The 72089-nt window shown below is 34.5% G+C and overlaps 1 pseudogene; it reads left to right on the top strand.

Moving 5' to 3' along the window:
- The first annotated feature begins 25922 nt into the window (after positions 1–25922).
- LOC120239106 lies at positions 25923–57024 on the top strand (annotated as a pseudogene).
- Positions 57025–72089: the final 15065 nt, after the last annotated feature.

Here is a 72089-nt window from a genome sequence, read left to right as displayed (position 1 = left end):
AGAGTCACTTCCTATCCTCTTCCATCATGTTGGTATTTATAGTGGCTTTATTCATAATAGCCAAAACTTGAAAGCAATCAACATATCCTTAGTAGATGAATGGGTAAATAAACTATGGTACATCCAGACACTAGAACATTATTTAGCACTAAAAAGAAATGATGTATCAAACTATAAGAAGATATGTAATCACCTTAAATGCTTATTACTAAGTGAAAGAAGTCCATCTAAAAAGGCTATATACTGTATAATTCCAACTAGATGACATTCTGGAAAAGGAAAAACTATGGAGACAGCATAAAGATCAGTGAGTGCCAGAGGCTTGAGGGGAGGGAGGGATGAATAGATGAAGCCCAGGGATTTTTAGGTCAATGAAACTATTCTGCATGATACTATAATGATTGATACAGGTCATTATACATTTGTCAAAACTCCTAGATTGTACATCACAAAGAGTGAAGCCTAATGCAAATATGGACTTTGGTTGATAATGATGTGGTAATGTTTTATCAATTATAGCAAATGTACCTACTTGTATATTGATAGCAATAGGGCTGTGTGTATGGGAGGAGAGGAAATAGGCAGGGCTTCTTTATTTTTGACTCAATTTTGCTCTGACCTTAAATTGTGATATATAAAAAATAAAACTGAGGGTGCCTGGGTGGCTCAGTAGGTTGAGCGTCCGACTTCGGCTCAGGTCATGATCTTACAGTTCGTGGGTTCGAGCCCCGGGTTGGGCTCTGTGCTGACAGCTAGCTCAGAGCCTGGATCTGTTTCAGATTCCGTGTCTCCCTCTCTCTCTGACCCTCCCGTGCTCACGCTGTCTCTCTCTTTCTCTCAGAAATAAACAAAGCATAAAAAAATTAAAAAAAGGAAAACTGTTAATAAAATAAAATTAAAGGGGCACCTAGGTGGCTCAGTTAGATGAACATCAGACTTCAGCTCAGGTCTTGATCTCATGGTTTGTGAGTTTAAGCCCTGCGTCCGACTCTGTGCTGACAGCTCAGAGCCTGGAGCCTACTTCAGATTCTGTGTCTTCCTCTCTCTGCCCCTCTGCCACTCACACTCTGTCTCTATCTCTCTCTCAAAACATAAACATTAAAATTTTTAAATAAATTAAATAAAATTAAAATAAATAACTTGGAAAATTTTATGATTAATTACAACAGAAAGAAAATAATCAATATTTACTAAGCCAGTAACAATGAAAAAGAGAAAATAGCATAGTAAAGTCCACATTAAAGGAAATAACATAGAAGGAATAAAGTATAAGTATTATTAATATATCATTTGTAAATGGGGAAAACATCCCTTTAAAACACAGAGACCAAATTAGTTCATTAGAAATTAATCCCAAGATTTTTTATAAACAAAAACAATAATAGATATCTAAAGCAGAGAAGTATAAAAAGAGTGGCTAAAGAGAAAAATAGAGATTTCAGAATGGAAAAAACTTGAGCAATAATGATAGGGAAAAAATGTGAAACTTAAGGTCACAGCATTATGTGGGAAAGTTGGACATAGGAAGACTGGGGTATGTAATAATTATGTAATAATAATAGTACATACAATCATATAATAATGAAAAGGATAATGTAGGAACAAATATAAATGCCATAAAACACTTTACACAGAACAACAATAGCAGTAAAACATATAAAGAAAATACTCTTACATAAACTTGCTATAGTTTTCAGTGTATGGGTCTATATAAAGTTTAGGAAATAAATTGAAGATGACATGAGGAAATAGAAAAATATCCCATGCTCATGAAGTGACAGAATAGATATTGTTAAAATGTCAATACTACCCAAAGCAATCTACCCATTCAATGCAATCCCAATCAAAATAACACCAGCATTCTTCACACAGATAGAGGAAACAATTCTAAAATTTGGGTGACTCAGAAAAGACCCCAAATAGAGAAAGTAATCTTGGAGAGAAAAAAATCAAAACTATAGGCATCATAATTCCAGACTTCATGCTGTATTACAAGCTGTAATCAACACAGTATGGTACTGGAACAAAAACAGAAACACGGGTCAACGTAACAGAAGAGAGAACCTAGAAAGGACCCACAAATGTATGGCCAACCAACCTTCAACAAAGCAGGAAAGACTATCCAATGGGAAAAAGGCAGTCTCTTCAGCAAATGGTATTGTGAAAACTGGACAGCAACATGCAGAAGAATGAACCTGGACCACTTTCTTACACTATATACAAAAATAAACTCTAAATGGATGGAAGACGTAAATATAAGACAGGAAATCATCAAAACCCTAGAGGAGAAAACAGGCAACAACCTCTTTGACCTTGGCCACAGCAACTTCTTACCAGATATGTCTCCAGAGTCAAGGGAAACAAAAGCAAAAATGAACTATTGGGAGCTCATCAAGATGAAAAGCTTCCAGTCAGAGAAGGAAACAATCAACAAAACTAAAAGGCAACTTACAGAATGGAAGAAGATATTTGCAAGTGACATATCAGGTAAGGGTTAATGTCCAAAATCTATATAGAACTTATCAAACCCAGCACATCCTAAAAACAAATAATCTAGTTAAGAAATAGGCAGAAGATAGGAATAGAGATTTTTCCAAAGAAGATATCCCAGATGGGCAACAGAACATGAACAGATGCTCAACATCACTCATCATCAGAGAAATACAAATCAAAACAGCAATTAGATATCACCTTACACCTGTCAGAACGGCTAAAATAAACAACTCAGCAAACAACAGATGTTGGCAAGGATGCAGAGAAAGAACACTTTTGCACTATTGGTGGGAATGGAAACTGGTGTAGCCCCTCTGGAAAACAATACAGAGGCCTTGCACTGCTAAGTATTTGTCCAAAGGATATAAAAATGCTTATTTGAAGGGACACATGCACCCTTGTTTATAGTAGCACTATCAATAATAGCCAAATTATGGAAAGAGCTCAAATGTCAACTGACGAATGGTTAAGAAGACAGCACAGCTGGTGTTTTTCTGTCTCTTGTCTTCTGTGGGTGAGGTTTATTAATAGTAAAAATTTTCAGCATTCAACAATATTATTCTGAATCTATCACTACAATTCAATAATAGGAACTCAATCTCTCTGTTGCTTTTGTTGTGAGCTAACTTCTACCTAACCATCAGCTTTAGGTACAAATCGGTGAATTCCTATCCTTCTAATTTCTACTGTTTTTATTGTCATCCTCTGGAATTTTCTCCAGAGCTACAACATTAGCTTTTCTAAAGTTGAAAACTGAAGATACTACAAATTAATAATTCATTAATTAATCTTGTACCTTTTGTATCTCATCTATTATGAAAAAATATTTAAATATTGAACAAAAATCATTTTGATAATAAAAAAAGAAAACTGCAGATACTAGGAACAATTCATTTATATATCTTTATTTTAATTGTATCTAAATTTTAAATATTTTTAAGAAATTTTCCCTAGATTTTCTTTTTTATTTTCTGATCTTTATTGTTTTGCTTTAGTATCAAGTTATTTAAAAATACCGTCTTATTTTCTTCTTAAATTTTCATTCCAGTCAATCTATGCTTTTTTTCCACCTCCTTTTTCATTTTTCTTTGTTTTCATTGCCCTATTGTATTATTTTCAGAACATCTTTGTGAAGAATAGGTTGACTTCCTGGCACATTTTCTATGGAACAATTATGTATGACTGTAATACATACACGAAGTTTGCACCAAAACGCTAATGATTTGACTCTTAAACAATTTGAGGTCATTGTCTGGTAGCGCAACTATATATTGTCTGACTATTATTCTGTAGTAGATATGATAGATTTCAATATTGTTGAAAATATCCACTGACCTTCCTTATCCAACAATTATAATTTCCTGCTCTACTGATGTCAAATTTACCACATGACTTGCTTTGGCCTATAAAACAAAAACAAATATTGAATCACTATATTGTATACCTGAAACTAATATGAAACTGTATGTTAACTATACTAGAATTTAAATTGTTTTACAAGTAAATAAAATAAGGACAAAAGTAACTTTTTCTATTTCCTGGACAAAGTTTTGAATCATGATTTCTTTTGTCTACTATATTAACAGGATATCCCAGGTATGGGCTCAACCGTTATCCTGGGAACTAATTAAAGAATATTTACAGCAGAACTGTATGTGACTTAAGAGGAGCATGTAATATGAGCAAGAAATATAATATTTTATTGTAAGTCACTAAAATTCAGAAGCTGTTCATTACTGTAGCAAATCCTAAATTGACTGACATCAACTTCTATGAATACAAAATTATTTTGATATTTATTAATCTTGAATTTGCAGCCATCAGAATTCTTTCAACATTTTTTTTATTTTCAAGAGATAAAAGTATTGCAAAAATCAATGATCAGAGTTAGGTTGATTCTAACAGACTACTACTTCTAAAAACTAGACTAATAATTCATGAGGTCAAGTGCCACTCTTGCTAGAGGAGGGCTGAGAATGTTACAGAACCTTATTAAAGAAACTAATAAACTTATTAGACAAACTCAGTTTGTCTCCTTACAATCTTGGTAAATGGTTTGTCCCATGAATTTCTGTTTTTGTTTTTGTTTTTCTGACTTGCCTTGTCACTGTTTGTTACATATAGAGAGAACAAATAAATGTATCTATACACTAAAATTAATATATTTTACCTACTCAAATGTTTTAGCCCAAGATATGTCTGATGTTCCTTAAGACCTGTTTATAACATTATACATAACTCTTAATATCTTTTTTTTTATGAGTAAACATGTTCCAAAGACTGGCTAAGAACCTCAAATGCATTGTTTTATTTTATCCTCACAACAACTCTATAAGATCATTTATGGTTTTTTTTAATTGCCTCTTGATTCTTCAACCTTCCTCTCCTGTGATCTTGAGGCAAGAACTTTGCAAACTGCATACCCAGACTGCTTTGCTAGCAGGTTCCTAGTAGGTTCTGAAATAGGAGATACTAAACAAATGTTGGAAGGCAGTAAGAAAGGACAAGAGAATTCCTTCAATCTGTTGGTTTACTCTTTCTTTTCATGTTCCTTCAGTACTGCCAGTTGATTGCACCCTTCAAAATCTTTCAACACTCAAAGAACAGCCTCTTGCACCAACTAAATCGTTTTAGCAGCATCTGGGGAACATCTCCTACTGAGCAGTATGTATCCTGTTCACCCATCCTGTGAGCTGTTAGATTCTCACAGTCTGAAACTCTTCTTTTCCCATTTTTTATTGAAGTCTAACAAACAGAAATGTGGCATAGTGTAAATAGTAACTAAATTTGGAGTTTATCGAATTTTAACAAGGTGAATATCCATCTAATCAGCATTGAGCTCAAGAGATAGGACATTATTGTCTACCTGAAGGTAATTGTTTTTTCCCTTCCTGTTTACTACTTTCAACTAAAAGTAAACATTAACCTGATTTTTAACAGCATAAGTTAGTTTTGCCCATTTTTGTACTTTATGTAAATAAAATATCTGCATCAGTCAGGGTTCAAGAAGAGAAACAAAACCAGTAGGACATACATAAAGAGATTTATTGCAAGGAATTGTCTCACATGACAGGACTCTGGCTAGGGAAGTCTAAAATCTGTAAGCAAGGACTTTAGGAAAAGCAAGCTAGAGCCCTCAAACAAAAGCTAATGTCTTAGACCATAGGCAAAATTTCTTTTACTTTTCTTAACTTTTCTTCTTTTCTTTGCTTTGCTTTGCTTTGCTTTTTTCTTTTCTTTTCTTCTCTTTTCTTTTTGAAACCTCAGTTTTTTTTCTGAAGGACTTGGTACTGAGTGACTACAGACTATTCAAATCAATTTCTCTTGCTTACAGTCAAGTCAACTGATTATGGATTTTAATCACATCTAAAAAAAACCTTCACAGAAATACCCCAATTAGACTTTTATTAAATACTGGGGACTAAAGCCTAGTTAAATTCTAACATAAAACTGGCCGTGTGTGTGTGTGTGTGTGTGTGTGTGTGTGTGTGTGTACACACACCCCACATCTTCTTCATCCATTTATCTAATGATGGACACTTAAGTTGTTTCCATATCTTGGCTATTGTAAATAATGCTGCAATAAATGTAGGGATACATATACCTTTTTGAATTGTTATTATTTTTTTGGGGGGGGGTAAGTACCCAGTATGGCAATCACTGGATCATATGGTATTTCCATTTTAATGTTTTGAGGAATCTCCATACTATTTACAACTATACTTTCCATACTATGGTACAACAAAATTTGTTGTATCATTCTATATTCCCACCAACAGTGCATGAGGGTCCTCCTTTCTCCACATCCATATCAGCACTTGTTATTTATTGTCTTTTTGATTCAATCCATTCTGACTGGACGGAGGTGATATCTCATTGTGGTTTTGACTTGCATCTCCCTGATGATTAATGATGTTGCATCTTTTCATGCGTCTGTTTGCTATCTGTATTTCTTCTTTTGAAAAATTTCTATTCAGGTCTTCTGCCTTTTGCTTCAATTGATTGCTTATTTTTTTGGTGTTAAGTTGTATTAGTTCTTTATACATTTTGAATATTAACCCTTTATTGAGTATATGACTTACAAATATTTTCTCCCATTCAATAGATTGCCTTTTTTTGTTATTGTTGATGGTTTCCTTTGCTGTGAAAAAACTTTTTATTTCTGATGTATTCCCAGCAGTTCATTTTTGTTTCTGTTTCTCTTGCCTGAGGAAACATATTCATAAATATGTCCAAGAGATTACTGCCTATGTTTTCTTTTAGGAGTTTTATAGTTTCAGGTGTCACATTTAGGCCTTTAGTCCATTTTGAGTTTATTTTTGTGTATGGTGTAAGAAGCTTGTCCAGTTTCATTTTTTTGTATGTAGTTACCCAGTTTTCTCAACACTACTGAAAAAGCTTTCTTTTCCTTATTATATGTTTTGCCTCCTTTTTATAGATTAATTGACCAGGTAGGTATGGGTTTATTTCTAGGCTGTCTATATGATATACTTTTTAACTATGCATAATACAAATTAAAAATAAAAGGATGTAATAAATATATCATGCAAAATCAACTAAAATAAAGCTATACGAATATCAGTCAAAATAGAAAGTAAGAAACATTGCTAGATCTAAAACAAATCTTTTTAATTAGTCCTACAAAAGTTTTACATTGGTCTTTTTCTTTTTTGGCTTGAAATATATAATGCAATTTTTCAGGAGTTTCCCATTTGAGAGACCAATTGAAAACAGACATACAATAATTGTATACATATTTTAAGTTTTATTTTTAATTATGGTAAAACAGAATATATTTAAATGACAAAAGATTAAATATAAGAGGGAAACGCCCAAATCCTAAGTCTGTAAACTGATAAAACAATCAGACCAGAAGTCTGATTTATTTCATAATAATGAAATATGTCATAATATTTCATAATATCATAATAATGATATAAAGAATTTGAAATAACAGATCTAATCATGATATTAATGGCATACATAGAATACAGTACACCCATTTAATTGAATTCATAATCTTTAAAATGCATACAGAATATGCACCAAAAGTAAATATATAATGCTTTTTTTCCAACCCTTTTGAGATGTAATTGACCATAATATTGCATACATTTAAAAGGTACAATGTGATGATTGAAATGCATATATAATGCAAAATGATTAACATAATTAGGTTCATTTATTATTGTAACACAGTATCAATCACATAGTTATCTTTGTGTATGCATGGTTAGAACTATTAAGATTTACTATCTTAGCAAGTTTCAACTTTACAATACAGTATTATTAATTACAGTTGTCTTGTACATTAAATACTCAGAACTTACCTTCTAATTAGAAGTTTATACATTTTGAACACCTTCACATATTACCCCCAACTTCCACTTCTGAAAACCATTGATCTACTGCATGTTTCTATAATTCAGTTTTTCTATTCCATATATAGCTGAGATCATATAGTATTTGCTTTCTCTGTCTGAATTATCTTGCTTAGCATAATGTCTTCAGGATTCATTTATGTTGATACAAATGGCAGGATTTTCTTCCTTTTTATGAATGGATAATACTCCGTTCTCTCTATACAGCACTTTTTAAAAATCCATTAGTCCTCTGATGGACACTTAGGTTGTCTCCATGTCTTGGTTATGTAAATCATGCAGTAATGAATGTGGGAGTGCATATATCTCATAGAGAAAGTAATTCCGTCTTCTTTGGATATATACCCAAACTGGAATTTCTGAATCATATAGTAATTCTATTTTTACTTTTAATTTTTTTTTATTTTTACTTTTTGTGAGCAATTGCCACACTATTTTGCATGGTGGTTGTAACAACTTACATTCCCACCAGTTTACGTGGTAAGAATCACTTTGATTTTGGGATATTAATCATAAACAAAATTAGAGTAATCTGTGTCATAGACATAGTGCCAAAGATATTTTGCAAGCAATTAGAAAATAAATCTAACACTATTTAGCAATGAACTTATGTTACAACCAAAAATATGTACATTCAGCATAATAATTATATACCATATGGGTATTTTTTAAAAGTAAATAGGTGATTCTACATAAAAACAATAAGTAAAAAATTAACAAGGCAATCATGAGAAAGAATAGTCCTGTAATTTCTATGGTAGTAATGAGACCAATATGAAACCATAATAATTAAAAATTGTAGTATTTCCACCAGATGGGAAAATTGCAAATAGAGAAACTCAGAAGCATTTTTGGAACCACAGCACCTCTGGGAACAAATGTTTGTTGCTGTTTTTTTTTTAAATAATTAATGTTTGGAGAACGAGATATCCATATGAGCAAAAATATTTCTGGTCTTATCTGAAATAGACCTATGCCATTAATGAAAATCAATATCTGATATATGTACCTAAATCTGAAATTTAAGCAATGAAGTATTTTAGAGAAGGTCATTTTTATTAATGACATTGAAGTAGCAAAAAATAAAACAAATAACAACAACAACAAAAAAAACTTAAACATAGAAAAAACCCACTAATCATAAAAGAGAAGATGATTAATTGATTTCTGTTGAAATTGGGACTTCTGATTCTTCAGTGGAAAGTAAAACTGTAACCCATAGAAAGAAAGTATTTGAGATGTATGTACTTGCATATCTATAGATATAAATTTGGCAAAAATTTCATATCTCATATGAATAAAAAACCACTACTATTGAATAAGAATGAAAAGAAAAAGACCAGAAAGTCCAATAGAAAAATAGGTAAAGAACTTTCACAAACAGTCAAAAAATATAGTATGCACATTGCCAAAAATATCACTAGCTTCATTAGTCATCAGGGAAATGCAATGCAAATTTTAACCAATATGAGATATACAAACACATACATATACATTCCAGATATTTATTAATATATGTAAAATGCAAAATGTTAGTGAGAATTTGAAACAATCAGTACATTAATAGACTGTTAGTGTGAGTATAAATTGGTACAGGTACTTTACAAAGTGGTTGAATATACAAAGAGTCTATGTCTCGGCAACTATACTTCTAGTGCATTCCAACAAAAAGGCATGCATTTGTTCAACAAAAGGTATTCAAAAAGTTGTTCCAAGCAGTAAAATTTATCGTATTTCTTAACTGAAATCTACTCAAATATCTATTGTCAAGAAGGTAGACAAATAAATTGTGCTACATTTTTTTTTTTTTCTAGGAGAGAGAGAGAGACAGCGTGAGCAGGGGAGGGTCAGAGCGAGAGGGAGTCACAGACTGAAACAGGCTCCAGGCTCTGAGCTGGCAGTCAGCACAGAGCCCGACGCGGAGCTCGAACCCACGAACCGCGAGATCGTGACCTAAGTGAAAGTCGGACGCTTAACCGACTAAGCCACCCAGGCGCCCCAAATTTTGCTACATTTATATAATGAAATATTTTACAGTCATGAGAATGAATATAGTACAAGTGCACACAAAAGGGATATGAATTTTACAAATGTAATGTTGAGTAAAAGAAGTCAGAAACAAGAGTTTAATGGCCAATTTTATGTTAGAATTTAGCTAGGCTTTAGGCTATGTATATATATGTATATACGCAATGGAATACTACATAGCTATTAAAAAGAATAAAATCTTGCCATTTATTCTATGGATGGATTTAGAGGGTTTTATGTCAACTGATGTAAGTCAGACAAAGACAATACTTTATGATTTTACTTACATGTGGAATTAAAACAAACAAACAAAAACAGACTCTTAAATACAAAGAATAAACTAGTGGGTGTCAGAGCAGAGGTGGGTAGGAAAATGGGCTAAATAGATAAAGGGGATTAAGAGGTCCAAACTCCCAGTTTTAAGTACAGCATAGGGAATATAGTCAATAATAGTGTAATAATGTAGGTGACAATTGGCAACTACACTTGTGGTGAGCACTGAGTAATACATAGAATTGTCTGATCACTAGGCTGTGCAGCTGAAAGTAACATGTCATTTTAAGTCAATTATACTTCAGTTTTTTAAAAATAAATGCCTTTACTTATCACACAAAAATAATTTTTAAAAAAGTTCATAGTTTAGATCTTATAACTAAAATAAGGCAAGTGTATATTTTTAACCATTCCAGTAATATATTTTCCTTGGCTTTATGTGGTCCATTTATATTAATTGCAATTATAAAGTTGGTTTCCAATATATTATATCATCACTTATTTTCTCATTGGGTCATCCATTTTTGTTTCTTTGTTCTTATCATCATTTTTAGATTAGCTAATTTTTTATTTGCAATAATTTTCATATTTATGAGTTTTTAAATTTTTGATAACTTATTTTTTACTTATAAAATGCTTATTTGATACATTTTCATAGATTGCAATTCTGTTTTCATCTTTTCATCTATTTTGCCCTTCTTTTCTTTCTTTTTCCCAGCCCCAGAGATAAGTATTTTTCTGATTTCTATCCTCACAGACTTGTTTTCCAACCTGTTATTTAACCTCATCTAAATAGTATCTCGTAATAATGTACTCTTTAGAATCTGAATTTCTGATCAGATATAGCCATATTATAACCTATTGTAGTATTTTGTCATTTTTTATTCCTGAATAGTATGCAATATTCTATTGCATGAATATATCATAGTTCTTCTGTCCTCTTTTTGATATATATTTAGAATGTTTTAATTTTTGAATAAAACTTCAATTAACATTCTTTATCCTCAAATGTGCAATATTTTGTAGAAACATTTTCATTTTTCTTTAGTTAACTACTAGGAACAATTGTTGGAAAAATTAATTGTGTGCTTAATATTTTACCTCAAAATTGTCAGTGTTTTACTATCTTACAAGCACATATCAGTGTATTGTGGTTCTGAGTGCTTTGTGCCCCTACCTTTTGTATTGTTTTTGCTTTCAGTATTTCTAGTGGCTGTGTGATATATCATTGAACTTTTACTTAATTTTTCTGGCTGATTAAAAATTTTGAGTATCTTTTCTTTATTGTTTATTGTGGAGTAATTTAAATGTGCATATGAAAAAGTGTGTAAAAATTAGTTGGTAAGCATAGTGTTCAATAAATATCAACTAGATCATGTTTTTTTCTTTTTTTAAAAAAGAAAACCGGTGGTGGAATCTATGCATTTCTATGCATCACTCCCTGTAAATTTAACAAAATTATCCTATTTCCATTTAAAAATGAAGATGTTCTATCACTAGGACTATTTTCTTTTGTATAAGTGCTATGAACCACACACATTTGTTAGAGACCTATGTATTAAATTGAGCCAGAGGGCATCTGATGTGTTAATAAAGCACAAGGAGAATTATATTTTGGGTTCTGCTTCACCTGATTCTGCTTCACCCTACTTTGATCATTTGCATTGTTTTTTTTAAATGTTTATTTATTTTTCAAGGAGAGAGAGACAGAGTGTAAGCAGGGAAGGGGCAGAGAGAGAGGGAAACCCAGCATAGGAAGCAGGCTCCTGGCTCTGAACTGTACAGAGCTGATCGCAGGGCTTACACTCACAATCTGCAAGATCATGAACTGAACTGAAGCCGGTTGCTTAACTGACTGAGCTACTAACGTACCCTGCATTCCTTTTTTTAATGTTTATTTATTTATTTTAAGAGAGAGAGATACAGAGAGAGAAAGAGAGAAAGTGCAGGGGGAAGGGACAGAGAGAGGGTGAGAGAATCCCAAGCAAACTCAGTGCTGTAAGCCCAGAGCCCAACATGGGGGATTGACCCCATAAATATGCCCTGGGCTGAAACCAAGAGTTGGATGCTTATCTGACTGAGCCACCAAGTTGCCCCTTGATCATTTGCATTCTCAAAATGTTTTTAAACTTTGATCCTGACTAGTAAGGTACTTCTGTTTCATGTCTGTCTGTTTCAACATAAAATCCTTTATGTTACTTCAGTATGCATGGTATTTTTTTTTTCAATCCTGGCACTTTTCCTACACTTCTAATACAAGTCTGTTTGTTTTTATTTAAAATAGTTTCTAATAAACAAAATCTTCATCTTGCTATATATTTTATTTCTCCTATATATTTTATCTTTATTATTTTTTCTCTGACTTCTCCACAGGAATTACTTTTTGTTATTCTCTTTTACTTCTCTATTTACTTTTGTTATACCTTTAGTGGTTATAGAGATATATAGTGTACATTCTTGACTGATTAGAACCTCCTTTAAATTAGTATTTTTGTCACATTACAGAAAACGCAATAAAGTATAGTACTTTTGATACTTTTAACCCACTTCTGCTTTTTGAGCTATTATTTTCACATAGCCTACTTCTACAGATTTTATAAACCTCATGTGACATATTATTATTGCTCTGCACAGTATTCTTTTATATTTGTACATGTATTACCCTGACCTACCATGAGTATTTTTAATGGTTTTCTATACTTCAATTCATTTATCTGTTATAAAGTCTCTTCATCCTTGAAAAAATCTAATTCATTATTAAACCACTCATGTTTCCTGTGTTTTTCCTAAATATACATAGTTTAAGTGGTGATGACAAATGGGCAATCAAAATACTCTAGTTTTATTCGGTTTTGTACAATCTCAGAACAGTGCTTTCAAGCCCATTGTGTTCAGGAAGGTAACTAGGAACACGGCCAGAGTTAAGTTGTTTGGTATTTCCTAAAATCTTTCACTAGATAATCCCCAGGAGGCAAACAACTTGTGTATTCAAGGCAAGAAAACTGAGTAAAAGCAAGACAGAACTGAATATGAAGAAGGAGACTGATTCAAATAAGTTGACTCTCATTCTTTCTTTTCATAGAAATTTGAATTTTAAATGAAGTCACTCAAGAATGCAAGAAGATAAATCATTCTGATGGCAATGCCCTAAGTCTAGTGATACATTAATGAGTTCCCGCTGCTAAGATCACCATTGTTGCCTTGTTTCTTATCCTTTTTGTATCTGCCTGTTGGGCTCTTCCTTTTATTATTTCAGCCACCTTCATCCTTTCAAGAAATTGATTCTTCTTTTCTAAATTAAATGGTGTCAGTTTATTTTGATTATAACAACAATCCTATTTGATAAAGTAGGACAAGATTCAAGCATTCTTAATTTACTGGGCTAAATGCAATGTTGAACAATTCTATGTTACTCTTAATTCCATAGAAATTGATGTACCTATTCAAATTATTCCTGATTCCTAACATTTGAAGATAGGGCCTTCAATTCTTTTTCCCTGGAGAAAGTAGGAGTGCTTCAGATCTGCCTTTTCCCATATGACAATGATGAGATTTTGTTCTCAGGTAGAAATTCCTGCAATACACTAGACCCTGAAAGGCACATTAGGTCTGGAAATTATCTGTTCCTTGAAAATTTAATATAAATTGTTACTGTACTAAGCATGGAGCTTTTTGAGAAGCTAGTATGTGTGTGTGTGTGTGTGTGTGTGTGTGTGTGTGTGACAGAGAGAATGAGAAAATTATATATCTCTGAGTGATTAAATTAAGATGTTTTATTTTCTATAATTTCAACTTTTGTCATAGATAAATTTTCAGAAAACCATCCTAATATCTGAAAAAAATTATCATTCATTTAAATGAGAGACAGAGTTAATTTTTTGCAAATTTTCTATACACAGGCTTTCTTATACCAGCTGGCACAAAAATGAACAAGCCAGAAAGATATTCTAGAAGTTATGCCATTTGAGTTAAAATATGATAATTTTCAGAAAGTAAGTAAAATATTTGAAAATACAGCATGTATACAACCTCAGTAGATATATATTCACTTGAAACTAATCCTAATCCAATCTCTTTTGCACTTAATGTCATTTTATGGATATCTGTGCCTGCCTATTAAGAATTAAAATATCAGCAGGACTTTTGGCCATTTTTCAAAGAAAATGATAAAAATCTTGTGAAATCATCATGAGATTTTTCTGACTTATCTTAATGAATGCTATATATTTAAAATATTAACTTAAAATAAATATTAAGTTTATATTATAATATTTAAAATAGCATGTATAATATTTACAGTATACTTATAATTTATTCTTGCTCTCAGAACTTACTGAGTGCTTACTATTTTTAAGGCACATTGCCAAACAACCTAGGGTTTTAATAGGGGGGACAAAAAGATGGTAATAAACAGGTGAATGTCTACTTACTTACTATACATTATTTCCCACATTCCTTTGTATTCCAGTGCAGAGTATAGTACCTTCATTTTATAAAGAAACTACTATTTAAAAGCTAAAGTAATTTTAAGCTTTAATACTTGAATGTAATCAGGAAGATATTTTGATTTAGATCTATTTGATTTCAAAGCCTGTGTTCTCTCTATTACACTATATTGATTCAAAAGATAATTAACATCATATTCTCAAGTAACTTAGGGTCTAGTTGAGAAGTAAGCACAGAAAAAGTCAATGATAACTGCCTTAAAAATAGCTGGGAGAAAGAGGTAGAGGAGGGGAATGCTGTCTCATAGGTGGAAACAATCATATCTGTGCTTATTACATAGAGAGGTGTTCTGAAGACTGAGAGGAGGATAGAAATCTAAAAGTGACTGCAGCAACAATGTCAGAAAAAAAACAAGTCAAGTTTTTAGGGCTATGAGGAAAAGGTATTTGATGATGCTGGAAGAATACATGTATGATTTTTGTTTGTTTGCTTGTTTGTTTGGTAATACCAGGAGTAATTTGAATCCTCTGAAATCAGACTATTGATCTGGAAGTACTGTATGGGATAAAGAGGAACACACATCATTGGGAAGATATTGTAGAAAACATAACATAACACAAAATATTATAAAAATCAAAATCATTTATACTATTACTCTAAGGTATTTAGAAAATTAATATGGCCTAAATAAAGTATAACAGCAGAAAAACCTCTTTGGATGTTGGAATCTCTATAGAGGTTCTAGATTGATGGTCTAGATTATGGAATCATCTGAGAAGTTTTAGATTCTGATGTCATCAGTGGATAAAATCTCTGATTTTATTAGAGAATTATTTGCAGACTTCATATGGAGTCTTAAAGAAAAGCTTAATATCACAGTTAAAGGGGTAGAAGGGTGGGGTACCTGGCTCATTCACTCAGCAGAGCACGCAACTCTGGATCTTGAGGTCTTAAGTTCAAGCCCTATTTTAGACATGGAGCCTAGTTAAAAGAAAAAAAAAATGGTAGAAGGGAAGCAGGGAAGAAATTTCCTTGAGTTCTTCTAGGAAATCAAGGTCTATGCCATGGAAGAAAAAATACTATAATTTTAAGGATAATATAAAGAGGTATTCAAATTTTGGACTGATGCCATAGTTGGTAAAGATTTCAAAGAAGACTGAATGAAGCCTTTGTTTGGTTTTAGGGGGAAAGTTAAGCTAGAAAGAAAATTATTTACCGAACATCTAATATGTATCAGTTACTCTCCCAGGTATGTTTTCTCACCTGATTCAAATCAAGTACATCTTATAGATGTGGACACAGACGCTAACAGTAATTAAGGAACTCCACAGGAGCACAGGGTGGCTAACTTCCAGAGCTGAATTTAAAACTTCAGCCAGTCTGATTTCAAAGCACTTTCTTTTCCCATTACACTATACTGCCTTTTAAACTCTTGCAGTAAAATGCTGGAGCAGAGTGTCAGTATGCTAGTGGTAGTGAAAGGCAACTTTCACAGAAAGAGTATGACTGGGCATTAATAGAGTCAGCAGTCTTAAAATTTTGAAGGCAAGGGAAAGAAAGGGAGGATCTTGGGCCAGTATCAGGACTTAATGTAATGACATTTGTTGTGTTGATTTTAGGATTATGGAAAATTGAGACATATAATCTTCTAATTTGAGTGGGCTCAAAGATGCAGAGAATTCAAAACAAATTAGACTAGGATTTTGTTTTTGTTTTGCTGAAAATAATAGTAGTTAACAGGTATTGAACATATACTCTGTACTAGGCATTGATCAAAGTACTTAATATTATTAATTGTTAGTCTTCCAAATAATTCTATAAAATGGGTTCTAATTCTATAGAAAAGTTGGGTTCCTCAACTGTTAAGTTGAGGAAATCAGCACAGCAAGATGAAGTGATATTCTATGAATCAGAGAGGGCTAGAACGGCATTCAAGTACCAGCAGCCTGACTCCAGAACCAAAATAATCACCACCCTACTACCTGACATTCTGTGTTAGTCCTGAAACTCAGATTATCTGATAAAGACATATTTCAATAGAGATAATCTCTAAACTAAATGTGTCCCTAGGAAACTCTGACCTTTGCCTTTTCAGAAAATTTTAATCAATTTGCCCCAAGTTTCTAGGGCCTTGAACTACAGGGAGAGGACAGTGGACAGTTTCATTATGTTTCTTGGTGGCCTCACATTTCCCCCTGGCAGCCAGCACCCTTTTCAATTAAGTGTTTTATTGTGTAACCCAACAAATTGGAAATTTAGAATTTGGCATTCTACATACACTATAGTTCATCAACACCTTCTATAAATCATATTCTGAGTGGTAATAAATGCCAAGGTTTCTACTGTGCTATCAGGAAGTAATAAATAATACAAAGCTGGATGAATTGTGATTCTGTCAAGTACACCATATGAAATAAACATTTTCAAATTTGCTCTATCCTCCTGTAATAATGCCTCTGGGTAGATAAACTTGCTCTTCACTTTTTCCAGCTTCCTTACATGTGTAGGATTTACAAGCAGGTAGTTTTCTATGAGAAAACAAATGGCCTTTTAGAAACATGGAAATATACTTACAACTACAGGTGGAAAAGCAGGGAGGAAAATTAATTAAATGACAATCACAAGAGTCACAGTTTTGAGGATGCAGAAGTGATCATGAGAATTATCAGTCAGAACAATAATCTGCACTATTACTCAGATGTTTCTTTCTTTTTCATATAATAACAGAAATTCATTTTTTTGAGTAGTGAAGCAATTAAATTCATATCTAAGCATTAATCACAATTCCTTTTAAGATTTAAAATTTGCCCCCCAAGTAGTTTAGGAGTTTGAAACTGTTCTTTGAAAATTATATGCTCAAGAAAGCAAACTTCCATTGTGTGGATGTTTCTGTCATTTAATGTTCCCTAAATTCATGTTTACAGTTAGTCTTATGCTGCATGGCTAGAAGTTTGTTGATACCATTTGAGCTTTCCTGTTTTCAATGGCACATCTCTTAAAATATCTATATATTTATTTTATGGGAGATATTGCCATGGGCCTTATAACAAACATTTCAATGATTTAATATGAAAGATATTGAACCTACATGTAGGTGTCTTTAGTATTGTGATAACAAAAGTTTCTGGGGTGCCTGGGTGGCTCAGTCGGTTAAGCGTCTGACTTCAGCTCAGGTCATGATCTCACGGTTCGTGGGTTCCAGCCCCGCATCGGGCTCTGTGCTGACAGCTAGCTCAGAGCCTGGAGCCTGTCTTCGGATTCTGTGACTCCCTCTCTCTCTGACCCTCCCCTGCTCACACTGTCTCTATCTCTCTCTCAAAAATAAATTAAAAAAAAAACATTTAAAAAAAGAAGAGAAAAGCTTGGACTATGCAATAGCAATGTAATCATAATGGACAGGAAAAGTGGCAAGACCAAAATCGCTAATGTGTCTAATAACTTTAAGAAAATCAATAATAATCTATGTATGTGACTATGTGCAGCTGGAAGCATATAATGAGTAGAAAATATATTAAAATTTTTTAATGTGTATTCATTTTTGAGAGACAGAGACAGAGAGTGAGTGGGGGAGGGGTAGAGAGAGAGGGAGACACAGAATCTGAAACAGGCTCCAGGCTCTGAGCTGTCAGCACAGAGCCCAAGGCAGGGCTTGAACTCACAGACAACGAGATCATGACCTAAGCTATCCAGGTGCCCTGAGTAGAAAATATACTGAATGTGAAAATAAAACAAAGATGATGAGAAAAAAATGATGTTTCTCCTTTAAAAAGTAGTCAGTATCTGTGCATCTTCATAGGTGAAGAAAGCAAATAATGTTATGATAAGAATGCATTGAGGAAAAGTTAGATGAAGTTATGTGTGAATGAATATATATACAGATCAATCCTCAAAATCATGAATCGTCTCTATAAAGGATAAGTATGTAGTCCCAGGCCTGTGAAGGACATAACCTCCAATGAAAAATATCCTCCCTCCCAGCTTCTGTTCTAATAAAACAAAAGGATTATTGTCTGAAAGGTACTGAAGGTTTTAAGTCACGCTCAGAGGTTGACTAGAGAAGGTCACTTCTCCTAGCTAATGTATCCCCAGACTTCAACAGCAAGGAAGGTGGGAGGGGAACACAACAGATTCATAATAACAATATTTTCTCTTAGGCTGAGTTTCTGTATAAATACAGGACTAGCAACCTGACCGTCCCAGTTTTCTCCCAGTGTTTCCTAAAAGTCTTTAGCTATGGAATTCCCTTGATAGCCTTTTCTCCAGCTTCAGAAGTTGGTCCTATAACTTGCATTACCTCCATTTTCTCCGATTTTGGCTGCTCTGATCCCTGACTTCTCTCTAAATACTATTTCTTTTCTTGTGTGATCCTTTGTGACTCAGCTATTTCCATTGTTTAATTCTCCTTTTGAAAATCATTTCACTACTTAGTGGATGGTAGAGAGAACTGCAATGACCACAAAATGATGCTGTCCTTGTTCTTAGTGTCTTACAGAGATTTTAATAACCCTGTTTCTTCTTGTTCACTCAAATGATACCTATTTTCTCTGAAACAGTAGTGGATGAGAGGAAGTGGGAAGGAGGCAGATCTAATAAAACTATGGATGATGTGCTCCTGTGCAAGTCCTCCAATGTTAAATTCCTTTTAACAAACAAGCCTTGCTTTGGCCCCAAGTTTATAGCCACTACTTTCTTCTCCTTGGGTAAGCTTATTTAACAACCTCCTCAATTCCTTATTTATTGATCTAATAACTTTCTAATGAGTACTTGCTATATCTCAGGCACTGTTCAGGTATAACACACCAGGACTCATCTACCATGCTTATGTGTATAGGCAGTGAAAACCTGGGATCCACATCCAGAAACTCAATTCTGACTTTGTGTACATATTTTATCTGGGCGGACTCAAAAATGATGTGACTATATTCTAGGATATAGACGTGATGGTCCATTGTATAGGAAAACAAAATATTAGAGCTTCTGTTTGTATTGCTTTTATTTAAATAATAAGAAAGGTTAAGTTTTCCCTATAACTCACAAGGATTGATGTTAGCATCTTTACCCAGCCATGGGTCACATATAGTTCCTGAGATATTTTAAGGGAAGAGTGCAGTTCCATTACAATGAGGAGGCCACTGTGCTGCCCATTTTTTGGTTATCTTTTGGCATCTTCGTAGGCAGAAGTCTAAAATTGACGCCTAGATTGCTGTCTTCTACTATATATGCCTTGCATCAGTCCCTCTTATGGAATGTAAGCGGGGAGCAGAAGTTTCATTGTGAACATGTGAGACTAGAGATAGAGAAATAGAGATTTCTATTATGTATTGAACTGGAGATATCAAGTAGGTAACTATGTATATAGACAAACATAATTGTACTTGTATACATATTATAATTGTATATATACAATATATTATACCATATATTTATATTTTGTGTCATTTAATTCATACACATTATTTAATTTATGTTATGTATATATCATATACTATATATTATTTATACATATATTTATGTATAAATACATGAACATATATTTTGATTTCACAAAGAAGTTCTGAGCTGAAGTTATATGCAGAACAGTAAAAAACTTAAGTGGTATTTAAAGCCATGATCCTAGAGGTGCCTGGATAGCACCTGGATTCTGTCTCTCCTCTCTTTCCTGCTTGTGCTTACTCACTTGCTCTCTGTCTCTCTCAAAGTAAATAAGTAAACTTAAAAAGGAAAAAGAAAAGCCATGATCCTGGAGAGGCTTACCAAGACAGGGAGTATAAACAGAAGAAACTAGAGGTATGCGGCCATAGCACCAGAGCATTCTAATATTTAGCGGTTTGAGAAATAAAAAAGTACCAGTGAAAGAAACTGAGAAGGTGTAGAATGTGTGGTCTTCTAGAAACAAAATGAAAAATGTATTTCAAGGAGGGAAGTTTAATCAACAGTGTATAATGCTATAGATATGTCAAGTAAAATGGGTACTAAGAAACAATCATAGTGTTTAACTATTTGAAGGTTATTGGTGACCTTGAGAAAAGCAGTGTCAGTGGTTTGATGGGATCAAAAACTAGATGGGCTTAAGAAAATTCAAAGAAATGGGCACCTGGGTAGCTCAGTGGTTAAGCACCCAACTCTTGGTTTTGGCTCAGGTCATGATCTCACAGTTTGTGAGTTTGAGCCCTGCACCAGGCTCTGTGCTAACAGCATGGAGTCTGCCTGGGAATCTTTCTCTCACTCTCTCTCTCTGCCCCTCATCTGCTCTCTCTGTCTCTCAAAATAAATAAACTTAAAAAAAATTTTAAATAAGAAAATGCAAAGGAATAAAACTTAGAAAGAATGAATGTGCATAATTCTTTCAAGAAGCTTTTCTATAAAAAGAAGGAAAAAATAAATAGTAGGTACTTGGAAGAAAGAGTGATATCAAGACTCACACATGCCAAAAGTGGTATGTGAGTTCAATGCATGGTTAATTTTATAAAATAAGACCTTAAAACATAATATGCTCATCACAACATTTTGGAAGAAAAGAAAGGCTCTACTGGTGGACAATGTTTGTACTTCACAGTGGTTGATGATCTTGTGGCAAAGTTTTTATAAAAGAATTATTCAAAAAATCAATTATTCATTTCTAAATATGCCAACCTTTGCTCTGATGACAATATAACTGTCAATGATTTGCTATATGGCAGTACTTAAAAAAAAAAAATGCAGTCTCTTCTAGGGTAAAGATAACATTTTAACAATAAATGAGAAAGTAACTAATTTTTGATTTGCTCCCACTAATTAATTTCCTTCCAAGGGTAAGCAAAGGCATTCTCTAATTCTCATGACACACATGGATAGCAGTTGTTCACAATTAACAGGGCTTTACTAAAGACGTGCAGATTACAAAAGGGAAGTACAAAAACAGTAAACAGGTATGACTGTCACTTGTGTCACTTATATTCACCTGCTACGAGTGACTTATATTCAATCCAAAGGCCTACTCTTTCATATACTAGTTCTCAGAAATGCTAAAACTCAGCTCACCTCGTCCTTTGTCTGCTCTCTTTCTCTTATATTTTTTAATGTTTTTTATTTATTTTTGAGAGTCAGAGAGAGACAGCATGAGCAGGGGAGGGTCAGAGAGAGAGAGATACAGAATCTGAAACAGGCTCCAGGTTCTGAACTACCTGTCAACACAGAGTCTAACGCAGGGCTCGAACCCACGAACTGTGAGATCATTACCTGAGCCAAAATCGGACGCTTAACTGACTGAGCCACCCAGGCACCCCTCTCTCTGTCTCTTAAAATAAATAAACTGAAAATGTTCCAGGGCTTTCCACCTCCTGGAGTCCCACTGAGACAAACATCACAAGCTCAAGGATGGAAAAACGTTTATCCCTCATCTGAGTTTGAAGATCTCGTCTCTAAACCAAACCAGAATCAAAACAAAAGAACATTGTTTCATTCCCAGAATAAAACAAGGGAAATGTCTTTTTCCTTCATCACAAAACTATAGTCTGATTTTGTTACACAGACATAAACATTACAAAATTTCAGCACTTATATATTTTTTCAAAGTACAAAGTTCATTCAATCTCTATATCTATAAAATAAACATTATTAACTTGTTGAATGACTATGCCTTACGCAAGGGAAAAATAAGGTATTATTTAAAACAAAATTTTAGGGTGCCTGGGAGGCTCAGTGAGCTAATCATCTGACTTCACCTCAGTTCATGATCTCATGGGTCGTGAGTTCAAGTCACCCATTGGGTGAGCTCAAGTGCCACTTCAGGTGACCTCAAGCTCTGCGTGGGTGAACACAAGCTCCACTTCTGGTGAGCCTCGTTTCTCTCTCTCTCTGCTCCTCATGGGATTCTCACTCTCTCTCTCTCTCTCCACCTTCCTCACTTGCAACCTCTCTCTCAATATAAATAAATAAATAAATAAATAAATAAATAAATAAATAATAAACAAAGAAAAAATTTTACTGGCAGTAAATTTCAATGATCTGGCATATCTGCTGACATCTGGCACACCATTTTCTAAATCAATGTGGAACTAGAATATTAAGTTATATGAAGTTCACAAATATCTTTGCAATATAACATATTCATTAAGAGAAGAACCTTGAAGTCAGTCTTATTTTGGGGATCTAATACTGTTTTCTTTATTTCTTTATTTCTTTATTTCTGTAATCATCAACTTCCTCACCTTTATAAGTCACAATAATACTTATTTCATGAGACCTTGGTAAAAATAAATTAGAAATATTACCTAAGCACTCAGAATAGGATCTGAGCACCTCATACTAAGTGATCAAAAATTATTATCTATTATTGTTAATGTTGTCAGTATCATCAATTGCCTTTTGATCTGCTCATGCCCTTTAATGTTTTCTCCTAAAGAGTTTCTGATAATGGGAGAAGAGAGTGAATTTTTTCTATGTGGATTTGGAGCCTAACTCCAATCTTGTCTCCTTACTTCTATTAAATCACAATCATGTCACTTTTGAACTCTTAATGTTATGTCTTTTGCAAATTATGTTAACTACATCTCCTACATCATTATATATCTTTTTGTACTGATAAATGTCTTCCAAATCACTTACCAAATACATTATTTCATTTCCTCCAAATGCTCAGGCAAACACAATATTCCAAGAGGACAAACCATGCTTATCATGTGTCCTATAGTTTTATTTCCAAAAGTTTCCACATGCCTTGTCTCAGAAGCAGGAACCTCCATCATAGAGTGCATTCATTGCCACACAGCATTAAGGTCCCACATTTGCCACATGGCTACCTTACTGTCCTCACATCCTGATACTTTTCATCTCCCATTTTACATTTCAGAAGTGTCAAATTGCTGGCACATACCCAATTCTTTTTCTTACCTCCATATTTGCTCCTACTGTTCCTGATGAAATCATCTCTCCATCTGAATTTGGTCCTGTTCCCTAAGATGAGGTAACTTTTCTTAATTCAAGAAGCCCCCTCCTCATTCCCATATGACTTTGTTAACATACAACTATTGAATTGGCTATATGGAATTATTAAGGCATGCAAAGGTATAATAGTTTCCTAGGGCTGCCATAACAAATTACCATAAACTTGATACTTAAAACAACAGAAATGTATTCTCTCACAGAATTAGAGGCCAAAAGTCTGAATTCTAGGTTTCAGTAGGACCATTATTCTGCTATAGCCCTAGGAGAGAATCTTTCCTCACCTCTTCTAGCCACTAGTGGCTTCCAGTGTTCTTTGGCTATGGCTCCATAACTCTAATCTCTGGCCTCCATCTTTATAAGTCTTTGCCCTTCCCATGTGTCTCTTCTTTGTATGCCTCATAAGAACACTTATCATTGGATTTAGGGGATCACTTGTATAATCCAGAGTGATCTCATCTTGAAATAACTATATCTGCAGAGACCCTCTTTCCAAATAAGGTGACATTGACAGATTCTGAGGGTTAGGATATGGAATCCATTCAACCCACTATAAGGGAGATAATGAATAGGCCTGTTCTAGTTAATCTGGTTCTTGAAAGATTATAGGATGTTTTTAATACATTGCAGACAATAATCATGAAAAGACATAGATAGATATTACTAAGAGTACTTTGGTTTGGCTGATGACCAATTATAATAAAAATAAATTTTAATGTAAAATATTAAAACATTTAGATGTCAGAATAATGGAAATTCACACTGCAAAAGAAGGTTTAGAAATAAATATTTTATGCGAATTTTAAAGTCCCTGAAAAATGTTAACAAGAAATAATAAAATTTGACTTTAGAGGAAGGCTCAAATATGTATTATGTCTTCCAGAACTGACCCTTAGGATTCATACATTGTGCCATAATTTATCTTCTTCTCATTCCAAGATGCCATAAAGAAGTCACAAATCTTAATCAGAGGTTGATCCATTCCATCTACAGCCACTTTTAGGATCCATAAAATAATTAGCATTCTAAGAACCAGGTAAAGTAAAGCAGGGGACTGACGTCCATGTTCTAAGACTGTCTTAGAATAGTCCTCAGCATTCCCTTGATTAGATTTTCAAATGGGATGTGCAGAGTAGGGAGCAGAAGGGAAGGCCCTTAATGAGAGGTTTTGTGTTTTATTTTACAGTTAAGAAAAAAGAGCTCTCCAAAGAGATTCAATGATTAGCTTTTGTCTCTATAACTGCAAGTACTTGGGAGGCTTTCTACTTTGAGCAGAAAAGCCATGTCTCTTTTGACTTGACTTAGAGTGAGGCAATAGTTTCCTTTCAAAGGTCTCGGGGGTGCCTGGATGGCTCAGTTGGTTAAGCATCCAACTTTTCTCAGGTCTTGATCTCATGTTTCATGAATTCAAGCCCAGTGTCAGGTTCTGTATGGACAGCTCAAAGCCTGGAGCCTGCTTTGGAATCTGTCTCCCTCTCTCTCTCTCTGCCTTCCCCTGCTCATTCTCTCTCTCTCTCTCTCTCTCTCTCTCTCTCTCTCTCTCTCACTTTCTGTCTGTCTCTCTTTCTCAAAAATAAATAAACATTAAAAAAATAAATCTTAAAAATAAGTCTCAAAGTGTAACAGATAGAACTGGGCTGGGAGGTGGGGAGGGGATGAGGTAGGAGGAATGAACACAGAAAAAAAAAAAAGGTGGACATTATAAAATATAGAGCATATATGATGACCATAGGGCAGTATCAGAAGGAAAACTGGAAATAAAATAATATAAGTCAACATAGTTTATTTAAAAGTCAGAGCTTTAACTTGTAGAATCTATATGTATCAGATAAAATTAATTGGCTATACATAAAATAGGAACATAGAGAACCAATGAAGACAGACTAATAGTGAGTAAGAATAATAATAATAATAAAAAAAAGTGATTCTGTTGAGAATAACTGCTCTAATTCCCTCCCAGTCACTGCAGTAGTAAAGAAAAAACTTTCTTACCAGCATCTGAATCTGCTAATTAGCAACATAATTTGGGCCTGATGTTCATTGTCCCAGTAATGACTTTCCTACATTAACTCTCAGTTAGGCAAGCAAGCATGAGGTATGGAAACATCTTAAGCAATTTCTAAGGTTTTAGGATATTTGCACTGAAAGTGTACAGTTATTAATGAATTAAAAAGAAAATCAAGCATAAGACAAGACCTCTAGTCAACAGCAGAATTATACACAAAAGTAAAAGAGGTAATAAGAGAGTGAGTGATTTTGTGTATAGACTTGACTGCTTGACTAGCATGCAATTATGGGACCTATTTCCAGTTTGTCCTTTGCAAAAATAATTGGTATGTGCTACATAGAGATCTGTTTTAATAAATGGATCTCCTCGAGATGCAGAAGAATGATAGTGTGGAATGGCAGCATAATTTAGCATGGTGAGTGCTGGATGTGGACACCATTAGCTGCAGCATTTCTCAAGACACATTATACATAGAATGACTGCTCAGCCTGGGTAAGGAGTGCAAAAGGTAAATGGGGTGGCAGCTTTCAGGGTTGTGGGTACAAATGAGCTAATTAATTAGTCTGCACTTCTGCATTAGCAATGTTTCACAGAGTGCTATGGAGATGGGAAGACAGAAAGAGCTAGCTCTTGAAGGAAGCATATATCCAGACAATGGACAATTTACTGACTGCAGCTCAATGGGCAAAAAGATAATTGTAGTTTTCTTAAGAAAAGAGCATGTATAAAGGGATCTGTCCATGTCATACTTATAACTGTTTTTGCTAAAATGTCTATTTATTATACAGCAGATTATACACTTTATTATGAAATCCTCAAATAGTAGTAAATAATTAAAGCGAAGAGGACAATATCTTTGCATTGATTCTCAAACTTAGAAGTACATTGGATTCATTGGAAACATTAAAATGACAGATGCCTAGGTAAACTTCAAGGATTTAAAAAAAATGTTTATTTCTTTATTTTGATGGGGGAGGGGCAGAGAGAGAGGGAGAGAGAGAATTCCAAGCAGGCACTGTCAGCACAGAGCCGCATGTAGGGCTCAATCTCACAAATTGTGAGATCATGACCTAAGCCCAAATCAAGAATCAGGCATTTAACCAAGTGAGCCACACAGGCAGCCCCAAACCCCAAGGATTTCTATCTAATTATTCTGGGTTAGAGTCTGTCCATGAGATTTCTAACAAACTTGGAATATGTCTAATCAGACTGTATGTCTGTATGTGACATTCCTCATGACCCTGTAACATAGACTGCCCAATCAGACTGTACATTTGTATGCTACCATGTATGGGAGACAAAGAAGTAAAAATTGTATAAAAGGTTACACCCTGTGGCGCTCAGGGCTCAGCCTTTTGGGTCTTGGCCCACTGAGTCCATGCTAGCGCCAATAAAGCTGCTTCCTCGAAAGAAAGGCCTCAGTGTTGAATCCCTCTGTGTGAGAATCCTGCTACTAGGATTCTCTAGTAGGGAATCAGCACTAGGGAAACAAATGCAATGTTATAAAGAAATGTAAGCATATCAAAAGGGGTTTATGACTTAAATAGGATTTAAAATTGTCTAATGGGGGCGCCTGGGTGGCTCAGTTGGTAAGCGTCTGACTTCGGCTCAGGTCATGATCTCGCGGTTCGTGGGTTCTAGCCCCACGTCAGGCTCTGTGCTGACAGTCAGCTCAGAGCCTGGAACCTGCTTCAGACTCTGTGTCTCCCTCTCTCTCTGACCCTCCCCTGCTCATGCTGTCTCTATCTCTCTCAAAAATAAATTTAAAAAAAATTTAAAAATATTTAAAATTTCCTAATAAATTGAATATTACTGTAGGCTGAAACTTGCCCAAGGACTATTCCCATGAAAGTATTTAAAAAATGAGGAAAACTTATTGAGAAACTATATCAAGAGCAAATGCTCTTTGGTCAAATTACAAATCAGAGAAAAGCAGAATGATAAAGTACAGAGAGCACAGAGTGGGAGATAAACAGATCTGATTTTGCCCACTAGTTCATTCTGCAACTTTGGGAAAGCTATTTGATTTTAGATTTATATACTGGGAAAATAATGTTTGCTCAAACATCACACAATCTTGTTGTGGATATCAAACCAATTTAATGAAATAAGATAATGGATATCCACATGCTTTAAACTAGATCAAGATTTACAAAAGTATTTTCATGATTAATGTAGAAATGGTGATAAATCAGACCAAAGTACTGTGCTTACTAAAGAGAAAAATCAGTCAAACTGATAAAATATCTGTTGTTTTTATCATGACATCCTGTCATTTCAAAATACTCTCATTACTTATTACATGTACTAAGATTAACATATATTTAATGTTAACTACATAATATCTCTAAATGATTTCCTTATAATATGATGGAACCAAAATATCACCCTAATCAAATTACTTTTAATTTAATTTAATTTGACAATTATTAAATCTGATATGTGAAATTTTTTTATGCCAAGAACTAGGAATATATAAATGAATAAGGCATAATTTCTGTCTTTCAGGCAGCGTAGTCCAGTTGATGAGTTTTTGGGAGTGATACTGGGGCTCATGGGGTCCAGAGCCAATGGCCAAGAAAGAACTCTTGAAGACATCTGTGGTGCAAAAAGGTGATTTTATTAACGCACAGGGACAGGACCCATGGGCAGGAATAGCTGCCCAGGGGACCATGAGGAAAGACTGGTTATATACTATGGAGTTGGGGGAGGTTAAGTCAAGGGGTAGTTCCCAATGGGATTTTCATAGCCAAAGAAGACTCACAGGATACTGAAGGCCTAGCTATTGTCAAGCTAATATTGTCTTTCCCTCTAGCAAAGCATTAGCATTAACACAGTAAGGAGTTCCTGGAGAAATGTTTTGCTCTGCTTGCCTCATGTATTTGTCAATGGGCTGCAGGTTATAAGGAAATTTAATTTTATTTTCCATTTCCTTCTGTCTTTATTTCCCACATCATAGTTACGCTGATACACACACACACACATCAATTTCTATGTACTTATCATTGATCTACCTTATACTAAAATGTGAAAATTCAGAAGGTGATATGAAACAAAGGGCTAAGGAATCAGAGGACATAAAACACATTTTGTCAGAGGTAGGCTTCACAGGTAAAATGACATTCAAACTGTTTTGAAGAAACAGGTGAGAGCTTGCCAGAGAGGAAGAAGAGTCTCCTATAAAGAGAAAACAGCAAGAGAAAATACAGAGAACAGTGAAAATACATCTGATTGTGCATTTGTGATGTCATAATCTCTATCTTGAAAGTTTCTTCAATGTGGATAATCTAATCTGTACTATGTGGATTTGTCCAAATGGACTGCTACTTCTAACTTGTGAATGTTCTATCTTCTTCAAGAAATTCATTTTACAAATGTCGAAGATGATATGGGAAACAAAGGCAGAAGGAAATGGTAGATAAAATTAAATTTCCTTATAACTGCAGTCCATTGACAAATACTTGAGGCAGGCAGAGTAAAATGTTTCTCCAGGAACTCCCTACTGCCTTAATGTTAATGCTTTGCTAGAGGTAAAAACAACCTTAGCTTGAAAATAACTAGGCCTCTAGTATCCTGTGAGTCTTCTTTAGCATATGAAAATCCCATTGGAAACTTCACCTCCCCCAACTCCCAAATATATAACCAGTCTCCCCACAGGGTCGGGTGGGGGTAGCTCTATCTGCCCACAGGTCCTGTCCTCATGTTTTAATAAAATTACCATTTTGCACCAAAGACATCTTCAAGAATTATTTTTTAGCCATTAGCTCTGGACCCATGAACCTCCCCATCACCCCCCAAAACCTCATTATTTATTTGGTACCTGAACGCAAGGCTATGAATCATTTCATCTGGACTCTGAGCTGGTGCAAACTTAGTGAGTACTCTTTCCTTTCTTTACTCTTATTTCAGGGGCTTTTCAAAAAGTATGGTCTTACTGGAACACTTTCATGTTGACTGCTCAGGCTGTAAATCTCTAGTCCGTGGATACTCTATGGGGAGGAGAAAGCCTGCCTTTTGGCTGGCCTACTTGTCTGGAATGGTAATAAGATCCAGAAACCTGATGCCTTCTCTTTATTTCTGTCTTGGTCAAGGGACAGCCCCCTAAATGACCAGCACGGTTGCCAATCTTAAGACTCCAGTGTGAAGTTTCCTCTTCATTGGTCTTACATGATCCCCTTTACATACCCGGTCTAGCCACTTCTGGCCATGAGACCTCCACTAGGAACTGACTGAAACCAGTATCTGATTGAATTAAAACCCAGCCAGGGACCGTTTCCTAGGAAGCTGGTGGTAAAGACTATATGTATTGGAATGTCGTTTAGATTATGACGGATTTCTATCTTTACTGTTTTCCGTCAATATCCTCTACTAACTAAAACTATAGAATTGGGTAATTTTATAAAACTTTTCCAGTGTTTTCCATGGGTTAAAAATGGTGGGTTTTAGGTGGCCTTCTCTCTTTCTTTCTCTTGGAGAAGGATGGGAGCTTCTCTTCGGTCTCCAAAGACTCTCCCTTGGGATGCCTTTTAACTTCCTGGAAACAATTCAGATTGCAAAATTTGGAAAAGGAGTGATCTTGAACACTGCATGGCCTTAGTAGGATCTAGCAGTTAGATCTCTTCTGTAGGAAACAGATGGAGGTACCCTTGGTCCAGGCTTTCACAGCTCTAAATTAGAACCCAGACCAAAAGGTCTCTTGTAGAATGTGTTTGCCCAAATACATTTGGATAGTAAACTCTCTCCTGACATACTGGATGTGTAAATAGGCCTCTTCCAAGTAAATCCAGGTCACTGGAGGAAACACAGGCCATCTCTAATTAAAGGGATGTTGACTCTGTCTCTCTGTTCCTCCTCCTAAAAGACAGAGGCTCTGAGGGTTTCTTCCTCATTCACTTTACAGATAATGGTTCTAATTGGAGCCAACTATGTTTAGTCTACCCCAGAATGGGAATTTTAAGGAATATTCCCAAACAGAGCAGTTTCCAAAACTCACTTTGTTTTGGGGACATTTCCTGTCCATAACTCCCTTTATTTGGGGGGAAATTCCCTGTCTTCTATGATTTGACATAAACTGCACATTTCCACTTGTTGGTGGGGGGGGGGGGAAACCCAAAAAACATGGTATCTGCTCCTCTGTCCAAACTTATAAGATGTAGAAATGTAGAACTGGGAACCCTCTTTCTCTACTGATGGTGGCATCTCACTTCTTCTGCCTCCTCCTGTTTCTGCACATCCTAGGGTGCAGCCTGCATAACTGATTCTATACCATCCTCCATGCCTCCTCTGGCACCATTGGCTTCTCCTCCCACCCTCAGGTATAGGAATGAAGAACATCCCCTTGGACTTCCCACTTCAGATGTCCCTACTGGTATCTCAGGTAAAAACTGACAATGGAGAACAGATTGTCTTTTAACTGGATGCAGGTGAAACATATTTGGTGTTTAAGCTAATTTAAATTTGTTGGTTTAAGATAACTTGTCTATCTATCTTACTCTATCCAGTTTTGTTGAAAGTCAAGTAGGCTAGTGAAGTAAGCTTGTATTGTTTCTATTGCAACTTGTTAGCAAAAAGATAAGTTAAAATGATGGGTTAATTCAGTCTCAAAGTGTTTGTGGGTAATGGTTAAGATAGCTTTCAAAGTCTTTGGTAACCCGAAATTTTAAAGTTTTACTTGCATGATAATTGGGATTGAATTTGTTCCACATCCAGGCCTTTTCTAAATAGGATGGGGTGCTAAAGCATTTATTACTAAATATAAGGTTTATCTGCTTTTGATATTGCATAGAAGCTAAGGATACTTGGATCTGATGGTAAACATGCTTTGTGTTTTACAACTTTCTGAGGATTTTAACAAACTTGCCAGAATTTAAATTGATAAGGAAGTCTTTCTGACCAATGAGGCTTATTTATTTGGTATTTTAAGTAACTCGGGAAGCACTGTCAAATAATGACAAAGCTTAGGTTGTATTGCATGGGTAAGTGCTATGACTATTCTAGAGATTATATGCAATTCCTAAAATTTTGACATATTTTGGTATAAGGACATCATTTGATATTCTGATTATTAATGTGTTATATCCACAGAAATAACTGAAATTCCTAGTCAATTGCATTATACTAAAGATCTCATCAAATCTCTAATCTTTTTTAAATCTTGTTAATCATTTTTGAATATTTTTGTCATTGTTTTGTGACTTGTTGGAAATATTGCTGGTTCTCTAATGTTTGCTCTTCCAGATTAAGAAAACTTCCTCAAGATATCCATTAGATACAATAAAAAGATTAAAGTGTTCATTTGTAAACAAATTAAAGCATGTAACTTTTCTTTTTACCTGAAATCTCTGAAATTCACAAACTTTCAGAGAGTGTTCTTTCTTCCTTAGCAATTAGTTATGTGCATAAATTCAATGAGAATCTCTCATTGACATAATTAGAAACATTGGTTATTTTACCAAGGCTTTGACTGGAATGTCATATTTGAGAGGGATGCACAGACTCAGATATGACCATATAGCTTTAAGGAACTAAGAAGGACTATGAAATATGAAGCCAGAAAGCCCTTTGGAAATGTTGGCCTAATACCTTGCGTACAAAGTTCCCAGAATCCTTACTAAGTAAGTAAAGAATGTCACTTCTTGGAAGGTGCAGGAACCTCAGGATATCTTGGGAACCTCATGAAGAGGAATTTACCCAAATCTACAGGTATTGTAGGCATGTCTCATGGCAAGTACTTGGCTTGACTTCTGGCCTAGTGAAGCCACTAAAATTTCATTCTAGAGGTTCCTAATGAAAAATTTCAACAAAGCAAACTTTAAAAGATCTATATGATCAATCATTACTCTTGCTGAGCTTATGTAAATAATTTGGCCAAGTATGTTAAAATGGCTCATTTTACAAATTAGTCTTGAGTTAGCTATCTTTGGAATGAGGGTTTTTAGAGAGAAAGTTTGTTTCAATAGTGTACGTTTATGGATGTTAAATTCTAGTTCTAATTGTCTTTAAATGTCTGTTGTTTGCCTACACTGGACAATTTGAGATAAACTTCAGAGAAAGTGTCATAATAGCACAGATATAGACAATGTTCTTGCCTGTTATTCTGTGGGGATAGTTATAGGACCCCATGGACATATGATTGTTTAACAAGTGGAAAATGGGATGGATTCCCCAACAAATGTACATGGAAAAAACTTTTCCATGTGAATCAGTGAATAAAAGACTATAGTGCCTTAATAAATTATTCACTTGAGGTTTGGTTAATTCATACATGTCTAAATGAATATATAAGTCATAGCCTCCCTAAACCTGATCTGATAGTTACTAGAAATCCATCCCAGGAGACATGGTTTATTTAAAATATTGGGAGTCTAATATAGCAGGGGTTTTAACACCAAAATGGAAGGGTCCTTACTGGGTGGTATTATGTACTCCTGCTTCCTCACATGAATCTACTACACCAGCTGACACACCCTCTTATTCCTGTGAACCACTGGAAGACCTCAAATTTCTCTTCAAATGACAGTAAAGGACTGGAAGAAAATTCTAATTAACTATTCAAAGGTTTTTTAGTTAGGCTTCTCTTTCTCATAATAGTAACCTTTATTTTGTTGTCTTTTCCAATGTCTCACTGCCTGGTATCAAGAGTCCTTCACCACTGCTTCTAGCAAACAGATGATCCTTTCTACTCTAGGAGGCTTAAATATGCTGTTTCCCCTGACCTGGCTGTCTTTGCCTTCTGTAACACCTCTATACCTCCCCCAACTGACCAATGTTTACCCAAAGATAGGGATATCTCTATGACCCTATTCAGCAGGAAAAAGTTATAGAAGAAAAGACTTTCAACCCTCAGCAACCTCAAAGATTTTAAGGGTCAGAATTATTCAAGGAGGAATGATGTGGGAAACAAAGGCAGAAGGAAATGGCAGATAAAATTAAACTTCTTTAAAACCTGCGATCTATTGACAAATACATAAGGCTGGTAGAGTGAAAGTTTTCTCCAGGAACTCCCTACTGTCTTAATGTTAATACTTTGCTAGAGGGAAAAACAACCTTAGCCTGAAAATACCTAGGCCTCCAGTATCCAATGAGTCTTCTTTTGGATTTAAAAATTCCATTGAAAGCTTCTACTTGACTTTACCTCCCCCAACTCCCAAATATATAATCAGTCTCTCCACAGGGTCAGGGGAAGCTCTTCCTGCCCATAGGTCCTGTCCCCATGCTTTAATAAAATCATCTTTTGACACCAAAGACATCTTCAAGAATTCTTTCTTGGCCATCAGTTCTCGATCCCACGAACCCATATTACCCCAAAAACCTCATCAAAGTAAATTTTATATTTTAGTCAAATATCTTTTTGACTACTGACTAAATATCCAAGTATACTTTGTAACTCAACTGTTCTGGTAAAAACTATCTATCTAATTTGACCTTAAGCTCAACTCTGCCCATATGGGAAACATATTTTTAGCACTCATGTGGGATGATGGGAGTTTGAATGACAGAACCTGAATGTAATGCCTTCTCAAATGATAATTTATTAACATATAGAGGGAAGCAAGTGAGCTTATTGATTTTGTAAAGATATAATTACAACTTTTCTTAAAGATGTAAGTATATGATTTGCTAAGTTTTAAAGAGTTTTCTAGAATTTAGTCAAGAGGCTCTGATACAAACACAAATCATATGATCACTCCAGTCCAATGGCAAAAGGTGCTTTTCCCTTGAATGGAATTTCTGTTTGAGGATGAGATAGAAGCATTTCATCAACAAGTGCAGTTTCATACCATGCAGACTGTGTATGTAAAACAAATCTTTAGGAAACCATAAGATAGTATGTAAGTGATGTATACACAATTTATTGACAAGAAGACTAAAATACTGTTTAGAATTGCCTTCTTTCATATTAATAGGGAATGAGGAGATCAATCCAATGATTTTCAGTTCTAAGGAAAAGTACAAGTGGCAGCTAGAGAAAGTAGGTGTGTTTAGTAGAAAAAGAAAAAAAAAAAGAAAGGAAAGTTAACTATGGAAACAGTTATAGGTGTTAGAAAGAAACAACAGGCACTATTGTTTTGTTAAGCCTCATCTAGACTTACTAGCTAACCTAACTGCAGTTGAGCATCTCAGAGTAGTGAAATTTTAAAACAATCAGTGTGGAATTTTCTGATCAGCATCAGTGAGTACATCTGCATGATTAGACCTCTTACTTTTCTCTCTAAGGGATGGTAAACTTGCTTGAAACAATCCTTTCTTTTCTTTTCTTTTCTTTTGCTAATAACTTCCTTGTCCCACCCCATTTCTGACTATTTTGTACAACTCTTCTGAGCACCCTTTTGTTTGTTAGATGAGATGTTGTCTAATTCTTGAATAAATGAATAAAACCATTAAGAACTTTAAATTTACTTGGTTGAATTTTTGTTCCTTAACATAGGTTATGGTTTCTTTGTTTGAATTTGCTTGTTTTAATTTTGGAAATTTTTGTACATATCTAAACAGTTGTATAATAAAAATTAATATTTCCTCATTGTAACCTTCCCATGCCCATTTTCCATCTCCAGTTATAACCTTTAACATTTTTTTCACTTTTTCTAGAGTTCCTTCAATTTCTTATATGCTTTGCTTATCCTATTATTTTATGACTTATTCAGTACAGAAATAATATAAACATTTTTATATGAGAATGAAATCATCTCATAGTTCTTATTTACTACCCCTTATATCCATTCACCACTCACCAGGATTATATTTTTAAAGGCTTTTATTTCCTTGTTCTTTGATCACATTACATGATTATATGATATACCAATGACATCCTACTGCCAGAGCAGTGGTGGGTGACAGGTTCCTTACTGCCCTGCTTCTGGGATTAACTAGGCTGCTTTTCTGGCTACTGAGCATCCTGTTGTGCCCACATTCCAAGTCAGATTCCTTATTTCAATAATTCTCTAAGCTACTTAATACTGTTTCATTAAATTATGTTTTTCTTTGCTAAATTATCCATTTACTGAATGATTTGCATTTGGAATACATGTCTGCCTGAAATAGGCAGAGTGACCTTCCTTTGGGAGCTTGGCTGCCTCAGTGTTGACACTTTGCTAAGGGCAAAAGGCAATCTTAGCTTAATATTATTCCAACCTCCAGGATCCTGTAAGTCTTGTTTAACATATAAAATTTTTTTTGAAACTTCCTTTATTTTTACCCCTTCACGTTGTATGTTGGGAATCATCCCCCAACCCTGTGGCCCACTGATATACATCTGAATGGTCTCATGATTAAGGTTTTATTAGACCGTAATGAATAACCTTTTCTAACAATGGTTAGGCCCCTCATAGTTGTTTCCACAATTCCTTACAGACTTCTGCTATCCTCCATCCCCCTCCCAACTTGAAGTTATATAATTGCCACAGTCCTAACCCTGGTGTAGAACTTTCTGCCCAAGGGTCCTGTCCCTGTGCTTAAGAAAACAAAACAAACAAACAAAAAAAAACTACCTTTTTGTCCTGAAGACATTTCAAGAATTCTTTCTAGACACTTCTCTAAATCCCAACATTTTCACATCAACCTTGTGTGAGTTTTTAATTCTTTTGTCTTTTCTTTAAGTTTTAAATACCAGTGGTCATTTATCCAAAAAATATGTTTTTCTAAAATTAGGTTTATTTCATTTTGAGTCTCTCATTTCTAGCTGACTACACAGACCATATTCTACAGAGAGGCTCAGTCTTGGCCTTTAAAAAATGAAAAGAAAAAAAATTATCAGTAGTTCAGTCCTTATAATAGCTCAGTTGGGATATCATAATATGAGTCCAGGTGAGAGATTACAGAATAGAGAAGCAAATGATAGAACTTTGAAGAAAGGGAGGTGGGGGAGGGAGAGGCATGCAGAAAGAAAGGCACAGGAAAAGGTCAGTCATAAAGAGTGAAATAAACTAGGAGAATATGGTTCATGAATGCCAAGAATATAGATAATCTTAAAAATGAGGAAGAGGTCATACGTAATAATTCCCAGAATTTTTAAAGACTATAAAATGCTGAAAGAAATTCTAGCATTAATGACAAACATATCCATTGCCACCTTCAAGAAATTTTTATTTTTTTAATTTTTTTTAAAATTTATTTCCGAGAGAGAATAAGAGAGAGAGAGTGAGCAGGGGAGGATCAGAGAGAGAGGGAGACACAGAATTCGAAGACAGACTCGAGGCTCTGAGCTAGCTGACAGCACAGAGCCTGCTGCTGGGCTCAAACCCACGAACCATGTGATCATGACCTGAGCTGAAGTCGGATGCTTAACTGACTGAGCCAGCCAAGCACCCCAAGAAAAATTTAAAAAGAAAGGTAGGAGCAGAAGTCAGACTGTAAAAACCATGAGGCATATATATATATATAATGTATGTATATATATAATATATACATATTACATATAGATATGTAGTAGTATAGGGAACAATATTGCTATTACAAAAATAATAAAAGTAACAGTGTAGTATGGAGTGAGGAAAAATCGTATCTAATTCCAATTCTATCATTTACATTTCACATTGGGCAAATTCAGTTAAACCTAACCCTCTAAACCTTAATTAACTCATCAATAAATCTTGAAGAATTATATCTGCTACAAACCATAGTTATTATGCTTTTGATAAATATTAATCTCTCCCTCCTTAAATGGAATATCTGATAGGACTTGTGACCAGGACCAAAGTTGTTTGTGTTTTTAAAATTTTTTAAAAATGTTTTATTTATTTCTTAGAGAGAGAGAGAGACAGCGTGAGCAGGGGAGGGTCAGAGAGAGAGCGAGACACAGAATCCGAGGCAGGCTCCAGGTTTTGAGCTAGCTGTCAGCACAGAGCCCGACGAGGGGCTCAAACTCACTAACTGGGAGATCATGACCTGATCTGAATGAAGTCAGACCTCAGCCGATTGAGCCACCCAGGTGCCCCTCAAAGTTTTTTATAAGAGCATTTTATGGCTAGATTTGGGGGTAGCTGTGGGAAGATCAATAGCGAAGAGGAAATTAATAAAACAGAAAAGAAAAAGGAATACAGTAATTGATGGAGCAAGGTGGGTGTTTATGTGGAAAACGTTGGGATTTGGAGCCAATGGCCAAGAAAGAATTCTTGAAATGCCTTCAGTGCAAAAAGGTGGTTTTATTAAAGTACAGGGACAGGACCCTTGGGCACGAAGAGCTGACTTGGGATTATAAAAAGTGACTGATTATATACTTGGGAGTTGGGGGAAGTTAGGGCAAGGAGAAGTTTCCAAAAAGATTTCCATATGCTAAAGAAAACTCATAAGGTTCTGTAGGCCTAGCTATTGCCAAGTTCAGTTTGTTCTTCCCTCTAGAAAAGCATTAACATTAAAACAGTTGGGTGTTCCTGGAGAAATGATTTACTCTGCCTGTCTCAAGTATTTGTCAGTGGGCTGCAGGTTGTTAAGGAAATTTAATTTTGTCTCTCATTTCCTTGTGCCTTTGTTTCCCAAATCAAGTGTGTAAGAAATTATTGACTCAGTCAAAGCTAAGCTATCTGGTCTGTAAGGAATAGAGCTATTTCCTTATGATGCAAGGAAGAAGAAAGACAAATAGGTAAACACAGAATATATGTGAGGTAACTAAAACAAATTTTAGGAGACTTATGTTAAATTACTTCATCTCAGCAATTTAAGAAATTATGCCAATTTGGGGCGCCCGGGTTGCTTAGTCGGTTAAGCGTCCGACTTTCGCTCAGATCATGATCTTGCGGTTCGTGGGTTTGAGCCCCGCGTCGGGCTCTGCGCTGACTGCCAGCTCAGAGCCTGGAGCCTGTTTCAGAGTCTGTCACTCCCTCTCTCTCTGACCCTCCCCTGCTCGTGCTGTCTCTCTCTCTCCTAGAAATAAAAAAAAAAAAAAAGAAATTATGCCAATTATAAGTATGAAAAGGTGGGATTAGAAATAGATGCATAAAAATACTAAAAATGTTTGTAGTAAATGAGGCAGGAAATGGAAATGAATTGGAGAAATGGTGAGGGCAGAACCACCTCAGAGAAAATAATATAATGTGGTAGTGCAGTTGATTATCTTTTAAATAATTTTCAGTTTTAAGTATCTCTTAGTAGTGTAGATTCATCTATATCATGGTACAATATAGTAGAAATAGATTATTTGAAGCTGTAATAAGTGTTTATTGGTTCCAAAACTTTGGATACTGATCTTTTAGATAAGTTCTTAGCTGTAACTTTTTCCCTGAAATTTAACTGTTTTGCTAAAAGTTAAATATGCAAGATTGAAGAGGCTCTGAAAATGGAGGGTTGTTCTTATAAAGTTTCTTAGATGATAATAAATATATTTTTTTAATTACACTTATCAAAAAATATGTGTAAGAGGGGTGCCTGGGTGGCTCAGTTGGTTAAGCGTCAAACTTCAGCTTAGGTTATGATCTCAAAGTCTGTGAGTTCAAGCCTTGCGCTGGGCTCTGTGCTGACAGCTCAGAGCCTGGTGCCTACTTTGGATTCTGTGTCTCCCTTTCCCTTGCCCCACCCCTGCTTGTGCTCTGTTTCTCTCTGTCTTTCAAAAATGAATAAATGTTAAAATTTTTTTAAAATATGTGTAAGAAAGAGTATTAGGAAGTATAAAATTCAAGGGTTATATTTCATTGTCTTATTTCCAGTTACAATATTCATTTTCAATTGGTAGGTCTCTGAAGATGAATATGGAAAGATAAATTCTAATTTCTCTATAATTAACACATTAAATAACAGCATTATTACATTAAGTAACACAATATATTGATTTGCTGACAGATCATCTCTCAGATATTGTTGATAATCAGTGTGCTTTACAAATGGAAAGAACAAGGTGCTCTTTTGAGCTCAGTGTCATATGCATTAAGTGAAAAATCATAGAATGGATTAAGTAGCCTTAAAAATCATACCTTATCTCTTTCTCTGCTTGTCTTTTCTTAGTTTTCTTCCCTTAACTTTTATCTTTTCAAATAAATATATTCATACTATTCAAACTTTGTTATTATTGAAGAGAGCTGCTCTTAACTGGAAAAGTGCTAGTGATTAATGGAAATAAAGACCATTGTAATTTTCAATATGAATGATGCTTGCCTTTACTGCAATTTTTAAATTATTTTACAAAATAATTTAAATCCAGATGAAATCATCTGGATTTTGTGTTATTTGGTCATGGCCTTGCAATAAGAGTTAATAAAAGCTTTTTTTCCCCAGTTATTGTCATTAAATCACCTAAATGCAAAAGCATATTTTCTGCCACTTAGCTTTGTAATGTTCATTTTACAACATTTTCTCAATCAGGTGTATATGTAAAGGAAACAGGTGGTAGAATACTTAGTTCCATTTTACACCCTATCTTCTGATTTTTGAACCCTGAATCATGGAGTAATTCTGCTTGATTAGGGGGGAAGATAAAAGGCCAGTGAATATACCCTTTATTACATTGGTATCTTTTAAATTAGTAGTCTTGGGAAAGGCATTCTTTATTTACTGTTCTGGCATGTTTCTGCTCTGTGGATGTTCAGTTTTGACTACCAAAGCAGTCAGATTCTGCAATATTCTAGAAGCCTTTGAATTCACACCTTTGTAGTTATTTAGAATTTGTGATTTCATGAAATAACAAGGCTCTGGGATCTAGTTGGTAAAGAAAATCTGAGGAAAAGAGGATGCTAAATAAGTGTGGAGCTCAAGGTAAAGTTGTGTTGGTTTTGTCTCTGCTCATTTTCAACAGAAGGTTTAGTGTTAGTGATAATTGCAGGTGTTTTGTATCATTTTATGCCTCTTTTCATTGTGCCTGTGTCACCAGCAATTATTCTCATTAAACAAATGGCAGTTTGATGGACTAAATACTACATCGATTTTGTTTTAATTCTCATTTATTTGCCTATAAATAGCAATGATTGTTAAACCATACTTCTTACTAGACCAATAGATTTCTTCTTTTGCTAATTAACTGCTTACTTACTTTGTCTGATTATTGTTTTATACTTTAGCAATTTTCTTATCAAAGTGTATGAACTTTTTTGTGTTTTGGGGTGGTGGTGGGGTCTGGAGTTGATGGCCAAAAAAGAGTCCTTGACATGTCTTTGGTGCAAAAATGGTGATTTTACTAAAGCATGTGGACAGAACCCATTGGCAGGAAGAGTTGACCTGGGACCATGAGGAGAGAATTGTTATATACCATGGAGCTGGGGGAGGTAAAGTCAAGGGGAAGTTTCCAAAAGGATTTTCATATGCTAAGGAAGACTCTCAGGATACTGGAGAACTAGCTATTGTCAAGTTAAGGTTGTTATTCCCTCTAACAAAGCATTAACATAAGTCAGTAAGGAGTTCCTGGAGAAATGTTTTGCTCTGCCTGCCTCAAGTATTTGTCAATGGGCTACAGGTTATAAGGAAGTTTAATTTTATCTGCCATTTCCTTCTGCCTTTGTCTCCCACATCACTTTTTATACATACTGAAGTTGTCAATCCTGTCCTTTTTTTCCTTACTTGATTTCTCAAATGGGTACATTCCAATGATATAAGTTTCAAAGTTATGTTCTAGAAATTATCAAAACTTTCATTTTGTATTTTTCTATTGTTTTGTTGGAATATTTCCCTACATTATGAAAATTTCCTAAACATTATTTAGACTTTAGTCTTTTAACCCTTTAAAATTCAGGTTTGTTTTTACAACTTTCTTTAAATTGCCCTAGCTTAATTTACTAAATAGTTCTGATGCTTCAATGCCTTCTCATAAATTACATGCTTATATATAGCAAAATCCTCTATTTGTTGATGCCCTTAACTTTTCTTCTGAATATGGTAGCAAATACTTTTTATATAGTAACAAACTTATTTATAGTAACACAACACATTTATATACAGTAAGGAAGACTTTATATTTCCAGTCAACATCAGCTTTTGAAATATCATTTTGTTTTCTGATTACTTATATTTTTCAGTTTGTTTTTAATGTTTTTTATTTATTTCTAGGAGAGAGAGAGAGAGACAGTGTGAGCAGGGGAGGATCAGAGAGAGAGGGAGTCACAGACTGAAACAGCCTCCAGGCTCTGAGCTGGCAGTCAGCACAGAGCCCGACGCGGGGCTCAAACCCACAAACCGCGAGATCATGACCTAAGCGAAAGTCGGACGCTTAACCGACTAAGCCACCCAGGTGCCCCTATTTTTCAGTTTTTAAGACATGCTTCTGTCTTCTTATTAATGTGCATTGTGAACAAAGCTGTTCTCTTCTTTACTCCCATCTAACCCTAGGAAGAACTAAATCCTGGGGGTTTCATAAGTCACTGAGAGTGCTGAAATTTACTCTAAGTCTGCAGTTCTTACATTATATCTTGTAGTCTTACTGCAGGAGTTGAGGAAGTGGTACCCAAGAGAAGCAGAGTGGCATGGTGGCAAGTATACGGGGCCAAAAGGTCACCTGGAATCTAGTATCTCATATGAATATGTTAATTTCCCACTAAACACATTTTCAGAATTCTTTTTCCAAATTCTATATGAAACACAATGGTTGGACAATAATGTATTATCCTTTTCTTTCCATTTTTCTTTTCCTTTCCATGTAACTAATTCATTTAATTTCTCCTAGCTTTAATTTATTCTTACGGGAAGATGGTTGTACAATATTACAAAGAATTTGAAGCCACTGCCTCAACGAACGCAAGAGTTAAAACAATAACCTCCCTCACAGCTTGTCCTCCATTTGCTGGTGGCTGTTTTCTTCCATGAAGGGCTCATAACCCCACAACTTTGAATAACGTATCTGTTAAGAAAGCCCTTCTCCATAAATGCCCTGTTAAATTAAATATCCTGATGATGGGACAGGTCAAATCGGGTGTAGCTGACTTTAATCATTTTCAGATGCATTAGTGAATATAAAAGAAGCTAGGAAAATATGCTGGATCTACATGGTTCTTGGATAAGAAAGTCATTCAAATTATATTTTAGTGCCAGAGAGCAAAAGAAAGGTGATTACTGTAAAAAAAAAAAAAAAAAAAAAGCAATTATAACATGTACATCTCCAGGTGAAACTGTATTGAATGATTTATGTAATACATTAAAAATATAAATGTATAAAGTTAATTTATTTTCTAATTAAACATCTACTTTTGTTTTAAACTCCAGGGCTTCCAGAGTCACTTCTACCTCCAGGCTTTCAGATCATGCAGAAATGAATACAAATCATTACTGTAACTTTAATCTTATATCTTAGGTTTCTGAGACATTTGTTGCATTTAAATATGTCTAAAAGAATTTAGAGTGCATGCCACAGGATAGCAGATAAAACACGATGTAAAGTTCTATATAATGCCTTTCAATCTGTTAAATAAAATCTGTTTCATTATCTGGTTGAGGCCATTAATTCTGAGTAAGAAGGGGATGGTTTTAAGAACCAGACTGTGGGTAAGGAAATGTGCACAAGTTGGAACATGTGTGTGTTTATTTATGGTAACTGAAAATAGCTAAGTCATCTGGAATGTTTTGCAGCTGTACAAGAAGCTGTGACCCTCATGACAGTTTCTTGCTCTGAAATCGGGAGTAAATTTCTAACCAGTAACACATACTCATATACATTCCAAGAGGTAGAGTTGTTTGTATCTCATCCTGTCAGGTTACATTTCTTGGTCAACACAAAAGCGCCTAACTGTGCCCTGAGGCAATAAAACAATTGAAACTTCTAACCTATGATTGAACTCCACAGGGCAAAGAGAAAAAGATAGGCTGCTAATGTGATGTCAGAAGGAGAATGCAGGGCAAAATGAGCTACAGAGATTCGGGCTTCAGCTGTGGTGTACAGCGCACAGGAAAACAGTCACCACACTTTAAAGGCCAAGTGGCATCACTGTTCAGCACACTCAAACTGCTTATGCTAAGAAGGAAACAAACATATTTCTTACTGGCCCCAAGTCTTTTCACCTCCCAACATAGTTAAAACTGTTTTTACCTGAATAAGAGAAATGGGAAGGAAGCAGAGCTGCATATTTTAGCAAATCTCTGTTCAAATTCTCCTTTATACCTTGTGTTTCCCAAGGCCCTAATCTGGGCTGAGAAAATGTAATCCTTACAAAACCTTATAATGAGGAGTGCATTAGTTTTCTATTGCTGCTGTAACAAATCACCATAAATCTTGTGGTCTATAAATTTATTGTCTTGGCGTTCTGGAGGTCACAAGTATGAAATAGGTCTTCTTGGCTAAAATCAAGATGTTGGCAGAGCAGCATTCCTTCTCCAGAAGGCCCTAGGGAAGAATCAGTTTCTTCCTTTTTTTCGCTTTTAAAGGCCATGCACATGCTTTGGCACATGGTCTTTTCCCATTTTTAAAGCCTGCAAAGGAGGATCAAATCACTCTGAACTTTGCTTCTGTTGTCACATCTCCTTCTCTGCCTCTGCCTTTCCTGCCTCCCTTTCTTTTATAATGACTCTTGCGATTACATTGTGCCCAACATGTAATCCAGAATAATCTCCCCGTTTCAAAATTTTTAGCAATCATATCTGAAAAGTTTCCTTTGTCATATAAGGCATTTTACCTTTTATAAGGTGGTCTTTATTCTAGGCAACTGAGGCTCAGAGAATTGAAGTGCTTGTCAGTCTTTTATTTTATTTTTTTAAAGTTTATTTATTTATTTATTTTGGGAGAAAGCACATGAGAGCAGGGGAGGGGCAGAGAAAGGAAGAGAGAGAATCCCAAGCAGGCTCAGTGCTGTCAGCATAGAGCCTAATGTGGGTCTTGAACCCATGGACCATGAAATTATGACCTGAGGTAAAATCAAGGGTAGGATGCTTAACTGACTGAGCCACCCAGGTACCTTTCAGTCTTTCATTCTTGAAGCCAGAAGTCTGTGTGATTACCTCACCCATGTCGTGCAATGCTTTACTCATGGGTGCTCTGATCTAATTCTCTGTCAGCTCTCTGTCTCTAGATTTTCTATATCATCCTTGGCAAATATTAGAAACTCTAGTGTGCCTGAAAGTTTACAGTATAAGGAACAGTCAGGAAATTTGGAGTCCAGGCATAAAGCTACCTATGATGAGCCATATTTCGTTTTAATATTGCTAACCACAGCTATATAAAAGTGTGTTCAGAACATCTGATAGAATTATGTTAACTCTCAATTATACTGACCCTTTTTCCTATAGGATACATTTCTCACGGGCAAGAGAAAGATGACATAAATCCAAAGATAATATGCATTGAGGTTTGGCTTTAATCTATTGGAACAGGTAATGATTGATTTCTATCCCTATAGATAAATAATAAAAATCAAATGTGAAAGACATTAGATTAGATAAACTCAAAATATTACTTATATCTCTCATTTCTTTGTTTTCCAGGTGAGGTTAACATTAACACTGAGTTTATAATGAAGAAGCTGTTCTGGTTCGGCCAAATTAGGGAATCATAAAATTCCTCTGTTTATGTCAAGAACATAAAATATAATTATGGTGCCACATAGTACTTATCTTGAACTATAAGAATTACCAAGAGTAAAATATGATCAAGAAAAGAAAAGATGTATTTCTCCTAGCTAAACTGTAGGTTTCCATGATACTTAATACATTTTCAAAAATATCACAATAAATCCTAAACTTGACCTGCCATTTATTGAAGCCGTTAAAATAAAGCACAGTTGCAAAATGTAAGGGCACTTTACTTTTCATGGAAGTACATGCTTTATATATGTCCTTTGCTCAAGCTATTAACCAGGTATGAATGAGTCTGAAGAAATAAAAGAAGTACTTAGGAAAATATTTTGCTCTAATTAAAATATACACATATGCATATATATATACTTATATATATATAATTTTAAGGCCTTAAAATAGTGTTTTAAAGAATAAATTACAGTTTTTATACATCATTTTGTACATCTTCTTTAATACAGAAGCAACATTTTCAAATTCAAGAGGAATATGACACCAATAATGGTTAAAATAAATAATGTGCCCATATTAAGTAATATGATGGTTAGAATTTTAAAAGGTGATGATGTTTTAGAATATATTCAGAGAATCTAATTAAATTAAGGTCTACCTGTACCTAATCAATATGTACTGCTTTGGTTTCATTCATCCTTGTTTTAATTTACACTAATGAATCATTTCAGGAGAAAAAACTGGCATGGTACAAGAATCCTCATCTTACATTAGAATGCACATTAGTTCCTCAGAAGATTAATAAATCTATATTCTCCTCCTGTCAACTGATTCTAAGCACAAAACTCCTACTTTGTCCAGGATATAGTCTTGAGAATGAACTCTTTAAAGAAGTAAGCAGTCCACACAAAATATTTAGAAAGTGATGACCAATAGTAAATAAGTAAAGGAAGAAAATTGGAAAGATTAGATCATTTATTTGTTATTTAAGTCTGAAATTTCTCTTTTCTCAACAGCACTGTCCAACTTTCAATAAATATGTTGAGTATGTTTAGCTAAAAATAATATTTATAATAATAGTAAAAGCCTTTCATCAAACATAAACCCCAAATTATTATTGTTTTTCCCCTCTTACTTGATTATTCTAGTGAATACCTACTGCATACATAAAAAAATAACTCCTTTTTATACCAAATTATCATACATATGCTAGACTCTATCATTTGTTTCATCTCATGTCCTTACCTTTGTCACTATCCAGTCATACCAGCTTGTTTTCTCATATTCAACAATAGCAAACTCACAGCACACTCAGTGCCTTTACATTTCTAGTTTACTCTGTCTGAAATGCTCTGCTTATACAGGTATATTCTCCTTGTTGAGTCCTGAATTCAAATATCACCCTTTCAAAGAGTATTTCCCCAACTTCACTATCTAAAAAGGCCCCATTCAACCCCAGAGTATCATTCTTTGCTACTCTAGTTTTCTTCATATCACTAAGTCTGGTTACATAATTTGCAGTAACCAGTAAAATAGTCCAATAAAAAAATAAAATAAAAATATGAAACCCCTTCTTCAAAAATTAAGAATTTTAAGAGTGACAGCCAAGCATTAAACCAAGTGCATGGCCCTTCTAAGTGTAGGTTTCTGTATGACTGCACAGGTTGTAAGGCCATGATGCTAGCCCTCTATAACAGTTACTACCATGTAAAATTAAACTCTGAATTATTGTGCTTGTTTAATCTGGCACCCCTGTTAGAACATACACTCTGTAGAGCTCAGATCAGAACCTTCACGTTGATTGTTACATTTCACATGTTTAGAATAGCCCCTGAGACATAGAAAACAAAAATTAAATATTTCCCGAACTAAAAAGAAAAAAAGAAGAGTCAGGCAGTGAAAGAGAATTCTATCTCAATCAGTTTTGTTCTATTCAAGCCTTCAACAGATTGAATGTGACTTGCCCATATTTGAGGAGGCAATCTGCTTTACTCAGTCTACTGATTCAAATGTTAATCTCATCCAGAAACACCCTCACAGACATATGCAGAACAATGTTTAACTGGACTCCCTGTGATTTAGTCAAGTAGACACAAAGTTTGCCATCACAAATCCACTCTTGTCAATTTGGCACCCATACACATCTCCATAAGGCACACTTAATCTTCAAATAAAGAGAATAACAAGGTCAGAGGAGTGGCTATAGCCAGACCAACCATGGTGAGTAGAAAAGTCAGTGTTGCTAAATCCATACATAACCTCTATCTGTGCCTCTATAGCCACATTGTTCATAAGCCCATTGAATAACAGAGGTGACTGGAAAAACATGTTGGACTATATCCACAGAACTGGTCATGCTATCTTCTTGATTATTAAAATCCTCCTTTGCTGAGGTTATCCTCTCATTAGCATTCATATGTGATACATATATCCTCATATTACTTGACTATTCAGAAAGGTCTACCCACATACCTCTTCCCAAAATTTCCTTGTCATCAATTTTCCAATTCTTGAATAGGGCTTTTATCAGAACTCAATCATACAGGCTTGGTCTTGGATTTCCAGATAAAAGAACCATGAGAACTAGATTTTGGTTGTTTATAAGCCACCCAGTCTATGGTATTTTGTAAGAGTTCCCAAATGGATTAAGACATCTAGCTTCAAAATGTCAATGCTGGAGTAGAATTCTGCTTCAAGATGAACCATACCTAAAGACTTCTTCATATTTTATTTAAATGATGGTTAGATAAGATTTTGGACTTTAGAGCTGATATTTTATTTTACATGGATGTGAGATGAATTTTGGAAGACGATGAACAGAATGCTATGGACTGAATTGTGTCCCCTCAAAGTTTACATATTGAAATACAACCCCCCCAATGTAATATTATTTGAAAAAGGGGTCTTTGGGAAATAATTAGGTTTAGAGAGGGTGGGACCCTCAGGAGGATTAGTGCCCTTACAAAAAAGAGAAACTAAAGCTTTCTCTGTCAGGCATGTGAAAACACAGGTAGAAGTTAGATATCTGCAAGTCAGGAAAAGAGCTCACACCAGAATCCTACTATGCTGGTGTCCTGATCTCTTCTAACCTCCAGAACTGTGAGAAAATAAATTTCAATTGTTTAAGCCACAAAGCCAACTAAGATAGTCATTAGTGTGCTACTAAGTGATTATGGCAAAATTATACATATAAGCTTTTTCTTATCAAATCAAATAGATTATAGTTAGTAAAGAACTGTGATTATTATTTGAATCAATCAGAGTGTTCATTTGTAGGATGATTAGGAATGTTATAATTTGTAATCCAATCTTAAGATAGTGAGTCAGGGAAAACAAAGCATCTTTTTTGTATATTAAATAAATCATAGATCTGAAGTGCCTGGGTGCCTCAGTCTGTTGGGCATCTGACTCTTGATTTGGCACAGGTCATGATCCTGGGGTCATGGGACCAACTCTTAAGTTAGGCTCCATGATGAGTATGGACTAAGATTCTCTCTCTCTCTCTCTCTCTCTCTCCCTGTGCCCCCTCCCCAACTTACACCCACTCTCTCAAATTATATATCTCTATCTATCATCTATCTATCTATCTATCTATCATCTATCTATCTATCTATAGATATATATAATAGATATATAATTTCTAAATAAATCATAGACCTAATTACAGAAGAGATTCTTGGAAGGCAGAGAAACAAGTTTCAAGATGCCCTAGAAATTCACCTGGGACTAACTTACCCTCCCTGTTCATTGTATGGCTTTCATCTCACTGGGCATCTGGTTGAATCCTACATTTTTTAAGGTTTAATCCTAAATTTTAATTACCCATCCTTCACAAATGGATTTCAACCAAGTCTTTACAACTGAATAAATGTTATTAGAATTGGGAAAACCAAAATTTCTTATTTTCAGATATTGCAAATTACTAAATTTCTTTTCATCTCTTCCCTTTTTCTCAACCTTTAGCCCTCATGTGTAATAGCTGTGCTCTACTCTCATTATGACAAAGGAAGCATTCCACGTGAAATACATAGTAATCAGATAATAAAAGTATCTTCTCTGAAAGTTAACGTCAATTATATAAATAACCAGTTCAAATTTACCAACAAGAATGTTGATAATATGCAACTTAATAAGTAGAAAACAGGATGACTTGAAGGAAAAAAGAGCTAAGGGTTAAACATTACAAGAGAAAAGTTAATCTGAATGTCTTTAATTGGTATTACCTTTCTATGTCTTTAAGGGGATACCAGGTTAAGAATGAAAAAAAAGTCATCAAAATTTGATTTAGACAACAATGGGAAATCTATGCTTTGAAATTTTAGTGCTTTGAAACCAGAAACTCTAAAAAAAGAATTAGAAATCGAATACCCTCTATCAAATGTACAAATGTGTTTATTCACTCATTGAGATTTTTGGAAACACCTCAATTTTAGGCCTGACTCTCCTCATCTCTAGTAACTGCGGCAGCTCTTTAGTCAGTTTCTTGGACCAAATCTGTGTTTTGTTGTTGTTCCCTCCTTCACACATATGCCAGACCCGTCTGCAGAAATGCAACCAGCATCGCAGCACTAACCTCATTAACATAGGGTAACATCTTATTACTTTCTGAGGCAGGTGTAAATGGTTCTTGAATTTCAAAATATTCTGAAAACTAGAATTTTCTTTTTTTAATTTTCTTTTTTTTATTTTCTTTTTAATTAATTAATTTATTTATTTTTGGAGAGAAAGAAAAAGTGTGAGTAGGGGAGGGACAGGGGGAGAGGAAAAGAGAGTCTTATGCAGGCTCTGTACTGAGTGCATCGCCTGATCCAGGGCTTGATCTTATGACCCTGAGATCATGACCTGAGCTGAAATCAAGAGGTGGAGGTTTAATGGACTGAACTACCCAGAAGCCCCCCAAACTAACCGTTCTTTACCTATTCAAACCCTACCTCCTCTTTTTATGACAATTATACCTCTAAATACATTACACATATTCTCCTCATGACTTACTCTGTATTTTTCTGCATATAAAAAACTTTGATTCTTTATTTCTTTTCAAAATGTTTGTTTATTTTTTAGAGAGAGAGAGAGAAAATGTGCATGTGAGCAGGGGAGGGGCAAAGAGAGAGAATTCTGAATAGGCTCCATGTTCATCAAGGAGCCTGACTCAGGACTCAATCTCACAACCATAAGATCATAACCTGAACCAAAATCAAGAACTAGACGTTAACCTATTGAGCCACCCAGGCACTCCTCAAAGTTTTTAAATGAAAAGTATATATTTTTTAATCTTAGGACCACAACTGTTAGCGTTAGCTGTTAGCTGTGCAACTTCTGTTTTAACTTTGTGTGCTCATTTCTTCATGTGAAAAAAAAAATCATTCTAGTATCTACCTGATGAGGTTGTTGTGAGAATCAAATGTACTAAAATATACGAATCACTTAGGCTGATGCAAAGTTGATATCATATGGGTTAGGTTTTACAATTCTTTTAATGTTTAGTTATTTATTTTGAGAGAGAGAGGGTGCATGTGCATGCAAATATGGGGGAGGGGCAGAGAGAGAGAAGGAGAGAGAGAGAGAGAGAGAGAGAGAGAGAGAGAGAATCCTATGAAGGCTCCAGGCTGACTCAGAGCTTAATCCCAGGAACCATGAGACTATGACCTGAGGCGAAATCAGGAGTCAGATGTTCAACCAACCTAGCCACCCAGGTGCTCCATATTTTTGATCCTTAAACACATCTTCATTTTCTTTCAAAATCTGACCTTTATCCTTAAACATGCTTTAATATTTTCTTTTTATATGCTTCTATTTTACATATTACCTAGGACACGTTACTTAGAACTTATTATTTTGTAATTTAAAAATATTTTTCTTTTTTAAATAATTTACAAGTTATTTGAGAGTAGTTATATTTTTTAATAAATAATTCCTTCATCCTACAGAGGTCTTCATGAACAAAATTTGGCAAACTTTTGCTTCATATAGTTTAGGAGCTAAGTAGGATACAAAAACATATAAGAAAGGAAGTTTCCTCACTGGGATGATAATTTACATGGAAAAAAGAATATGGTACATCATAAGATATATGAATGTACTTGTGATAATTCTTACACCAAAGTCTTTTTTTTTTAATGTTTATTTATTTTTGAGAGAGAGAATTCAAGCAGGGAAGGGGCAGACACAGGAGACACAAAATCTGAAACAGTTTCCAGAACCGGATGCAGGGCTCGAACTCACAAACTATGAGATCATGACCTGAACTGAAGTCAGACACTTAACCAAATGAATCACCCAGGAGCCCCTTACACCAAATTCGTAAAGAGTAGTTACATATAGTAACAAATATAGGTATGCATAATGAAAAAAATTAATTAAAAGATCACTTTGTGTTTTCTCTTTTTTTGTATAATTACTGGGTAAATAACAATAATAATAATAATAATAATAATAGTAAAAAACCACTAATAAAAATGATCATCTCAGTTTCCAGTGGAAAACAAAGTTCTACTCCCTTTGAAATAAAAGTTATATAAAACAAACAATATCTGGGCAATTAAGTAAAGTAGGAATATTTAAGTAAGAAAATTCTATTTTTTAATTCTATTAAATTATACCATTTGCATTTGTTTTAATATTTAAAGATTAAGTTTATTTCAGTATATTTATTGGGAGCAAACATGACACGTTTTGAAACTACATAAATTTTTCTAAACTTACTTGTCATTATTTGTTCCGTGACTCCAACCACATTGATTAAAGCATGAGAGTGTTTAACACAAAAAGAAAAAAAGAAAAGAGGGTAGTAATCACTTGCAGGAATGTTTTATAAAAGATGAATTAGAATTGTTAAGTTTAGTTCCAAAATATACAAATATCAACTTAAAATAAAAACTCAATTTTTTAATAACAAAAATGAATTTTAACCATCAGAAATATCTAAAAATAGAATAGTTTACTCATCTATGATGAGTTTACTGACTCTGAAAACAATTAAGCAATGAGACTTCTACTTATTACAAATTAAAATCTCAGACAGTCTATAGTTCTGTGCTTAATGATTGGTGGAGATAATATGTGGTCACTTTCACTGAGGTCAGAAATGAGCTGGGTTTGCTTTGCAAAAACAAGTTACAAGTCCTATAAACACAAGACAGAATTTATCACATGCCACATTTGTTGAAATTCACAGTAATCTTTAGAAATAAAAGAAACTAAAGGTGAAAGAGAAACAAAAAGAGAGAAGAGAGAAGAAAGATGAGAGACAGAAAGAGATTTAACAGCTTTCTCAAGGGTACATAATTAGATAGAACTGAGATTTGGACACTGGTGGTCCAGCACCTGAGGGAAAATTCTTAACCTCTATTCTATGATAGGCTATATGTGTAAGATATGATAGGTAGAAAGGAGACAAAAACCAAAGGTAATGAAGAGTTAAGTACAATAAAAGCAGACCCCTCCTATTGGAAAGAATTGAGGGGAAAAAATGATTGTAAATTATATTGGAGGCAGATTACCAGTGTAGAGCGAAATGTCCTAGCACTGCAAATGTCAAAGTTGTTTATTATGCCTAGGAGTTAAGCTGCTGTATTTTGCACAGTGTGAAACATATGGAGATTTTTCAAGAAAAGTGTCATGTACTAGTTATTTAACTGGGAGTTAACAAAGACCAACATACCATTGGGAAAACTGTATCTTAAATAAAGCAAAACTGCATAGCAGTGAGCTTTAAATGAAAGAAGGTACAAGTCCTGCCAATCCCTCAGGTACAAGAACAATAGGAAATCAGTGTGAACCAAATGTAAAAGCAAAATGGGAATTTTGACTTCCTGAATACTAAACTGCCCTTGTTCACTGACGATTTGCCACTTTTACTTTTGTTAGAATTGATTTTCAAATAGTTTCTCTCTCAAGAATTAGTAATGCCCTTGGATAATCTTTGGGCTCTACATTAAAAGACTGAAAAATTAGGCTGTAGATTCAAGTTATAGCTTCTTTTTTTTAAATGTTTTATTTATTTCTGAGAGAGAAGGAGACAGAAACAGCATGAACAGGGGAGGGTCAGAGAGAGAGGGAGATACAGAATCTGAAACAGGCTCCAGGCTCTGAGCTAGTTGTCAGCACAGAGCCCGATGTAGGGCTCGAACCCACAAACTGTGAGATCATGACCTGAGCCAAAGTCAGATGCTTAAGCGACTGAGCCACCTAGGTGCCCCTAATGTTACAGTTTCTAAGATTTGCTAACTATGTGGCTTTGGACAGGTAGAAGAACCTCTCTTACCAAGTTCTTATATTAAGTTCTTATGTCCTAGATGAGGAAATTTATATAAATTATTTATATGAAGTGTTCAGCATACATTTAACATAGTAACAAGTTGTTATTTTTCTTTCAATTATCATTTTCCTTAAACTCTTCAAAATTAATAAATGATAACTGATCCATCGATAAATTTGGTACTAAGGGACAGATATTAACAAAAACAAATTCTAAAACTAGGATCTTAACTTCTTGAGTTAAACATACTGGTCAAAATACCAGTTTTCTGAAGAGATCAGCATCTCTGCTTTAATCTTACTGTTTGAAAGATCAATGAATTTGTCTGACAATGTCTTTCTAAAACCTTACCATAAGTAATTTTATTTTGCAATCTCTCTGTGAAGTGGAGAGGAAATAGAAGATATTATCTTCATTTCACAATTTCACATGTTAAAAGATTTACATCCAAGGCTCTAGAAAAGTTAATGAAAAGAAAGAATCAGAATTCAAATACTCAAATTTGTAATGTAGTATCTTTCTACCTGTTTGGAACCTTATGAGTTTTGTCATCTCTAATATAGAAATAAGATCAATGGGAGAACCAGATAATCTCTGGAATATTTATACAATTGGAATAGTTCCAGCAAAAATTGCCCCATGACTTTCTCCCTAAAAGATAATTTGGGACTGTATGTAATAATTATTACATTAATATTATTTTAAAATGTGCAAACTCAGAAAAATCAGTTGTAAGTAGGGAGATAGCATTGCTTTCAATTTAACAGTCTAGATTCAGGAGGCAGACTGCCTATAGTTAAATTCTGAACTCTGTTGCTTTAGGCAAGTTACTTAATATGTCTAAATCTGAGTGGCCATGTTAACCCTTATAGGGTTGTGTTGAGGATTTAATTAAATGGTGAGCATAAAGACTGCAACACTGAATAAGTTTTAAATACCTATTAACTATTACTTTTACCTATTAACATATTATTGAATATTCTTCTTCCACAAACAACTAAATTATTGTTTTAAGACAGTTGTTAGTCTTTGTAATCAAATTTTGAAAATGAAATTTGCTATTCAAAAAAATGAAATCTAACACCAGGGCTCATATTTCTTTTATAGTATATTTATTTCAGTGAAGAGGATAAACTTTTAAGACAAAGAATTAACACTAGCATACAGTTTAGAAAATACATTCAAAAGCTTCCGGTGTCTCTATGGAGACATGGATGTATGCTAAAGGAAGGCCAGTGTTCTCCCAATCATATCCTTTGTTTGGATACTTAGTATACTGCTCTAGTAAGTATGTAAAATCAATACTCAACACAGTAATAGAAAAAGGTTCTGAAGCCTCATAAGTAGGACACTTAAAAGTAAAAGTTTCCAGAAAAAATTGTTTGTTAAATACGAAAAGAGGAGGAAAGTGTAGACTTCTCATGAAATTGAGGAAAGCTATTAAGATATAATAGCGATGAATTCTTCAGTAATTGCTTCAGTAGAAATTTTATTTCACTTACTTATTGAGTCAAAATTACAACTCAACCAATGGAGAGAGTTGTATCTCTAACCTCTCAGACAAAACTGTCTTTAAAATTTACAGAAAAAAGCAAATAGTATGCAAATTATTTTATGGTTTCATCCTAGAGAAGAAATTATTGGAGCTCATTTTGTCTCATGAAGAGGTCCAATAACAAGCCAGTAACTTTTAGGAGATGTGTCATTCAGGGGCCTTGGAAGAGACTAATCAGGCTAAAATGACCTCAAAGTTATTCAAGATAATGTAGTAACACTTTAACAAGTCTCTAGGTGATTCCTAAGTCAAAGAAACATTGGGAGTGTTTCTGTAGTCCAATTAACATATGAATTTCTTGAATTGAACAATCATGGAAGAATGAAGAACCCTTAGTTCTATATGTAAAGAGATACCTAGAAAAAAAGACTAGGGAGGAGTAAACCAGAAAATTACCAATGGCTGTACCATGCTGATAAAAATTTCATGTAATTCATGTGCATAATTTAGTAAACCTGCACTCTAAGTGGAATCAGTAAACTCATATACTCGTTCATAATAATGTGTCAAATGGCGGGTGGTATTTTTTTCTTAGAAATCTGATAATTGCTTTATTTAAATCATTTAATTTAAACCTCATTTATAACCTAACATTACTGCTTTGTAAATCACTGACATAAGCAAAAAGAAGACGGTGTTCATATATTAAATAAGCTTGGTAGCCAAGATCCAAATCTAGCTTTTTCTGAGTCAAGGCTCAGACTATTCCAATCTAATTATGTCTCCCCCCCATCCCCAAATGTCCTTAAAGTTTGGAAGTAAAATGAGACTGTTACTGGCCTAAAGAACTCAGATATAAATTTGGTATTTTAATATTATCAGAACATCTGTTAAAGGTTACATAAATCTGTTTTCCATATTTAAATCATAGTAAGTAGCACACGGTAACATCAAAAATCCCTATGTTCTGAGTGGCAAAAACAAAACAAAACAAAACAAAACAATTTAATAGAAACATAGTAAAAATAAGAAAGCTAAAGAAGCACTGAATAAGCTCTACATACATCTCACTAATTTGGGAACTTTCTTTGCACATGAACAGAGAAAACCCAAAAGGATACAGTGAAAAGTAAAAGCCTCAGGCTGACTTGAAAATTAACTGATCACAGGAACACTCTTTCCAATGCACACAAAAATCTACTGTCAAAAAAGGAACCCTTTCAATCTCAAGGTATTTGGTGGGGGTGGGGAGAGGATACTCAGCTATAGGCTGACAACTAATCTATTCAGACACTGGGGCAACTCCTAAGTATCCAGTGTAAATATAGTAAGAAATAAAAATGATTAGTGACTTTAATACGTGCATACCATGAGGGGAAATATTAAATAAATTTAAATTACAAAAAAATAAAATAACATAAAAATAAAGCTTCAGTTAAGAAAAAAAGAAGAATCTGGAGTTATATTATTTAACATGTCTAATTTTCAACAACAACAACAATTATAAAGCATACAAAGATACTGAAATGTTGGCCCATACTCAAGAAAAGTGTAATCGGTGCACAATGTCTCTAAGCACCTCTATACGTTGGATTTAGCTGACTTCAAAGATGCTTTTATAAATACATTGAAAATTTAAAGAAAAATGTATTTCAGGAGTTAAAGAAAAATATGGTTGCAGTGATTTGTCAAATGACTTGCAATAGAGGACTATGTAAATTATATAAAAAAGAAATTTCTAGAATTTAAATATGTAATAGCCAAAATAATGGAAAAACATTGGCTAGATAGATTCAAAAGCATAACAGAAATGTCAAAAGCACAAATCAGTTAACTTAAAAATAGATCAATAGAGAAGATGGTTACACTCCTATTTAGACATTTGGCCATCATTGCTTCTCTGCCACCTTAGTTCTAGGCTCTGTATTGGAAATGCTGTTCCTTTGAGAACCGCACTCAAAGAAGAGAAGAAGAAGTTCTGGAATAAGAACACCGGCTTAACCCATCCTCTGTCTCCCCATATCACTATCTACAGTTGGTCTCTTCCCATGGCAATGCCCATTTGCCACTGTGGTACTGGTATGGCACTGAGTGCAGGGGTCTCTCTTTTTAGCTTGTTGACCCTGTTGGTCCCTGGGAACTTTGAGTCTCATTTGGAACTTGTGAAGTCCCTGATCTGGGACCAATCACTGAGCGACACAGCCAAGTTTTCAAGTTTATACTTTTTTTCTCTCTCATGTATCACACCTGGAATAGGTGGGACTTAGAAAAAGGCCAGAAGTTATATCAGTCTGGAGTGTCTGGAATGGTTGTCTTGGTTCTTACTATGTTGTCCTCTGTAGGGCTGGTAGCCATATGAAGAGCTGAAGTTCCCAGCATTACCTTCTTATGTATGATTCATTGACCTAGCTTCCTGTTTGTTAGTCTCTTCCCAGCCAAGGCAAAGTTCTCATTATTTATTTAGACCCTTTTATGCTTGCACATCCCCTCTGAAGCTTAGTCACAGTAGGGTAGCTTATAGAACCATAGACATGGAAAAGGGTCCAGTTTTCTCTTTATGTTTAAAGATGGAATGATAAAAAAAATTCCCTTTTCCTGCCCTCAGCTAGCAGCCTTCTTGGGGTCTAGGAGCCCTCATTCTCTCTCCATATTGGGCCTTGATTCGTGTTGATTGTCAGCTGTTGGCACCTTATTCCTGAGACAGTGGAAACAATGCCAGCTCTGCAGCCTCTGCTGTGGGGACTAGGGGTGGGGTTTTGCATGCCAATACCTGTGGGTTGCTAGATTAAAGAACAGTTATGTTCATTGGTCAGAGCTTGGGGTCTTCAGCACCCACACAGTGTTACTGACAAAAGAGAGATGGGGGTGGAGGGGAATTGCATGGAAACAGAATTAACAGTTGAAGAGGGTCACTTGACTCTTAAAGCAGATGGTTTGGGGAGAAGTTATATAGCTTTTGATTCAAAAGGAAGATCCAAAAAATTATCATTGAACCTACTAAGGATTATTTGTTTTTCTTGAATTTCTGGAAAAACAAGCTTTTTTTCTAATCCAAATTCATGTGACATCTTTTTCTAAAACTGAATTAAGACTCATCTGGTCTTTGAAAAACAAAATGAAACAAACTACAAAGATACAAACAAAATAGGTGCGTAGAAATTATCCAATATAAAGAAATCACAAAAAAATAAATAAAAATGAATAGAGATATGTGGGAAAACATCAAGCATACCAATGAATCACTGTAATGAACCTGTCAAGGAGAGAGAAAAGAAAAAAAAATGCAAAAAAATTTGAAGAATTCATGGTTAAACATTTTCCAAATTTGATTCTATTTAAATTCAGGTCAGAGAAACAAAAATATATCAATAGCCAGATCAACAATAACAACCTGTTTAAAGATAAAGAGGAGAATATTAAAGTAGTAAGAGAAAGATGATTCATCACCTATAGAATAAGAGCAGTAATATCACTTAGCCACTGGCTTCTCATCAGGAAAAGAAAGGAGAGGCTGCAATGGAATGACAAAATGCTGAAAGGAAAAAAAAGTCAGTCAAAAATTCTATACCCAGGAAAACTGTGTTTCAAAATGACAACAACATCTGGTAAACAAAAAAGGTGAGCTTTAGTTGTTAAGTATTTCTGACCCTTAAGACAAAACTATAGAAAGAGATTTTGAATATACAAGCAAAGTTGTGTTACTTTTTTATATCTGCCTTACTACAAATTATACAAAAAGTATATAGTTTGTGTTCATTTATATATAGTCATTATTTAATACCAACAAAATTAAGTACAAAGAGATCATCAGCAATTTGATAAAGGAGTTTGTGACAAAAAAATCATCTATATTATCAACCTCACAATGATATTTTACTTTTTTCTTACAGCAAGACCTTCTCAATGAAGAAGGCAGTGCATGGTTTTTCATCCTGGTAGAGTAACAGTCTGCGGTCAGGCAGCTGGTATGTTTACCACACATTGAGTAGCATTACATACAATGTCATTTATGAAACAAATGTTGTACTTCTTAAAATGTTAGAATTCTTTATTAGAAAAGCAGTATGAAAAATAATATAACAATATTTATTGCTTTTGTGTTTATTTACCTATTATTTGAACAATTGTAATCTAATAAAATGGATAAAACCTGAATTTTACTTCTTCAAAATTCTTCAAATTTTTTTAGACTAGTTTCTGAATTGCATCATAAGATAATAGTTAAATATTTGTTAGTCCATTTTTTACTCAGAGAAGTCTTTTTACTATTTTTTTCTTAAATAGTTTATTGTCAAGTTGGTTTACATATAATACCCAGTGCTCATCCCAACATCTATTTACTTTCTAATCATTCACATTCTAATTAATTTCCAAAATTATGTTATAATAAAAATATTCTCCTTTTGTTTCTTTTCCTTAAGTTATTTTCTTTGCAACTCAACCAGATCTTGAGAGGTTTATTGGTTATATGTCAGAAGATCTTTGGTTATTCCATTTCCTTTTAAAAAATAGATGGTAAAGAACTTAACCTCAGATTAATTTACATTTTGCATAACTGAAATTAAGATCATTCTCCCCAGGTAAGTAAAATTTAGGATTGAATATTCAGTTAGAAGTTTGCTTTTTATTCATCATCTATTTATTTTTTACATGTAAGCCCTCAATAAACTGTAGGTGCTTTTGGTTCTAATCTTCATGTTTTGGCAACAAAATTGAGGAAGTAAATACTCTTAATCCATTCTGGGACTAGTTTATGGAGTAACGCCCTGTAATTTGACCATACATTTCTGCTGAACCACAGCTATAGTTTCAGCCCTAAACTCTCTCTGGGATTTCAGACAATAGTGTTTGACCTCTGGTCATAAGAGACTAGCATCAGGCTATAATTACAGAATTTCATAATGTGGTTGTGGTTTTTGAGAAATAAGTATAAGAAACAGTATAACTTCAAAATTCTACAGTTGTGTAGGTCTGATCAGGTACACAGATATGAATATATGGTAAGTAGTAAATATGTATGACACAATTAGAATATTGAATGGCATATTAAATGCTAATTAGGTATCACAGGCATACTAAAATATTTGGTAAATTCATTAGAGAAGCTTCCAGAAAGAAGTGTGAAATGAAGAAAGAAATTGCACAGAAACAGAATTAAGCGTGGGATGTTGGGCAAATTGTGAGAAATTAAATTTGTCTGACAGCAATGAATTTATAAGAGTTTATAAGTTTGTAAGTTCATTTATAAGAGTAAACAAAAAAGTTGTTTTCACCTTATACTAAACAAAATTTAGCTGTCATAAATCTAGCCCATTCATCTGCTCAAATCTTACCAAACTTTAAATGTTTCTTAATGTTTATTATTATTATTATTATTATTATTATTATTATTATTTTGAGACAGAGACAGAGTATGAGCTGGGGAGGGTCAGAGAGAGAGGGAGACACAGATTCTGAAGCAGGCTCCAGGCTCTGGCTTGTCAGCATGGACTGACGTGGGGCACGAATTAATGGACCACAAGATCATGACCTGAGCCAAAGTCAGACACTTAACCAACTGAGCCACCCAGGCACCCCACCAAACTTTAATACTTTATTAGATTGCTGTTATTTCTTCATTGTTGATTTCCACTTAAAAATATATGTCATGGTCTAAACAAGCCATGAGAAAATTGCTATCCTAGTTCCCCAAACTGGACCAGTGAGATTCTATTTTCCAGGAGTTTATAATTTAGGTAAAGAGAATCTATACTAGTTAACTGAGAAATTTTGCCGTTTATGTGGAATCAAGGGCTATTTGGTGTGGGGTGGGAGTTTGGAATAGGGGTGGGGCACAAATTAAACTATGAGCAACTAGGACCAAGAGTGTTTATCTGTAGAAGAAAGACAAAAATGAGACAGACACAAAAATGAGACAGGACTGAAATCAGTGAAACCACAAAGAAAAAGAGACTGAGTTTTCAATTCTTCAAGATCTCCTTGTATATTTTTATTATATTTCAATTGATCCTTCTCTTCTCCAAACTGAAATAGAACTTCAAATTACTTTTTGATACTAAACTATGTATGGTCTTATTCACTGTTCACCTCTTATTTGTGAATTTTACTTGAAATTTAATATTTTTGTGTTTATTTATATAATTTGCATTTTTAGACATTTTTATGTGTTTCAGACTGAAAAAAATTGTGGTATTTCTTTAAAATGTCTATTGTTTTTACATTTTAGAAATGCAAAATTATTACTCAGTTTGTTTTAATACTGTGAAAACTTCACAGAGATTGTAGACCTACATGGTTATTTAGTGTTAATTTTTATTCCTATGGATAATGAATTGAGGATTTAATGCTGCACTGAACTAAAATACAATAAAAGTAGAGGAAGGGTCTCATTATTTACATTTACAAAGTGCAATGAGTAACATAAAATGGTTAATATTCAGAGTTCAGATTCTCCTTAAAATATAAAAGCAGTCGGTCTTGGGTAGGATCTTTTAATGTTCAATTTTAAATAAGTATGTTGAGATTATATGCTTGTCACATATTACAAATTCCACCCCTTGAACAATTTGCTATTTTGAGAATAAGTTATTAAAAGACAGACTCCCATTCTAGGCAAAATATAGGACATATGAGAAGAAATATTAAGGACAAAACTTCTTTAGTCTATCATCACAAAGTTATTTTGAACAGGTGTGTTTATAATCATAAGAAACTAAGAAATCAATCTTTAATGGCAAACTCCCATTTTCACCCCTGAGGAACACAGGGATAGAATATAAAACATAGGAATTTTGGCAGGAAGAGGTCTTGTTAAAGCATCTTATGCATCTCCTGTGGACATTATCTCCCTATGATACTCCAGTCCCCTTATTTTGTTATTGTTTTAAGAAAAATTATAAAGACAACAAATTAGGCATTTACAGGGCTACAGAGTCTCTTGTGTGACAGCAAAGTACATTATCAAGCAGCCACAGGTGTACACCACATGAAGTGGTAAAATGCGATTTGTAGGGATTTAATGACAAATACGTCTCCATAAAGCTCCATTCCAGGTTGTGCCCTCCATCTGTTCCATAGGTCTTCATTTAGTTGCATCTAAAGGCAGTAAAATATCTTCATCTTGAGATCGAAAGGAGTGATCTAAAATTTAATTAGTTCCATAAGGGAAAAACAGGATTTATCACATTTACTGTGATTAAAATATTAATAAAGTTTTTTTACTTGTCAATTAATTTAGAAATGCTTCCTACTTATTGTATCATAATATAAAGCCTGACTGCCATTCCTAATCAAAGGTAGCTTCATTGGTTAAAATCAATATTAGCAATATCTTCTCCACTTGATAGATCAATGCATTTTTGCTTAATTCTTTATCTTACCCTTTCAATAGAAACAATAATGAAAGTAAAATTCTCTTTCAGATATTTAGGAGGTTCTTTCCTATCATGTAACACATATTTCTACTTTGATCATTCCATTGAGAAATATCGACATTTTTAGATAGACTAAGCTTTTTTGACTGTGGTAATAGAAGTATGAACCAAGACAAAATCATGTATCTAGACAATGAGTGTGAAGTAAATACATATTACTCAATGACACTTTTGTTCCTCTGACTTTAGATTCTGACTACATTCATGGTGTTAGGGTTGTTATTTGGATCTCTTCTATGGGCTAAACATGGAGTCAATAACACTCACAGTACCTTCCTTCTTTATCTTCCTTCTTTATCTCCTATTCTAAATTATATTTATGCCTTAGTATTTATTTTTTTTCTCGGCTTACCCATAAAAAATTTATCACAGTGAGCTAAACTTTATTTTATAAAAACATATGAATTAATAATTTCATACTCTGATGTTCATTCATTTATATGTATTATTTGTATGGGAGACACCTGCTGGAACTCATCTGGAGTTGGAGAGATGGTGGTTAGCTATGAAGGGCATGCCAATACTTTGAACGTGGACTGGAATACTGGCTTAAAATTTTAATAGCCAAAGTCTTGCTTAGCACATGAAAATGAATATACCTAACATTTAAAAACAATTTTTTTTAATGTTTTATTTATTTCTAGGAGAGAGAGAGACAACGTGAGCAGGGGAGGGTCAGAGAGAGAGGGAGTCACAGACTGAAACAGGCTCCAGGCTCTGAGCTGGCAGTCAGCACAGAGCCTGACGCGGGGCCCAAATCCATGAACCACGAGATCATGACCCAAGCGAAAGTCAGACTCTTAACCGACTAAGCCACCCAGGCGCCCCTATACCTAACATTTTTAAAACACCATTTTTTTCCTCAGAGAAATAAAAAATGCCACTTTTTTTTTTTGCCTTAAAAGTTAAAAAAAAAAGTTGGTTAAAAACACAATACTCAACTAATATTATTACTGTTCAAGTTTTAAATTTCATCTTGGGGAGACTGAATGGCTCAGTAGTTTAAGTGTCCGACTTCACCTCAGGTCATGATCTTATAGTTTGTGAGTTTGAGCCCCATGTCAGGCTCTGTGCTGACAGCTCAGAGCCTGGAGCCTGCTTGGATTCTGTGTCTCTCCCTCTCTCTTCCCTTCCCCCACTCACACTCTGTCTCTCTCTCTCTCTCCTTCAAAAATAAATAAATATTAAAAAATTTTTAACTTAAGTTTAAATTTCATCTTAAGGACAATAATTGGAATGAGAGAAGAGAAATAGAATGAAGAAAAGCCATAGAAATGTAAGGAGAAATAGAAAATAGAGGTACAACAAGAAGTATGATTATATTAGTCTCGGTCAAATCAGAAGACCGAAACTATATCAATAATATGGGCATGGACATTTAATATTGAGAACAGTTAACTAGTAAATAATAATAACATTCAGAACTATTAACTAGCTAAAGGTGATTAATAATTAGGATTGCAGAAGTAGAAGATATAGAAGGAGTGCAGTTATGGCAAATGTGTAAAGTTCTTCCTATGTCTAGGGCTAAGGAAAAGGGGGTAAGACCTTTCTTAGCAACTTAAGATAGGGGGCAGATTCATAGTCTGGGATTAAGACTTTGGAAAAAGTGGGGGAAGAGGACACTCAAACTGTGACAAGTAAATTTGCTGAAACAGGTAGGTCAACCGAGCCAGGTGTTGGAGAAACTTACACAAGTCAAGTGTATGAGCTGTAGCTGGTCTAAAGCAGCAGCTCACTGGAGAGCAGAGAGACCCACTGTTGTGTTTGGACTTCATACTGCTCATGGGGGCCTGTGAGGTTAACACTACCACATTCCACTTTCCACATTCCAATCCACTACTTTCGAGACAAAAATGGCTCAACCCCCTCATGCTGACTTAGTATTGCATTCTCTTTCTTGTACCTTCTCTTGACAAAGCTTAACCTCAGTATCACTTGGCCAAAGACCAATATCTAGGTCTATTATAACAACTTAAGGGAAGAAAGGATTGATCTGCAGCTAATAGTCAATATATTGGTTACTGTCACATTCTACACTGACAGCTATTCACATTCTATACACACCTTTTAAAACAATGAAAACAATTTCATGTTTTCACTTAACAAGATGTAACTATTCTTTGTACAAGGGATGCAGTTCTTACCCTCTCTCAAAATAAGGAAACACAAAGTCCTAACTGTTGTTGTATCTCATTACTAGCTGTACTAGTTACTACTCAAATACAGTCACCATTTCACTGAATATTTGTTACCTAAAGAAAAAAAAATGTAAGGTTAACATCCAATAATTTGTGTATAAAATAATAAGAGGGGAGGGAGAGATGCAAATAGATAATGTGCATAGAAATAAATAGTAACTTGTTGCATTGAGAGTAACTTGTTCTGTCAGTGTGCTGTAAGACAAGCAAATGTTTCTAATAAATTTTTACTTGATAAATTAGCAATGTCTTGCAATACAAATAGCACATGATACTGAATGTCGTATGATCACAACTGAGCCAATGGTTCTCTCTCTCTCTTGCTGTGGCACTGTGGGTGATCATCAATGCAATGTTACATTTCCTTGAAATCCTCAAAAGGAAGCAAAAGCAAGTGTCATTGGATAGGTTCCTTGTTAAAGTTGCACAAAAAGAAAAAGATTCCATTGAGCCAAAGGATAACAGTGATTCCATTAGTGATAGTGAAAGTCATCCTACACAATAACCCTCCTTTCTCTTGTCTCCCTCACACCACCCATGAAGGTTTTCAAAGGTAAGTACAAGTTGTTTATGTTTTTCTTTATATTTTGTATTCTTTATATTTTGTCTTACAGTATTGTAATCATTTTTATATGAATATTTTTCAGTTGTGGAATGAATCATCTGAATTTCCATTATTTTTTATGGGGAAATTCACTTTGATATACAATTGCTTTGGATTACTAGCCTGTTTCTGGAACGATTTATGCTCGCAAACCAAGGTTATACTGTATATACACATAACATGCAAAAAACAAAAAACTGCCACAGTTCTCACTTTTATAATTAATCATGAGGCTACATTTGATATTTGCAAATTTATTCTTCTGCTACCTATTCCATATTTTATGTGTTTTCAGCCAGAATATAGTGGATGTTCTTTATCAGGTGTAATTATTCAAACTCTTAAGGGGTGCCTGGGTGGCTCAGTTGGTTAAGTGTCCGACTTCGGCTCAGGTCATGATTTCACAGTCTGTGGGTTCAAGTCCTGTGTCGGGCTTTGTGCTGACAGCTCAGAGCCTGGAGCCTGCTTCGGATTTTGTGTCTCCTTCTCTCTCTGCCCCTCCCCTCCTTGCTCTCTGTTTATGTCTCTCAAAATAAAACAAAGACATAAAAAAATTCAAACTCTTAATTTCTGAATGATTTGAGTCTTCCATAGTTTCCCTTTCTTTGGTTGCTCTAGTTTTTTAATTACAATTGTGCATAGAAGTATTAAGAGTCTATTCTCTTAAATGTATTGAGTCCTCTGTGTTCCTATTGTGTGGAAGCAAAACATTTATCTATTGATAGTATCAATCACCTCAGCCATTAGAGTAAACTTTTTGCCTGTTGGTTCATTGGATATGGGACCTCAATTTGCCAGGTAGCAAGCTTGTTTCCCAATTCAATAGTATAGTACTATCTTGCCTACCCACAGAAGAAGCATTCTCTCCTTGAAGACTAAGTCTGTTTCAGAGGGAGCTCAAAGTTGTCAGAAAAAAAGTAAAAGTTCTTTAATTTATTAAAAATAATAGTGAGAGAAGCCACTTCCATAACCTCTCCTTGATTTCCTGTTTCCTGTATTCTGACTATGGGGATTAAAGTATCATACAATGGTCTCTGATTCAAAGCATAAAATGAATCCTAAGGGAGATCTCCATCCTTTTGAGATATTGTCTATCAGCTAATGATGCACTTGAATCTTCAGGAAGCCATTGCATTAGACCAGCCACTTCCTTGTAATAAGTAGTTGATAAACCCATTATTTCCATGAGCATGTGCTGAAATTTTCTTGATAAATTGGGCTTAGGAGTCAATAACCTTGGTCTGTTATATACACTCTAAACCTTTGAACATCCTTGAAACCCCAGTTTTCTGCAGAACTCTTCTTGTAGACCAGTGGGTTTAAGAAAAACCAGATAATGTCAGTCTGGATATGTTTTTACTTAAAAAGACAAAAAACATTGCAAATTTATGATCACCTTCAAAAAGCTCTATATTCTCCTTATTTGTACTCTATATTATAAAATGTCCATAGTTGCTTCCTTTAGCATAATTATAGTTTAAGCTGTCTGTATACTTCATTTTATAAGCCTCACTTCTTGATATTGAGTCTTAAAAAGAAATAAAAATGGAAATTTGCATGTGATGGTTGTCATGCTAAATCATTGCTAATTGGCATAAGAAGTATGACTCAGCAAGTACAGTCAATAAGCCTTGGAAGATACTGGGCGATAAAGTTATTTAATCACATCTGAACAGGGCATTCCAACACAATAAATGGAATTTGGTCTCCAGCATTTATAATGTAAATCCTACCATGAATAATAACTTTAGTTCTTTCACATCCTTTAGGTAGATGGCAATAATTTGACAAGGATGTTGTATTGTTACAACACATAAAGTTTTATTATTTTGCACCCATACCTTCTTTCTTACATTCATTCTCTTCTATTTCAGTTCTGTTAAAATGAAATTTTTCCATTGATTGATATATGGATAAAGATTATTCAGCCATAAAAACAAATGAAATCTTGCCATTTATAATGGCATGGTTGGATCTACAGAGTATAATGCTAAGTACAGTAAGTTAAAGAAAGACTAATACCATATTATTTCACTCATATGTGGAATTTAAGAAACAAAACACATTAGCAAAAGGGGGAAAAAAGAGAGGGAAAGACAAGCCAAGAAACAAAACAAACTTATGTTACCAGTGGGGAGGTAGGTGGGGAGATAGGTTAAATAGGTGATGGAGATTAAGGAGTGCACTTGTAATGAGCACTGAGTATGTATGGAATTGTTGAATCTTTATGTTGCACACCTGAAACTAATATAATATGATATGTTAACTAACTGAAATTAAAATAAAAACTTAAAAAATGATTTTTTGCAAGGATTCCTGAAGAGCTAGTGACTCAGAAGTGATGTTCTTGATTAGATCTTTTATAAATTCCTTCTAAAATATAAATGTTATTAAAACTTGACTATTTTAAGTCTATCCCTACAGCAACTTGTCTATATCTAGTTATTCTAATCTATTACAATGACATTTGTGCACAAATAACAAGTAATCTTTTTTCTTATGCAGCATCATTAAATAAATTGTTGCCTGGGTTGGGGAACCAGTTTTACACTGGTTTTATAGCCAACCTTGCTTTTGGTATCTTGCCTTACTAATGTTCAAAAAATATATGCAGCATTATCTTAATTTCTGTTATTTTGCTGACTTGAGTGGTTTGGTTTCTTTTGCCAGTAAGATACAGACTCTCTCTATCATGTTACTGCTGGGTTCCCAGGCAGAGCTGCTATAGTGGAGAGAGAACAGGATCCAATTCTTTGTGAGGAATTTGGACTTTGAACACACATTGAACTAGTAACTCCAGTCAGTAGTCTCATAAATGTTTGCCATAGCACAGTAAAGACTAGGAGAATATCAGTGTAAATTCACTTTCACATCGTACTAAAGGTGACTCAGTAAAATCTTCACTTTTAAGAGGATAAAAAACGAGGAGGCAAAATTAAGTGCAATGTTGACAAGTTACAAATGTGTTGAGAGCAATGAACAGCATTTAGGGAAATTTTTCCAGATAGAGCATATCTAGGCAAAGGAAAGTTACTAAAGTGGTTTAAGTGGATTATAAAGAAGAATAAAGCTTCAAGGTTTTGATTTAGGTGGTTCATGGAGTATGCTTTTGAGCTATTTATACCTGCATCAAAGAAAAATGAGAAAGAAAAAAAATTCTCAATGGCTAAACTAAAAAGAAAGCTAGGTAACTCTAAAAGACACACACTAAAATTCTGAAAGCATTAGTCTTGTGAATTCCTGGCATGAACCAAACCTAAATATTCATGTGACCTGTTAGTTAGTCTACTCTTCATGGTATATATTCTGTGATTTCCTTACACTACAGCAAATTGGAGCACTTAGTAATTTACTCAGTTATTTAATTTCAGATACCCATTTCAGAAAAAGGGCAGAAGAAATGCATGGGAATAGCCATGAAAAGAAGTAGCTGTATTAATTAGCTATTGCCAATACAGCAAGCAAACAAACAAACAAACAAACAGGTCTTCATATCAACTATCTCAAGAACAGGAGGCTTGCTCATGCTGACAGTTGGGTGGCTGACCAAGGCAGGGCTCAGCTTGATAGCTTGCCTAAATGTGACTATGTTCCCTTATGAACCTGAGTGTCTGCTGGTGATTCTCTACTCCAGAATGGGTTCAGACAGGCAGACCTGCAGATCTGCAGGTCCTTGTCTGCCTCACATCCTCCTTGGACAAGCAGACCAGCCAGGGCGTGCTCTCCTCATAGCAATGGCAAAAGCATGAGAGACCACATAGAACTATGTGAAGATGCTTACATTCAGAAATGGTACACAGTTAGTGATCACTATGTGCCATTAGTTCAAGCAAGTCACATATGGCCAAAAGTCCTATATCAAGAGGCTGAGAAGGATGCTAGACCCATGTCAAGACCATTCCAAGGGTAAAGCCATAACTCAATCTACCTCAGTAGCCAATGGCAGAAAGTGAGAATTAGTGACAGGTACAGTAATGCCTCTCTTTAGAAAATGAATCAAGAATTTTCTCAATGATTAAAAAAAAATGGCTAACAGCTTATTAGCCCCTCCCCCTCCTGCCTTTTTCAATTAAACCAAACATATATTACATTTTGTTTTCAGGAATGAGCAGACTTAATCAATCATCCTAGTATGGATTCAAATATTTCAATAATTCATAAATTTTACCCTTCCTCTGCTTCAAAAATTACACTTTGAGAGGGGATTTAATGATAAAACAGGGAGTATTAAGTTTAGTCCCTGCTGTATTTGGGTCATGAATCTTATAGAACTCAAAACAATAAATTTACCCAAATGGAGCATAGTGTAACAGACCCAACACTGAATTTGGGACCTAACCATTTAACTGCCAGTTTCAATATACAGAATTTCCAGTATTACAGACCACTGGCTCCTCCTCTGTGTTCTCTTCCCCTTTTGCATAACTGCATAACCACTAAAATATGAATATTACCTCATAGGCTCTTCAGTATGCCTAATATGCATTGAAGTTATGAATAGCACTCGTTAGTCTTTTTCTATTTATAAATTATTTTTCTTATCTATGTTCAACACTTTCATTGAAAAGGACTGTAGATTTTAAGAATGTGTTATTATATAGGCATATAAAAACTACGATATTACAGTGAATATATTCAACTGCTGCATTTGAAATAAGGCTTCATACTTTTTTCTTGTGGAAGCAACTACAGTATTGATGTAGGGTAAACAACTATCATTTATTCAAACTGGCAGGTTTATCCTCGAGCTATTATGACATCAGTGTGCCACTTATTTTTCTTAAGTGTATAAAACAAAAATAAAAACAAACTAGTGCCTAAATGAGAGCTCATCATTTGTTGCTAAGGACTTAAGTTATTCCAATACTTTATTAAATAAAGTTAGTGCCACTATGAAAATTGTAGATCAACTAAGCAGAGACAGGCAAGAAAGACTTCCACAGAAAATATTCATCTCTTTACTCAAATGGACAGATATAGAATCAGGCATTGTGGGCACTGCTAATTTGTATTTGTTTTATTTTACACAAGTGTTTGTCCGTTAGACTATATTATCACTAAGTCTGGTAATAGCAATCTAAGTTCAGCTTGAATTGAGAAAAAAAGCATTTGAATGAATTTTGTTCATTCTTTCACTATAAACATGTTGTACTTTGCTAAAGCCAAGGTGAAAACGAAGATGAATGGAAGAAACAAGAGGAAAGGAATGAAAGGAGAGGAAAGAAGTGACAACTATGTAATAGAAAAGCACATGAGAAAAGAGAGGAGAATTAATATTGAGGACATGACTGAAGGGCTGTTTCTCTCTCTCTTTTTAAAAAGTTTTAATGTTTAGTTTTGAGAAAGAGAGAGAGAGTGAGAGACAGTGAGCAGGGAAGACGGCAGAGAGAGAGGGAGACACAGAATCTGAAGCATGCTCCAGGCTCTGAGCTGTCAGCACAGGGGCTGTCACCAGACGTGGGTCTTGGATTCCCAAACCAGAGAGATAATGACCTGAGCCAAAGTCGGACACTTAACCTACTTGAGCCCCCTAGGATCCCTTTATTCATTTTCTATGATAATTTAGCACATAACATCTTCCCTGTTTTTACAGGCCCTTTAAAAAGGCATACAAAAGTTGATTTTGTTTAGATTTTTTTTTTATTCAAGGGTGCTCATTGCCACCCACAAATCAACAAGCATCATAGTCTCTTCTCTGGCTCATGTTTCGAATTCTTGTGATTTTGATCATCTATGTTACTTTCTTCCTAATTTGTGCTGTGTGCGTATTAAACTTACATATCACTTAGTTTGCCTGTGTTGCCTCAAAGTTCGTGGAGAACAGTATAGTTGAATTCAGTCATTAAATCCATTTATATCCATGATTGTTTTACCAAAGTGCTCACTTACATAATAAAATATTGCAATAAAATAATTAACTATACATGTATTTGGTGATTATTTGATGACCATATTGATTGCAATACTGGCCCAAATTGCATTAACTGCAATAACAACTAAAAATTAAAAAATTTTGGGCACCTGGGAGGCTCAGGAAGTTAATCATCTGACTCTTGATTTTGGTTTAAGACATGATTTCATGGTTTCTGAAACAGAGCCCGATGTCGCTGACAGTACTTAGCCTGTATGGGATTTTCTTTCTTCCTCTCCCCTACTCACACTTTTTCTTTCTCCTCTCTTTCACTTCCTCTCTCCTGCTCACACTTTCTCTTTCTCTCTCTCTCAAAATAAATAACATTTAAAAAGTTCTTTAAAAAAGGTCTTAAAAGTTCTTGACAAATGTGTAAATAGTGGAAGTATATGTAATTTTTTAAATAAAAACCATCAACAATTTTGATCACTTCACAGTGAAACAAAAAGCTTAAGAAACAGCAGCATGAAGAAAAGATATTATTTGTGAGAAAATAAATGTGATTTACTGCATCTCAGTAGCAGAAGTTTCATAACTGTATGTCTTTAAAACTACTGAAAGAAACAAAAGTTCTTCATGAGCTGAACTATCAGTCTACAAACTAATTTAAAAAATGTATTTCATTTTCACTTGCCTCATACTCTTTTTGGACTTTCTGCTAAGGCTAAAATATTGTACATTATTTGGTCTTAAGTAGATAGTTTACAGTTATATACCATTGATTGCTTATATATGAGGAGATTTGCCTTAATTCTACATCTTTATCTTCATATCCATCAATAGTGAACTGATTAATGTTTCTAAGATGTTCATTTATTATGTTGGAGTTAGTCCATTTCACACTAACAGCAATACCACTCAATTTATTACTGTTGCTTAAGACAGTTTTCTATAGATGTGTTGACCTGAAAAGGGGCATATAGAAAGATATAGAATAGTGTGGCTTTAAGAAATGCAAGGTCATAAATGATACAGTAACAAACTTTGCCCTGGATTTACTTTTCAATTTCCCTACCACTGCTCCAAGTAACATATCTGGTAAATTATTTAGAAAGAATCATATGGCAACAAAATTGTTATTACTAGTAGGGAGAGATTTCCTCCTGTCAACAATAGTTTGAATAATCTGTGCAATCTCCCAATGGATGCTTACCATCACTGTAGCACTGTCTTTATAATACCAAAATAATTTTATTTTGCCATTGGATATTTCTTTAGGTATATCCCTAAATTATCCCACCTGGGAGCCCAGATCTTTGAGTTTAGTCTGTGAGA

Source organism: Hyaena hyaena, unplaced genomic scaffold (assembly GCF_003009895.1).
Source record: "Hyaena hyaena isolate Hyena2069 unplaced genomic scaffold, ASM300989v1 scaffold_225, whole genome shotgun sequence".
Taxonomy (NCBI): Eukaryota; Metazoa; Chordata; class Mammalia; order Carnivora; family Hyaenidae; genus Hyaena; species Hyaena hyaena.
The sequence above is the reverse complement of the archived record's forward strand: the minus strand, read 5'-3'. Positions and strand labels throughout refer to the sequence as shown.